Source organism: Salvia splendens, chromosome 6 (genome assembly GCF_004379255.2).
Source record: "Salvia splendens isolate huo1 chromosome 6, SspV2, whole genome shotgun sequence".
In the NCBI taxonomy this organism is placed as follows: Eukaryota; Viridiplantae; Streptophyta; class Magnoliopsida; order Lamiales; family Lamiaceae; genus Salvia; species Salvia splendens.
Window position 1 is genome coordinate 37,705,469 of NC_056037.1, and position 68,980 is coordinate 37,774,448.

Sequence of the window (68,980 nt, forward strand, 5' to 3'; positions counted from 1 at the left end):
GATCCATACAACTTTTATTAACATACTCTCGACGTCCATAATCAATAATCATAGTTTTCTATTTTGCTAGCCCACGAAAATCAGTCATAATACTATATTTTTTTAAATTACATATCTTTAACGTGTAAAGCTCATTCTCCACTAATAATACTATTTCATCAATTTTTTATTTTATCATATTTTAACAAATTTACACTAAAACTTCTACCGCCTTAGCGGGATATTTTGTGTGTTTAGTAAAATAAATTGGTGAAAACTTATAGATCAATTTGATAATGAAATATAAAAAATAATTGAAATAAAGGGTAACTAGTTTAAAAGAAACCATTTTTCCCTCACAAAAAACCTCCACAATATCATTTATTACAATAATCATCTAACATCTCAAATGAAAACTATATACAATCATATCATAGCATGTGTATAACATAATTAACATACACATAATGACAATAACTAATTGCAATTATTTCCCACTAACTCTAACAAATATAATGACCTAAAGTAATTACATGTAACTAGTGCACTCTTCCATACCCTTTTATGCATGATGTGTATCAATTGCATTATCGTCGAACAATATTGTTATCGACAATGGGTTTGAAACTTGCACATTTTGATGAATCGGTGTAAGTTCATATTCAAGTTTATGCACAAATTAAGTAAAAGTGTTGAACAAGACGCTCAAGAATAAGTACGAAATAACCGTCAATTATCAGCGACCCTAAAAAATCCCAACAGTCATTTTCATTCTTGCAAGATTCAAAAAATCATCAATGAATAAAATATGAACATGAATTAAATAAGTCTTATTTACATTATTATCTCTTACTTTAACTTTTTTTTATTTTAATTATTTATTATTAAATCTCCAGTGAAAAAAATTGCAATTACACAATTGTGTGACGGTATAATTTTTTATTTAATATTAAAATAAAATAAGTTAATATAATGTGATTTATATTTACCGTTTAAATAAAAGTGAAATAAAATTTATGCGTGGTTATATTAGAGGAAGAATAAATAAATGTACTCATTACTTCTTCCGTCCCAAAAGAATATGCACTTTGGAGTCGATACGAGTTTTAATGTAAAATTGATAAAGTAAGAGAGAGGTATGGATAAAAAGTAAATAAAGTATTGTTAGTAGAGAATGAGTCCCACCAAAATTAGAGAAAAAATACTTTTCAAAATTATTTAGTGCATATTCTTAAGGGATGAAGGGAGTATCTAATGAGAAAGACAAAAGAATAAAAAGAAAATAGTGCACGTCGAAGGGAGTATCTATACAAAAGAAAAAAGTAAGAGCCCGCAGAGGCGTAGCGCAGTTGGCAACGGAGGGGCAGATCTTGCTGCAAAGAAAAAAAAGTAAGAGTGTAAAAGGACTCCAAACTACTGTTATTAAAGCAAGTAGGTGGTCCCCACCACTGTCCGGTCCCCACCAGTTCCTCATCTTATATTTTGGGGTAAATACAAAATTCATACAAAATGTATCACATTTGTTTCATATTAGTACAACAAGTTTAAAGTTGACATAAATCGTACAAAAGTTTATATCGTGTTTCAATTTAGTACATCCCGTTATATGTGTTTAAACAGTGTTAACTTTTTACTTATTTGATGTACAAACCATGAAACAATGATAAAAAATTTTGTACCAATATGAAACAATCAAAAAACTTTTTGTACCAACATGAAACAATGATGAAACATTTTGTACTTCACATAGACAAAGAGTTAACGACGTTTAAACACATATAACAGAATGTACTAAATTGAAACACGAATAAAACTTTTTGTATGATTTATGTCAACTTCAAACTTTTTGTACTACTATGAAACAAATGTGATACATTTTGCATGAGTTATGTCTTCGGGGCGTTGTGAACAAAGTAAAGTGACGCATTTAATTCAGAAAAATCACAAAAACAGATAAATAAATAATAAATAAATTAATAAATGCTTACGTAAATATTGTTCCCCTTTCCCCATTTCTAGTCTACTGATAAAAACATACGCTATTTTTCTATCACTATATTTATAATTGCAGTCAGTATGAGAATAAAACTCTAGCTACTGGAATAAAATAATATGGAAAAAAAGGTAAAGCTGCGCTCTGATTTTGCGTTCCTCTTTTTCATCTGTTTCTGTTCATCTTCCGAATTTCGTGCTCAAATGGACACCATTTGAGCTATCAGGTTAAAAAATCCGTTTATTTTGGGGAAAAAGTCACACAAATTTGAGGTTTTTCTCAGTTTTGATCTGCCGAACTGAAGAAATTGATTATAGGTTTTCGTTTTTTTGATGTTTTGCAACAGTGGAAAATAGAAGAAAAATAAAGTCGAAAAAAACCGAAAAATTTGCGGAGGTTTTTGCTCGATCATTCATGGCGGTGGTGGAAAGCGACAGAGGTAGCGCGATGAGCGACGTTGCGGATCACCATCATCATCATCGCCACCACCAGCAGTCAACAAACGGCCAGAAGTCAACGGCGCCGGTCGATCAGAGCTACCTGATTCAGCAGAAGATGATGATGTCCAACGGCCACCGCCAGCTCGGAAATGGAGCGGTGCGAGAGGAGAAATTGGAGAATGGTGATGACGGAGGGGAGGGGTTTAAGAGGGAGATGAGAGATTTAGAGGAAATGCTGTCGAAATTGAACCCCATGGCTGAGGAATTCGTGCCGCCGTCGCTGACGTCACTCGTCGTCGGCGGCCAGCAGATGATTTCGCCGTCTCAAGTGGCGGCTGCTGGGATGCTTGGGTTTGATGCTAATGGTTTTTTGATGCAGCACTTCCTTAATTCGGGTGTTTCAACTGAAAATTCGTTTAGAAGGGTTAGTCCTTTTTATCTGATAATTTATTGCATTTTTCAAGCTATATTACATTTACATCCATTTTTCTTCTTCTAACTTTATGTTGGTTTGCTTTTAGAAATCGGGAGTTCCTAACATTTTTAGGTTGTTTTGTTTCCATGGTTGGGTGATATGTTTATGTTCCCTTTAATCTGTTTATTTTGGGGTTGAAACAGTTGTTTCTTTTGGACAGTGAGACATATTTGTCACGCTAAACTTTATATTTTTTCTTTTACATTCTCATTTGGTATTTTCTCTTTACCAATTGGTTTTAATATGCAGAAGAAAAATGGTTATGCCAATGGAAAACGGAGGTTCACTAGCAGAACAAGCATGGCTCAAAGAGATGACGTGATTAAGAGGACGGTGTATGTTTCCGATATTGATCATCAGGTAAAAGAGAATCTATTGATTTGGTTGCGAACATTACTTTATTCAGGCAAGTAAACACTTAAATTTGGCCATTGTTATGATGACTGTAGGTTACGGAAGAGCAACTTGCAGCACTTTTTATTGGCTGTGGTCAGGTGTGTATTTCTCAAAACTCTGCTTCATTAGTTATGTTTTCACCACCACTAAATGGTTTTAATGGTTGCTTCCGCAATTTACTTAATGAAGGTTGTGGATTGTCGTGTTTGTGGTGACCCTAATTCTGTACTTCGATTTGCCTTTGTTGAGTTCACTGATGAAGGTATGTGGAGAGTCTTCATTTCATTGTGTAGTTGAAATAACTCCATGGCCGTATAACATTATACTGTCTCTCATGTAAATACAGAAGGGGCAAGGAATGCCTTGAGTTTGGCAGGAACTATGCTTGGCTTCTACCCTGTGAGAGTACTGCCATCCAAAACTGCGATTGCTCCTGTGAATCCGACATTCTTGCCTAGGGTGAGAACCTTGCAACCATTTAGCTCCTTCCAACATGTGTTCTAGCTCCATTTGTTCAAAGAATGTAGACTAATTTCCTTTGTTGTTACTGAGGTGTAGTCTGAGGATGAAAGGGAGATGTGTGCAAGGACAATTTATTGTACAAATATTGACAAGAAGGTAGTTTTGCTCTCAGAATCGTTTCACAGGCTGTTAGATTCCTGTTTTCAATACAAGCGTTATTTATTTGTTTCCATGTTACAGGTCACTCAAGCAGATGTTAAACTCTTCTTTGAGTCCATTTGTGGCGAGGTATGTAGGCTTCTGTGAGTACAATTTTGACTAATTTCATGCTTTTCTGAAGGAATTAAACGCTTGCATATTGCCATTTGCACCTCTTGATTCAGGTCCGTCGGTTGAGGTTGCTTGGTGATTATCATCATTCCACTCGTATATCTTTTGTGGAGTTTGTAATGGTGAGAGCACAATTTATTGCTTATCTTATTTGACTTCTTTGAGTTCTTTCTAAGTAATAATCTCAGCTAATAATTCCCCCTCTGTCTAAATTTTTTTGTTTATGCAAATTCGTTTATGCCTTTAAAGTATAAATTGCCCGTGATATTCGCACCTGGGCTAAAAGTAGCTTTCTTGTATTAGACAATTCTCTCTGTCACAGATGGGGTACATATTCTTGAATGAAATCCTTACACCCTGTTTCTCCCGACCATTATATGTAACTGATATAGTTAATTTTTTTACTAAACCCTGCTCGGTGGAACAGTAGTTTTATTTTCTAATAAGTTTGACAAAGCTCTAATAAATGTAAATGCATATAAAACTTTAGCTGGATCAAGGACAAAGATGTACTTATCCAGATAGTAATTTTATTTGGATTCGGACTTCTATTTTTATCTCGCCATCTACTGCAGTTGTACTAACGGACAGCCAATAGATGCTTTCTTCATCTTGACTTCTAGAATGTTCTTTGAATTAGTCCCGGGTGTTAATTACTGCATCTCTTGGAAAAAAAAATCACACCATCTATAAGTTCTTGTTCTGCATGTATCATATTTGTGCTATAACTAGAGTCATCCAAGAGAAAAACATTAGGCGAGAGAGCAAATTGCCATTCTAAAAATGTGTGATTGCTGATGATGAAGAATATACTTCTATCTATAACTATAAGTGTTGTAACTTGTAAAATATAGTACTATGCTAGATTATTTTCATAAACTTCCATCCAACTACCTAGGCTACATAATATATCATTATATCTCGTCCCAAATGTTTTCTCATCTTCATAGATCTTCTCAAAGCTAAACCAGCACATACCATGTCCTTCCATGCCTTTTCGCGATAGTGTGAATAATATGAGATTTGCTCTGTATTTTCTCGAGTTTGCAGTGGGTTTTGAGTTTTGAGTTTGCCTTTGCATATGCTTCATTGATATCTAAAAGCTTCCATCAGATTAATTAACTAAAAGCCACGACGATCTTTCCCCAAGTGACTTGATTGCTCTCATCTTATATTTAACTCGATGGGGATTTCAAGATGCTCGAGATATGACTTTTGTAAGGTTTCTCTGTATTCTTCAGTGTTGTGTGTGAATATCCTATCCTCCATTTAAAGTTCAACATCTTATTGGGCTTGAGGTCTTTGTGGTCATACTGATATCTTTTACAACTTTGAAGGTCGAAAAAAGTTTAAATTTTCACCTCTGTATTATCTATTACTGTTACTGAAATCAACTGAGGACTTGTTTCTCCAATTCTTTTGATTATGTTTGTGTGTGTTGGAGCGATGAGGTGCATTACCGTTGAATCAGAACTTAATTGGACTATTTTACCCGTTGCAGGCTGAAAGTGCGATTGCAGCATTGAACTGCAGTGGAGCTGTGTTGGGATCATTGCCTATAAGGTTGGGCATTCTCTAACATCCCTGCACCGATTACTATAACCCTATCTTTTTTCATGGTCGATTAACTAACACTACAGAATTTTAACGCTTCCAGGGTAAGCCCATCAAAAACTCCTGTCCGGCCCCGGGCACCCCGTCAATCCATGCACTGATCCGACAGATGTCATCTATCATCCCTTATGTATACATAGTTACATGGTAGATCCAGATACTCTGTGGTATCTGTGTTAATCCTTTTTTTCCCCGTCCCTGCATACGCTGGTCGTCTCACCTGTGTTGGATAATTATGGTCGACCGTTAAGCTAGTAGAGTACGGCCATTTTTGCGGGTGATTGTGACCTTGAAGGGAAACTCCTCCTTTCTCATTGCAGAAAACCAATCATATCATGATGAGCAGCCTTGAATTGATCTCTTTGCACTATGTTTTAATATGTTTGTTTCAGTCGATCCAACTTGTGCTTGACGCTTACTCTTTCGTTTGCCTCGGACGATAACTTCACATGAACTTCGAGGAATGTCGAAAAGCATATTGGTTGTGTTTCCTCCCCTTTTATTTCCCGTTGGCCAGGAATTGAATGAACAGGGTTGAGTTTTTTCAGTTCTCATGGAAGTTTGTAGAGCTCATCAAAAGAAAATTAAAAAAAAAATGTTGAGAAGGCAAAGAAAAGTAAAATTAATAATCAAGTTTGCAAAGACAAAATTAAAATAAAAAAATTAAAAATAAATGTTGAGAATACAAAGAAAACTAAAATCAAAATAATTAAGTTTGCAAATACATAAAACAAAATAGTACTATGAAATTAACAGACGGAAAATAAATAAAGTAGATGAACAAGTTTGCAAAGACAAAAAACAAAATTAAAATAAATGATGAGAAGACAAATAAAAGTTAAATTAATATAATCAAGTTGGCAAAGACAAAACAAACAAAACTAATACTAGTAGAATAAAGTCAGGGAAAAAAACAAAATTAAAATATGTGTTGAGAGTGGGATTTGAACCCACGCCCTTTCGGACCAGAACCTTAATCTGGCGCCTTAGACCAACTCGGCCATCTCAACCTTTTGTTAGGTAATAATATAAATCTTATTTTTCTTCAAGTGACAAATGAATTTAAATTTCTACTCCATTTGTGAGATATAATAATGCTCCCATCTATGGAGGAAAGTTGACTGGCCTATTTTTTTGGGGGAAGTTTCATAGTGAGGAAGCACTACTAGCATGGGCATCGCCTTTACCCCCTCCGAATCCGATGTAACAATTCGCGCACGTGACCTCAACATGAACTGAGAGGTAACATTGATCCTGAGGTCGTGTTCACTTTCCAAGAATTAGGCAATTCTTGGCCCAATTAGGAGAATTATGATTGTTCACCTTCCACTACTTAATTGGAGGAAGCCTTAGAATTGGGCATAGGCCTGCCCTGTTCAAAGAAATGGGCAAGAATTTGAAATATTGGACAATAGGTAAGATTTGTTTGTGCATTGGGCTCTCCATCAAGAAATGGACTTGATTTTACACATTTGCCCACCTTTCCACCTCATTACCTTCTCTTTCACAATTTCACTCATCATTTGGGGTTAAATGTATCAATCCATAATTTGATTAGTCAAATTCAACATTTGGGTTACTATTTGGACCACATTTGAAATCAAATCTTGTACACTGAACAATGTAGCTTTGAATTATACATATGCTTAATTCTTCCTCAATTCTTGAAAGATATCAATTCTTGGAAATGTTAGAATTCGAATTCTTCTAAAGTGTATGCACGATTCGACAATAATTAGTGATTTAATATTACATTAAAAAAAATTTCATTTTGAATTTAAATCAACATGTCCTATGTATTTTCGTTTAATATAACAAAAATATAAATACAAAGAATAAGATAAATGAATTATTACAATTGGTATTAAAAAATAAAAGTGGTGAAATTGATGAAACTTAAAAGAATCAAAGTATTTTTCCCCCTAAATCATCAAAAAGTTGGGACTCAAGTTAGATTCACCTTAAAATCAATGCAAGAAGCAGCAAAAATAGCATAATTACATTATTTATTTACGAGTGGATAGTATATAAAATTTCACATGAAAGGAAACAAGATAAATAAAAAATTAACATAAAATTGGTCACCAAATTTCGAACTAAACACATTGCAATATGCAGTAGCTCGATTTTTTCAATTTAGTGGTGTGACATATAATTTCATAACACAATTGATACAAAGGCATTCGGCGTTTCATTATCGGCTAATGGATGCGGACATGCAACACAACAACGCACTTCTATTTTTTATTTTTAATCATAAATAATACTAACACTTAATCATCATTTTCTATTTTTTATTCATTTCAATAATAAATAATACTGGTAATGTCACTTCTTTGTATTCAATTTTATTGACTACCTCAGAAAATTGATTAAATAATAGTAATATGCAAAACTATAATCATTGCCTTTCCATTAACCTAAAAATCAAAATGACCACATCTTCATCAATGCACTCTCAACACTGGAAGAAACAAAAAAATTGAGTTCTCCAAATTTAAGAGAATATATACTTTAAATAACAAGTAGTATCATTGAATCGATTTGCACAGGGTAAAAACATAAGTGGACAATTTAACTTGTGCTATTAAAGCCTTTTGCCACTCATCTTCTCCAATTCCATACTTAGCATACCCTGCAAAGTAAATAAAGCAACTCAATATGGAAACTTGTGACCACAATGCTTTTTAAACCCAAGAGTTTAGACAAACATCAGATACAGGCCCTTCTTTTCAGGTTTTAAGAAATGTGACGAATGTGGATGGAAAAAAGTTAGAAATGTGGACCCCCCATACTACCAAATACAATAAAAGTGAAATGAGACATGTAATGATGGACGTCCCAAAATGACATGTAATGGTAGACGGAGGGAGTATGCTTCAAGTCCATTTTTAGCTCTTTTACACTTGCATCCTATACATTAGTGTTGAGTGTCAAAAGATGTGTTGAGGAAAAACAAAAAACCACTAATCCATCAAGAACACAATGTTCCACCACAAATTTATAGACCAGAAGTAAATCATCAACTTGACTAGTCAAGACCGACGTTAACGAATTGTCTTTTAACATAAAACAATGATTAGGTGATAGTGATGAAGTGACACAGGCTGATGTCAAAAGCTGGGTAGGAGAATTGGATGGACCTTGACGAAAACATGCAAGACAATATAGTAGCAGTCTTAAACATAAAAAAAAGTTCACCTTTTCCAAAGAAGAATTGACTGACTATCTTCTCACATTTGACACAGCCCCAACTGCCCTGAAATATTCCACAAAAGATTATATTCAGAACCAATTAAATTACAAAAAGTTCAGAAAAAACTTAAGAATACCTTTGTTGTTTCCCAGCTGAATTCATTCCAGACCTCCCATGAGATCCACCCTTGCCAACCGGCCACAGCGTAGAACGGCCAAGTTCAGTCTCATTACCATTCGGCTCCACTTGATCTTTGGCTTTGCTCAAAATTTTGACATTTGATGTTCCTACAGGGACACGAAGTGAACCACCGTTTACGTTCTGGCTCTGCGCAGCTGAGAACTGAGAAGCATGGTCATTCACATTCAAAGGTCTAGGAGCACCAAACTCATTAAAGCTGGTCATGTCAACATTTGCATGAGACGAGTCAGGAGGTGAGGCCTTCTTCAGTCGGTGGGACTGAGCCATGGGAGTGACTGCTACAGAAGGCAACAATGACGAGTATGATGATGGAGCTGCAGCAGCGGCTGCAGCAACTTTGGCAACTGCAGCTGAGGCTGCTATTGTTTCCTGTGCCCCTTCACGAAGCTGAATGTAGTCGCCCTCAATAAAAAACAGCTGAGATAATCCAAAGAGAGAACATTAGCAAATACCATCAGAATAAGTCAAATTACAAAAACCAACAAGAAGAAAGAGGTATACTTCAGGATGACCAGCAACAAAATCGTCAAGCTTTCCATACTTCCTTTTGTAATCATGCCAGTGAAGTGGGGCGAGCATTTTCCCAAGTCTATTTGGAAGCTGTTACAGGCAGGCCATGACAATCATGTATCATTGTTGACTTATCATTATGAGTTTATATTATTTAAAGTCAAACATTCAATGCATCTATTAATTTACTAACCGTTGAACTTATCCTAATTCTACCACCAGAGCCTATTGTGCGAGCTATAGATGCCAATAATACTCTTTCATCCAGTAGAAAACTTTCTGCAGTGTTTCCTGTGATACTCTTCTGCCCAGCAGATACAGATGCATCAGCCGTATCAGTACTCGAGCCATTATTTGTGGTTTTCTCACTGAAATTCTGAACATTAGCAACTCTTTCTGATGACGCCAGGCCAGCATGATCGGGATTTTCCATTGGGTTCCTGTTTCCCGTTCCATGATCATGAGCATGGTTAACTTGTTCCTCCTGTGGTTGTATTAAAATAAGACGATCTCTCAATTTCATTATGACCATTAGCAAAGAAGACAAAAGGTGGGTGAATGCTAATTATTACTCAAAAGCTTTATCCAAACCTTAGTGTCGTTGCCATGTTCTAGATGGTCCAAACTAAGCGCGCTTCGAAAATGGGAAGACACTTGCTGCAGGCTCTCTGGAGATTGTGTATTATCATAACCTTTTCCGATGGAGTCGAGAATCTGTAAAAGGTTTATTCAATGTGATAAATCAAAGGACTTGACAATCAGTAGAAAAATCAAGTTGCTGAAGTATCCTAATGAGCCATATACCTTGCCATCTCCATTTGCTGATGGGAATGAATCAGCAGCTAATCCTTGGCTGATATTTGAATCCAAAGTATTCACGTGAAGAATCTGATCATTCCCAGAGGCTTCGTAGTCAATATTAGATTGAATTTTCACCACATTTTGTTCGGTTTCTTGATTATATTGATTAGGGGTAGGAACGTGTTGGCCATCTGGTTGACCCTTGAACATTTTGAAAGAAAGAATACTTCAATCAACTAACTGGTGCATTCTAGACCAAGGCAACAGAATAGTATTACACTTACCTGCTGCCAATTTTGAACGGAGGGCAATGTGGATACCGAGTGAAAATGAGATTGCATAACATGTGAAGGGTGAGGAACACCTTGTTGATGCATTACAAATGGATGCAAAGCAGTCACTTGTCCTGGTTGAGCATAGGGTGGTATGCCAAGAAGGGGTGTAGGACCAAAGGCAACAACTTGAACATTGTCAGCCTGATGAAGGAAAAAAAAGGTAATGAGGACCACAACAAACATTAGACCATGGTAAAAAGTTCACACAAGGGGCCCTCCATATAGTGGGGCTATAATCCAATATGGTAATATGTCGTTCACGGCATGTTCACAAACTCGTAGACAAATAAATTAAAAAGCACAAAATCAGTTCCCAATACCAAAACAGTAAAAACCAATTGACACCAAATTTGAATGTAAGCTAAGGAGAAAGGATCACATCAGGAAAAGAGGCCAAGGATGAAAGACACTTTAGACAAGGAAATATGATATGAGGCTGCCAATGGCAATGGCCCTAGCCCTAGCGCTTAGAGTTAACAAATAACAACCACTAAAATGAATGTACTCAACCAGACCAAAGTACAAAACAAATTATTAGGAAAAGACCTGTGCTGACATGTTTCCACCAGAAACTTCAAATTTTCCATTTTGTAGGCTGCCAATACTTGTAGTCTGTGAACCATTACTATGCACCTCTTGCTGGCCACCGTTGCCCTTTTCAGGTGTAGAAGCATCAATCACATTTTTATGGGAGATATTAGAACCATCCATGTTGCTTCCAGTCTTTTCTCTAACATCAACCAATTCAAGCTGGAGCTGTTGTATATGCAAATGAAGCCTTTCCATCTCACCCAACTGAGATAAGGAGAAATGTTAGTTTCTAATGAAAAGAAAAAGTATCTGGATCGCTCATTTGTGGCTTAGTCACCTGTCTTTGACAAGCAAGCCAGAGTTGATTATAATGTTCTGTACGTTCTCGCAGCTCAGCTTGTAAACTGTGGTAAGTGGTTGAATGTAAAGCATCCAATTCCTGTGCATGAGTCATCCAGGCTTGTGCTTCTCGTAACTGCTCCTCTTTAAAGATGAGGGTTTCTTGGGCAGTCCTATTCTGAATAGAGACACAAACCATTAGTATACAGCCAACCAGTTTTAACCATTGCAGGAGCTCAATTCTTTTTTGTGCATAAATATATTTTGTAGGCAGTAGCCCATTTACATCCATGAAAATATCTCTCATGAACAGTGCATAACACTGACTAAACCTAAGGCATAAAAAGATTGGCCTTTATGTCTCTTTGATTTGAAGATTATAATGTACTATATAAGCAATTACCAGGATTCATGAAATGCATTGACTAAAAACATACATTAACCAACATTACTGGTTTAAGAACCAAAAAATGGACAAACCTGTTCTTGCAACTCCATGAACATGCGATCTTTCTCTTGAATATGTTCCTGAAGTTCCCGGATTTGATCAATGTGCTGCACCCTTTCAGCTTCAGAGCTGTCCCTTTCCCTCCTACAAATGAAGCAAGAATATCATGAATTCCAAGCTCCTTAATAAAAGTGAATAGCTATCATAAAAATGTTCTTATTCAGTTCAGAATAGAGACATGGAAGCAGGAAGCCGGAAGCAACAGGAAGCATATTCAAGCAATAGCACAACAGGAAATACATACTTAACCAAACTTCTGATCGGTCAATATAAACATACAACGAATTAAAACCACTCTCGTTAAAAACACACTAGTCAAGATTTAGTATCAAATCCAAAAATAGGAGTAACTCTGATGCAAGGAAGTACCTGTAGCTCTGAATCTCTTTGCTTTGTTCCCTCAAAAGGTCTTCTTTGGCCCAAGCCTGCCAAAAGAAATGAAAATCGCTTAATCCAACAAAACCAACAATAAATATAAGCAGTGAAACCCCATCGCAACTTTGCAAGAGAAGGAAAAGCACAACAGATTGGAAAACTAACCGCTTCATTGTCCAACCTAATAGCATGCAACTCTCTATCCTTATCTTCCATCTTCATCTCCAGCTCACGGATTTTCTGCTCCTTTTCATGCAGTTGCTCCTAAAAATTGATGCACCTCTGAATTAGCATAGAAGATCATCATAAATGGCTACATCACAACAGAGAAAGTCCAAAACCTGCAGTTCAACATTAGCATTTTTGTGCTCTTTGATTTGAGCATCAAAGGTATTGTGAATTCTCGAAATCTCGGATCTCGCAATGTTCTGCGCCCGAAGCTCAATCTCCATATGCTGCAACTCCTCCCTCTGCTTTGCCACCTCATGAAGTCTCTGCTGCAAAATATCGTTGTCCAAATCCCCATCAATAGTTACAGAGCAAAAGTCCACATCCACCGGCTCCCTCCCATGCTGTACCTTAACATAACACACATACCAAATCACATCACATCTATTTGCATCACATTAAAAATCCTCATTTGAAACAAAGTCACTACCTCGTATATCAATCTCTCATCAGACTGAACTAGCTTCGAACGCTCCAACTCCTGCACAGTACCAAATCAAAACCGTCGGCAAGCTAGCAACAACCCAAACTCGCCACAATATTACGATGCACGAATCCCAAATCGATAAATGCCGACGCAAGCAGGTATTTATGAATAACCTTGTCCAATTCAATATTACCTAGAAATAAAATGCAGAACGCGAAAAAACATTCAATTAAAAAAATATAAACACAATGTGAGATGATTTCCACCTCATTCGCGGAGTTTCGAGCGGATTGCTCCGACACAACGCGCCACTCCTTGCGGGAGGGAGCTGGCGGCATCGCGAATCCGCCATTCCGCGCGGCGGCGGGGGCGGGGGGCGGTACCTCCATTGACGCGAGGCTGAATCACTTCCTTTTCCCCAATTAAATCGCTAATTCCTCATTAAAACCCTAACCAGATTAGGGAAGAAGTGGCGGTCAACGAAGAGTTGAAATCGAGCGATGGAATCGTCTGCACTTTTTGACAGTGGAGTTTGGGAGATTGATTTTGGGGTGGTTTGGTGAATTAAAAACTTTTATTGGACTTGAAGTGAAAATAGCACAACTCTTTTGGGAAGGGGAGAGAGAGATATTTGGAATTTATTGCAACCGGGGAAAAATATATCGAATTATAGATTGACCGCATTTATCATATTGAAAAAAATATCAATAATGTCGGATTTTTGATATCTTGTAAATTTTGATACGATATGATAACGTATCGGTATAGTGGTGTTTTGGTATGTCAAACCGAATTCGATATATTGTAAAATACAGTACATTGAATTCAATGTACGTATGACTTTGGTATTGAAAATTGATCATATTGAAAATCAATATACATAAATAAATTAGTAAGGTAATGATATGATAACCACACAAATCAAAACTTTTGGTAAGAACAATCTTGATAAAGTATATTTATCGAACTAGTCTATTTATAGCGCATTTATACGACATTTCAGAGCTTTGAACACGCTATGTGTCAAGTTTTATCAAACCGATCATGGTGAAAATCAGAGGTGAAATGTGAAGAGATGGATGAAGAAATGATAGAACTCCATGGAAGGAGATGAAGAACATATTTACATATTTACAGAGGAAAACTACCGGTTTCTGTTGCATGGGAAGAAGAAGAAGAGATGGAGAGAATCGAAAATCTTTATTGACTACATTGTGAATGGTTGTTTTCAAACTACACCAAGCTATGTCTTATATAGGCTTACATCTAACTAACTAACTAACTAACTCTAATAGCCCCCCTCAAGATGGAAGCAAGACAATTGCTACCATCTTGACAACAAAACAACAAACAAAACATGATAAAATGATATTTCGTAAATGGTAAAATGATATTCTGAAACAGATTCAATGACAAACTGAACTTGACTTGATCTTCATGCATGGACTTGAACTTCACTCTACAGCATTAGCAACTTCACTCTACTGCATTGGCAACTTCACTCTTCTGCAACTTCACTCTACTGGACTTGAACTTCACTCTACAGCATTGGCAACTTCACTTTACTGTACGTGAACTTCACTCTACTTGACTTGAACAGCACCACATCCTAATCTCCACAGAACCGAATCAAACCTCGGAAATATCCGATACAATCAGAGAAGAAAAAATAGATCGGCTGAAATCAAACGCCGAAGAGAGAAAGATTGAACCGATTCAAAATGAGAAGAAATATATCGTGAACACGGAGATTCACTTATGAAGAGAAAAAAACGAAACAGATCGTGAATACGGAGATTCACTTCTGAAACAAATCGTGAACACAGAGATTCACTTGAGAAAAACTGTAATAGATTGTGAATACATAGATTCACTTGAGAAAACTATGAGAAACCCGAATTCGATTTGCGATAGAGAAAAAACAACCGAATTCAATTGGTGATTTGAGAAGATAAGAACCGAATTCAATCGGTGAGAAAAACAAAAAAAACGGTGAGAAGAAATTGCGGATCCAAAATTTTTTTTGAAGAACTCTGTCGAAGTCGGATGCAGCGGAGATGAAGCACGCAGCGGAAGATTTTTGCTCTGATACCATGTCAAGTTTTATCAAACCGATCATGGTGAAAATCAGAGGTGAAATGTGAAGAGATGGATGAAGAAATGATAGAACTCCATGGAAGGAGATGAAGAACATATTTACATATTTACAGAGGAAAACTACCGGTTTCTGTTGCATGGGAAGAAGAAGAGATGGAGAGAATCGAAATCTTTATTGACTACATTGTGAATGGTTGTTTTCAAACTACACCAAGCTATGTCTTATATAGGCGTACATCTAACTAACTAACTAACTAACTAACTCTAATACTATGCATGTAAGACACTAGTGATGGGGTTTGGTGCCCCCTGCACAACGGAAAACTTGTACATAACAAATAAATCAGATAAGGAGCTATTTGACCGATTATGTGATTAATCAATTCACATGTTAAATATATAATTGCATGCTGGAATGCAAGTAATTCATGCTTAAATAAATTAAATCCTAAACATGAATACTACAGTTTAGAGTTACTGATTTGATTCTCCAAAGAATCGTCGATTGCTTGCGCCTTCTCCACTTGATGATCTTCAATACTAGACCACGGATCTTCTGACTGGTTCTCCACGTGATGATCTTCAATACTAGACCACAGATCTTTCTCACAGAGGAGAGCTGAAAATCTCACGGAGGAGAAAAATAAGAAAAAAATCGTCTCCTTCTGTAGAGAGAAAGGGACGAAATTTCTATAGAGAAATTAATGATATTTCTGTCTCCTTTATTCTTATATATATTAAGTTACATATTGGGCCCATGGATCTATGGAAGGTTTTGGATATGACCTCCCTCAATTAGCTTTTTACTAATTAAATTGAACCCACAATTTAATACAACTTACATTGGAATATTACGAGCATCCACCACAGAAGTAATATTGCACTGCCTATCCAAATCCGAAATTATAAGTAATCCGGGCTTCCGTTTTGTTTATCGTTCATTTCTCGTGCTTAAGATAGAAATGTCAATTGATTAATTAGTGTTTGCTATAGACTTAATTGATTAACATCTTTTAATTCCAAGAGTGGACTCATCAAGAAACACTTATTTATTATTAATGGAATAATTAAATTCCAACTGGCCAGTTTTCCGAATAATAAAACATTGTTCGAGCTCCTCTTGAGGACATTATCAAGCCAGACTCACCGGGCGCGCGATTCAACATAATAGCAATCCTAGCACCGCTTAATCACCACTACCCAATATATCAGGATTATTGGGTTGCGAAAAACCCTCACCATTTGATAAGTCAAAGTAATGCATAATCAATAATGTATGCTCAATGCTAACGTATGTTGATTACGAAATATTTGTTTATCAAGACCTAGTCTTCCAGTAGATAGCATGGAGACATGTCTTGCTGTTAGATTCGTTCAGTGCTATACCACACCAATGTCATCTTATTTACATATTGATAGAACTCCATGGAAGGAGATGAAGAACATATTTACATATTTACAGAGGAAAACTACCAGTTTCTGTTGCATGGGAAGAAGAAGAGATGGAGAGAATCGAAAATCTTTATTGACTACATTGTGAATGGTTGTTTTCAAACTACACCAAGCTATGTCTTATATAGGCTTACATCTAACTAACTCTAATACTATGCATGTAAGACACTAGTGATGGGGTTTGGTGCCCCCTGCACAACGGAAAACTTGTACATAACAAATAAATCAGATAAGGAGTTATTTGACCGATTATGCGACTAATCAATTCACATGTTAAACATATAATTGCATGTTGGAATGCAAGTAATTCATGCTTAAATAAATTAAATCCTAAACATGAATACTACGGTTTAGAGTTACTGATTTGATTCTCCAAAGAATCGTCGATTGCTTGCGCCTTCTCCACGTGATGATCTTCAATACTAGACCACGGATCTTCTGACTGGTTCCCCACGTGATGATCTTCAATACTAGACCACAGATCTTTCTCACAGAGGAGAGCTGAAAATCTCACGGAGGAGAAAAATAAGAAAAAAATCGTCTCCTTCTGTAGAGAGAAAGGGACGAAATTTCTATAGAGAAATTAATGATATTTCTGTCTCCTTTATTCTTATATATATATATATATTAAGTTACATATTGGGCCCAGGGATCTATGGAAGGTTTTGGATATGACCTCCCTCAATTAGCTTTTTACTAATTAAATTGAATCCACAATTTAATACAACTTACATTGGAATATTACGAGCATCCACCACAGAAGTAATATTGCACTGCCTATCCAAATCCGAAATTATAAGTAATCCGGGCTTCCGTTTTGTTTATCGTTCATTTCTCGTGCTTAAGATAGAAATGTCAATTGATTAATTAGTGTTTGCTATAGACTTAATTGATTAACATCTTTTAATTCCAAGAGTGGACTCAGCAAGAAACACTTATTTATTATTAATGGAATAATTAAATTCCAACTGGCCAGTTTTCCGAATAATAAAACATTGTTCGAGCTCCTCTTGAGGACATTATCAAGCCAGACTCACCGGGCGCGTGATTCAACATAATAGCAATCCTAGCACCGCTTAATCACCACTACCCAATATATCAGGATTATTGGGTTGCGAAAAAACCTCACCATTTGATAAGTCAAAGTAATGCATAATCAATAATGTATGCTCAATGCTAACGTATGTTGATTACGAAATATTTGTTTATCAAGACCTAGTCTTCCAGTAGATAGCATGGAGACATGTCTTGCTGTTAGATTCGTTCAGTGCTATACCACACCAATGTCATCTTATTTCAGTAAGACTTAGAAATATCGGACTGACATTGCAACCTTTCATGATAGGCAGCCAAAGTCTATCTAGATTGTGAAATTCTTGGTTTTCTTTGTTCATAATTGACCCTGTTACCTTAAGGCGGACGACGTCTACAACCGGTCTACTAAAACAAAGACTTAGACTTTGTTTGCTTCTTATACATTTAAATGTTTGTAAAACATCTTATAAATGCACAAGCAAACACAATGTAATAATATTAGTGATTCTATTCGTGCGAAACTGCTCGAATAATACTGAATCGGGTTAAAAGTGGATTGTAAAGTTTTTCGTATACAAGCAAGATTCTATTCATACTCGAAACATATTTTTCAGTATACCAACCCTAATACACTTTTCCGCAGTCACTATGCACACACGTAAGCCTCAACAAGCATGTAGTGCCTATTGCACATATGTGTAGCTACATTTCGATTTTAAATTGGGATTAAGAATTGTGCAACAAATAATTATATTATCACATTATAAATATATTTAAGTTGTACTTTTTGAAACATTCAATAATGTACTTCAAATATAGAAGTTAATTAAGTGAAGCTTTGTTCAATTTTAACGCAATGTATTTCAAATTAGTACTTTGTACATAGATCACCCTTTTCTTCCCACCACAAAGATATGTCGAAATCATTTTGTCCATTGAAATACAATTGTTTGTCTTATACATTGTATGTTAAATTTTTTTTTGCAATCACTATCTAGATTAATGTGTTATTAGTAATTAATATTATCATTATGTCCTGGACTTGATGTCCCGTATCGAAAGTAAGAGTAATAGATGTAGAGTTTATAGAGTAAATATGCTCTTTCTTCTAAAAGATTAGTCCATTGAAATGAATTCTTCTGTTAGCACACTAAAATTAATGCTTTTATGGAGAGCTTAAATGCATATAGTCATTTAAGGATATTCTTTATAGTAGAATAGTTATGCATATTTGTCAAAGTTAATATATAGTAACAGGGGAGTGTTCATATATTAATGTCATGTGTCATCTAATAATGTAGATTGTGTAGTCTAATAATGTAACACGTTTTAGTCTAATAATGTAGATTATGTAGTCTAATAATGTAGCTTGGCTAATAATGTAACGCTCTTAGTGTAATAATGTAGCTCGGATATTATTATCACAACCATCCAATCTGAGGATCCAAGGGCTGAGATTTGCTTTGATTTTTTTTACAGAATTTCACTTATGGACCATAGTGCACCCCGTATATAACGAATTGATTGATAAGGAGGTGGTTTTGATCTTATATGTAAGATTTCATGTTATGACTACATTTAGTCATTTGTGGTGGAGCTAGGAATTTCTCGACGAGGAGCCCAACTTCCTGTTAAATAACTATATGTTTTATTTGTTTCGATATTGTCCGAAGTCATTGGCATGAGCAATAAACCACTCAAAACTAAAAATTAAGACAAAACCCAAAAATTGTCCGAAGTCATTGGCATGCTGTTAAGGATAATCTCCCTAACACGATGCAGCGATCAAGGTTAGAAGTCCCGGGAGGCGGAATCCCGTCGACAACTAGGGTTTGCGAGACGAACGAAAATAAACAAAATAAAGTAGGCGAAATTTCTCATGATCTTTTATTAATTTGAGCGCCTATTTATAGTCTAAGGACCCTAGGGTTGGTTCGACTTACGGCCCGGGAAAGAACCAACAAAGAAAACCCGGAACGGAGCTTATAAATTGCTCGACCCAATAGTTCAAAAATAATAATAAAAGAAAACGAATAACAAGTCAAAAAATAAAAATAAATTAAAGGATTCTATTCTACGTAATCTATTTGGGAACGTGGTCCCCGAACCTCGCCGGCGCCTTCACTCTCCTGCTCGACTTCCTTTGTTCCCTTCTTTCCCTCGGCGACGGCCTTCCCCTTTCCACCGTCTCATAACTCAACTCCGGGGCTTGCCGCTCCTCAGGCTCGTCTTCCCCTCCGGCATCATTAGACGGTCCTGGCTGATCGAGAGGGGTATCCGTATCACATGCGCATTTAGCTAGTTTATATAGTTGCCATCAAATGAATAGTAGTTTCAATTATCTTCAATTGTTTGAACACTGAAAACTAAAAATTAAGGCAAAACAAACAATAAACCACACACAAACATAAAAAATGTTGGTGACGGCGAGTTCATGTTGGTATCAAAAATCGTCAGTAGTTCGAATTAGAATATGATAAACAATGTGAAGTATATGTAATTAGTCCCTAATTGTGGTATATTTTGTGAAATTTTCATTAAGTGGGGCAAACAACATCACAGCCCACATGATTCATTTGTTTTGTGGACCCTTTTCATACTAATTAATAATGATCCAAAGAACTTCATTGAATCAATCCACATCAGCTGAATTCATATCCAAATTTGATTAAATCAAATGTAAACCACTATAAATGTGAAATGTACAAAGTTAAATGAGCTGATGATTTTTCATGTTTGATCTACAACATTAATGTTTTCATTGAGAGATTCGATGACTCATAATGGTGGCCGACGAGCAGGCCCGGTCCTGAGTTTTTATTGGCCCGGGGCGGAACTAAAAGAGGGGCCCCATAATAATACTATAAACTAATAGTTTAACAGTGGGCTCTTGTTTCTTGCTTGGACCTAGCCCAGTAGCATGTATATACTCATGTATGTATTTGGATTTTGGAGGCCCCAACGTTTTGGGGGCCCGGGGCGGGGGCACTGCTCGACCCCCCCAGGGCCGGGCCTGCCGACGAGTAGTGACGCGGCAAATGAACCAACCGTGATCAACGAGGAGGACGTTTGGAAGCCAACTAAGAGTAATAGTGTAAGAAATGAGCCCGACGTGGGCGTCAATTGTCAGAGACTCCAACACAAGAAATTTTTTTCAATATGGATTATGTAACACAACAAATTTGAGATTAAGTGTTTGACGCATAAGATAACTCTGATAAACTATGAAGTAGAATTTCTAAAAAATTAGTACAATGAAACTAGTAACTTAATTATTTTAATAATGAGATATTTTTGTATGTATTGTACTCCATAAATATGGTTTAAAAGAAGTGAATGTCTCCACAAACCAGAAAAACAATGCCTGCTAGCTCCCACCACTCTCACCAGTAACGCGCTAGTTATGTCGCACCAATTAAATTGTGTTTAACTGTTTTTTTAGTCTATGATATAAACCAAGTTTTGTAATATAATTAAAATTGTAATGTTGTGTAATGAATACAAGAATAAGTGTTTCCATATTTCCATTAAAAATTTCCAATAACGAAAATCTGTTTATAAAATTTCACTTTATATTTATAAAAACTTAAAGACGCCAGTCATAAATCTTATTTTCCTTATATATAGGATTTATTTCCATGGTCTTTATTTTACTTGTATACTTATTTAAGATTTATTTCCATATTGATAGGATTCTACTTGATTATTAACTCTATAAAAGTATTACTCCCTAGTATTTTTCGAACTCTCGTTTCAATCCCTAATTTAATTCCTCTCGTTTGATCCTTATTTACATCTTTTTGCGTTATAATGAAGAAGCAAGTTTTGTATCTACCCCAAGAAATATGGGTAGAGATTCTGGCCAGACTACCTATTAGAAGCATTGCGAGGTACAAATGTGTTTGTAAATTATGGCGCAATCTCATTCAATCGTATCCAAAATCAGGTATGGCCTTCCTTCATCATGACAAGATTGGGTATGCAGTTTGCGACGAGGCCTATCAGCCCCTTGTCCGTTTCCGCTTGCCATCTTCGCGTGAAATTCTTGGCTATCATCGTCTTATAATTGATTCAGTTAATGGTTTGCTTTTATTGTGGGATGGATTGGATAATCATCATCATACTCTTTTCATAGTCAATCCAATGACTTGTGAATATGTCGAGCTTCCTCCTCAGCCTACACGTAAGTGCTTATTTGGATTTGGAGTAAGTAAATTAAGCGGCCAATATAAGATTATATGTGTTGATGAATCTAGGTCTTGTTACATATACACTCTAGGAGGAGTGTTGTGGAGAAGTATCCCAGCATCAACAACTAGATTGCCGTGCATGCCCGAAATCCTCCAAACTCAACGTTGGCTTGATTATACTTTATTTTTTAACGGAAATCTTCACTGGTTTGCAATTGATTCCAAGGCTAATTTTGTGGTTTGTTGTTTTGATCTTGAAACCGAGGTCTTTACTAGTTTTTCCCCTCCCCCTCGCCAATGTGGATATTTCACTCACACGTATGGTGCACAACGGTTATGTGTGTTGAATGATCAGCTATGGTCATGCGATATTACAGATCATAGAGAACATATTGTTGTTTGGAAGATGAACAACTATCAAGATTCAAATTCTTGGGTGATAGAATATACCATCGCCAAAATACAAGTTGATGATCGATTCCGTTCATACCATATTATTCTACCGCTCAAAGTTTTCGTTAATGGTGACTTGTTGTTTGCTATCGAGGATCAACTACTTATCTACTCCAAAGCCACTGAAGTTATGGTCTCATATGCTCCTCTTCAGCGATCTCACTATAAGACTTCGCATAGCACATTTCATTATACTCCAAGTTTTCTTTCGCTCAAAACCATGGGAATTAGCAATGTCCAGTCATTAGTTATTTACTAGGAAGAACATAATTTTTCGCACTTTCAGTAATTTTATATATTTTTGTAATAAAAATATTATTTTGTTAGATGTGAACTCCTTAATAATAATTATATAATCACAATAGATAATTTAAAATAAAAAAAAAGATATTTTATACTTTTATATGGGTAGGAATATATCAAAATATTTGAAATTGTTATATAGATAAAAATATAATAATTGACATAGATAGTAACAATAGAGAAAACAAAATATTTTGGGAGAGAAGTAGGGAAAAAGTAGAGAAAACATAAATGGAGTATATGAAAAAGTACACTAAGAAGCGGATGATAGTTCGTCTGATACATTTGTAACTTTTTTTTTGTAACTTTTGTTTTAATTAAGTAATGTATGATTTGCCTTTAAATCGTGGTGCTTTTTTTATTATTTGCATGACATATTTGAAAACATAAAATTAATTAATAAAATAGTAATGAAAACTATAGGACGGACTTTAGGGCGTTCCACTGCAGGTAGAATGGTAGAAGGATAGAATGATATACTAAAAACCACTGCAGGTAGAATGGTAGGAGGATATAATGATATACTAAAAAAAAGTGAATACGTAGGCAGTTTTGGGGGAGCTGGCCAGCTGGCAGGCAGTTTCCCTCCATTTTAAAACTATCAGACATAGCCATGCAGATCCAACAAGTACGTATCAGATTCATCTCTCGAACTACTCCAGATCCAACCGATCCAAACTCAACAAACAAACTCAGATTCAACCAAGTCTAGAGCCTTTGTCCTAGCGGCAAGGAGCTTAGACATTATTGCATGAGGTGCCGAGTTCGAGCCCTCTTGACATCAGTTGTAATTTCCTCCTATCTATAGTATAAGATTTTATTTGTAATGTCCTCCCTTATATAGGAGTTAATTTAGAAAAAAAAACTCAGATTCAACCAATTTGAACTCCAATTCAACAGTCAATTGCGAAAAGCATCCAAAATCAGTAAAACCCACCTCAAACATCAAAAACCAAAGTAAGACAGAAAATAGAAACTGCCATAACCACGGAAATAAGGTTCAAACACAAAAGCAGTCGCCGAGCTTCCGACAAAGAAGTTCACGGCGAGAAATAAACGACAGAAAAAAAAACAGATTGTATCTTCGCCCTCGTGAGGACGGTGTTACACCACGGAAACCAACTATCGCCAAGCCTGCCCAGAATTTCCTGTGACACCTCAACCCCTCTGACGTATACTCTTATAATACATAAATCCATTATCATAAAAGCAATCAATACACGTGTCTAATTCATAGAACACATATATTATATAAGTTCAAACCAACACTTATCCGATACATATTTCAAAATATCCTATAAAGTAGTGGAACCCTCTCGCCACTTTATATACTATACATTTATCTACATGCAAAATGATGAGGAGGAGAAGGTTGCCAATATGCGTCAGCCGCCGAACCTGATAACACGTGGAGTTTCTATGACCCACGTCACTCAAAACTTTACTGCTATCTTATTCGTGAAAAATTTAGTGGTTTATATGAGCCACAACTCAGTATATATAAATTTCCACCTTTAATCTCACATGATACAAACATCAAGCATATTCTTTTATCAATACATATAATCAGAAACAATATATAACATAATTTAAAAACAAACCATTTCATATTCATATGCATATGCCACTCTATTCCGTTTATTATTCTGTAACAGTCAAGCCTGATATCTGCCCGGGATTCCTCTATGACCCGAAGGTCCCTCTGTAATTGACCCGAAGGTCCCTCTGTAATTGACCCGAAGGTCCCAATATGTTTGACCCGAAGGTCCCAATATGTCTGACCCGAAGGTCCCAATATATCCACTGTGATTTCAGATCCCGGGCAAAACCGTCACAAATCCTCTTTAATCCAATGATTCACATAATCGGTATCATAAACATATCCTTTGCACCAATAACATATCCATATCATATTCCATCAAACTATCCAATATATCTAAACAAACATGTCCATTTAAGCAATCAAATATTCATATCATATTCGACCATCAAAATCAAACAATTCATAATCATATCAATTTCACACCATATAATCCAATAGTTCACTTCAATTCAACATATAACAAGCAGCCACATAACACATGTAAAACTAAAAGTGTGATTTATACACACCTGATTATGATAGATAAACTGATTTCGACTCTTGATTTCGACTCTTGATTTATAACTCTCGATCCAAAACTTTTCTCTCAACTTTTGTTTTCCCCTCAACTCTCTCAAACTCTCTCTTTTTATCAACTTTTGTTTTCCCCTCAACTCTCTCAAACTTTCTCTTTTTATTTTTATTCAAAAGATATATTTGTACATATACGTCGGCCACTTTGCTTACTCATACCAATTAACATTGAAAGTTATAAATACAAGTGTCATGCCCTTAGTTAAAAATGCAACACGTCAAGGACACAAATATATCATGCATAATATATACTAACAACACGTACACTACACAATTGAATTTGTTTAATATATGGAACTCTAATTTATCCAAATACATGTGTATATATATATTGGTTTATATGTACGTACATAAATACTAGTACTATACGGTACACATGCACACACAAAAACATAATTATTATTATTATTATATATATATATATATATACTAGTTTATATTATACAATACACTACACATCTATTTTAACAATTTCCGTAAATCAAAACTATCCATATATTCGACTATATTGAGTCGTCATAACAATAAATATATTCTCTATGACACACTTAATATCTATGTAGTAAAAATGACAATTCAGTATGCAATGACAATATAATATGATAATATGCAAAATAATGCATGTTTCGGGTTAGGGATGTCACATTTCCCATCGGTGCCAAGTGCGTGTGAAGTGAGCTAACTAAAAATGAAACTAAGGAGTATGTGGAGCTGGTGTCAAATCCTCCTCTTCTTCAAGATAGTTGCCCCTTTTATAGCTGAGGCTCAGATCCCTATGGCTTCTTTCTTCATGATTTGTCACTTTTGCCCTCTGAAATAGGATCTTTTAGAACTGCTCCTTGCTTCACTTTTGCTCCTTTTCCCTGCCCCGGGTAATTTGTATGCATTTCTTAGGTCTGACAGATTTTTCACGCACCTGAACTTACAAACACTTATTAGTTAACTGAATTTACAGAATTTATCCTCATAACCAATGCATGAAATGAGCCTTATCAAAGTCCATCATCGATGTGGGCCGAAATTAACATTGGTCTTCCACCCGTGTGGTACTCAAGAGAAAGAGAAATCTATCATCGAATTAGGTCTGCGCTGATACCATATTAGAAATAGGTCCATTCGAATCCGTTGGGTTTGTGGTAAGCTAAGGAACTAAAAATGGAATTTTTAATTTTGGGTTATGTTGTAAACTTGTAAGAAGGTAAAGATAAAATTGTTAAAGCATCACATTTTGGTGCATTAAGGCTCTCTAGTGATATTAAAGTGTAACATTTAGGTGCATTAATCTTTATTGTCGATTACATTTGAGACGATGTTAAGCATTTTTTTCTTAATGTGTCAAATTAACATATTACAAATAGAAAATTGAAATATTTAATTACGGGATAAACTAAAATTAGATCAAATTCATAATTTTTTCTCCAATTTACATTTACATCAACTTAGCATAGCTCTTGATTGATCGATCGACTAATAGTCGTAATATACAATTGTCAAACAATCATATTAAATAATATTATAATATTTCAGAACGTGTATTAGTCTCTCATTTTTGTGAATAAAGCATCCATATATTTGAAAATCCTCAACTAATTTGGTTGACACAAGTGGGAAATTTACTTACCCTTCTTGAATGTGTCAATAATTACAATTTCTTTAAGGTACTGCTGAATTAGTTTTATTTAATGTACAACAATAATGCACTCTCAATAATTACATTTTTTTCAAGGTGTGTTGAAACACATTTTGTTGAGAGATTTCATTAATTTATTTTCCAACTACTCCTACAATTTATTTATTCTCGACAAATAAACAAGTTAAAAAAACAAAGCCAAATCATGAAGCACAAATTGTACTATTAACCTTCATATTCCCGCACGTATATGACAGGAAATTGTAGTTTTTTCTTTTTACTAATTGAAGTTAAAATTACGAAATAAATAAAATAACATTATAAAAACGAGTGCAGCATATTAGTGAGCTATTTAGAAATCAAAACTTATTAGTACTGGTACAATGGTTCTCGCTTACGGTGGATAACGACAAGAACGAAAGTGAATCTCAACCCTTTGAAGTTGGGGTGAGATTGCAACATTGTGGAACTAACACAAGCTCCTAGATCAAAAAGATCAAACTTTTTGTTGTTTCCTAGTTCTCATATGTTGAGATCAATAATAAGTTTAAGAAACGAAATTAAAGGGGGTCGAAAACATTGATTTTTGACATTGAAAACTAGAGGCAGAGCAACAATTATCGCTGATATTGAACAACGACAATTGCAGTATCATAAGATTGGTGCCAACTTCAAAAGTTCATATTCTAAGGCTCTTTATAGCTCTCATGGATTGACGGTGAGATCGATCGATCGGATCCTATATAAAAAAATGTTTGGCAGATTAAGTGATTTAATATGCACTAGTAGTATAGAAAAGGATATGAGAGCTACCTGTATTCCGTTGGCCATTTAATATGTGTAGGAATAAATGTGTCATTACTTGGTAGTAGTTGAATTCGCACAATGCACGCGGCCTCCATTTATTGTTTCTATCTCTCCACAACAAAAAATAGGTCAGTAACAACAATCAATATCACACTTCATCCGTAATAATGAAGTATATTTATGGTTTCAAATAATAAAAATATTATATTGTATTTAATCTGATATGATATTATTTTGATTATAAAATCATAAAGAATATGTTATTTTTGACTCATACCACACATTTTACATTTCAAATGATAAATCACAAAATTACTAAAAGATTTTACATGGAGGTGGTGGCTAGGTACATCTAGAGTTATTTTGTATTTTGTTCTTTTGATTATTTAGTCCTATCTGTCGTCGCATTAATTCTCATATGCATCATCCACATCACCTAAATGTACACGCGTGCAAGAACGAAATGTCGTGGGACAATTACATAACTTTTAAACTCCATACTTTTCATTCAAAATTTGAATATATGTGACCTATAAGATTTGGACCAAAATTTGTGATTTTAGGTATAATTAACGTTGACCCATATACTCTCAATTAAGGTGAATAATTTCATAAGTCAACCTTATATATACTTTAGTTAACTAATTTTTAAAAATGAGTAGTCAATTGAATGATTTTGCAACATTGACAAAAGTTGCTTGCTCCTAAGACTAGTTATCGTCAAACTTTGGAATAGTCATAAAAGTTAAGTAGTTTCATTGGACAAATGTAACCAAAGAAAAATATTACTCCTAAATGTTCGACTGATTCAAATTTTATTTACATTTTTAATAATTTTAATGTGTCGTGATGAATTACGTGGAGTGTGAAATAGAGAAATATGAATTGTTATTTTATTTACGAAAAATAATGTTTCCATTCTGTTGAAATACTCGTTTAGAACTGCTATAGTAAAATACCAACTAATTATTAAGCCATTATTGACTACAATAAAATATAAATGGACGACTCTTATAATTTAGGTTTAGCACCAAAAGGGAATATGAGACTAAAACGCATTTTAATCGCCTTGGGTCACACAATAAATTATTATAATTATAACAACTCATTTAAATACACTTCAACGTTTACACGCTTCACAATATTCCATTGTACAAACACTTTTATCATTGCAATATTATTAAACTTATCTAAATAGAATTCTCCCCTCAACGTATGTTTATTTGAAAATTTATCTTTGTAGGAGTACTAAGAGCATCCGCAGCGGTGGCGAAAGACGCCACCGCCGTCCGCGCCGTTGGCAAGGCGCAGGACCGCCGCCGCTGCAGCCGCGCCGCTGGCACGGCGCTGCTCGATGTATCGAGCACGTCCGTGCCAGCGGACGCACACGTGGCGCGCTCCCATTCGTCAACGGCATAGCCGTTGTGTTTAAACTTTTTTTATTTTTTTTTTAAAAAATCGGTATTTAATTATAAATAATGCTAAAAAATAAAAAAAAAATATTTTCCAAATCCCAAAAATATGGCCGTTTTTTTCCCGTTTTTCTGAATTTTTTTTATTTTTTTTATTTTTTTTTTCCCCAAAATCATCTATAAATACACACATTCATCATCCATTTATCACATCAAATCATCTCTCATTCATAATTCTCATACAAACTATCAACACATTCATCCCCCACTCAAAATCTCAAATGGATTTCACCCATATTATGGCGGAAGCGGAACGCGAAGAACAAGAATACTACGAACAACATCGTGCCGCTTACGAAGCATATGTCGCGGCGAATACCCCTGCTCCTCCTCCTCAACGAACCAGATCAAATCGACGGTACATCCATCGTGACCGGGAGGGAGCCCACGAAAGGCTCGTTGCCGAGTACTTTGCCGACCAGCCGCGGTTTCCGGCAGATTACTTCAGGCGCCGTTTTCGCATGTCAAAGCGCTTGTTCATGCGAATTGTCAACACATTGTCCGCACGTGTTGAATACTTTCAAACAGGTGTAGATGCAGCCGGCCGGCAAAGTATCACGGCGTTGCAGAAGTGTACGTGTGCCATCCGACAACTCGCTACTGGGCAAACGGCCGACATGTTCGACGAGTATTTGCATATCGGTGAGTCCACTGGAATCCTATGTTTAAAGAATTTTTGCGAGGGCGTTCGTTCTGCTTTTGGGGATGAATTCCTTCGAGCACCCACCACTGATGATTGCCAACGGTTGCTTCGTCTTCACGAATCAGTCCATGGCTTTCCCGGAATGCTTGGCAGCATTGACTGCATGCATTGGAGGTGGAAGAATTGTCCGACTGCTTGGAGGGGGCAACACTTGAGCGGTCACAAAGGCGGCGGCCCAACGCTTATCCTTGAGGCGGTCGCCGACTACCGCCTATGGATTTGGCATGCATATTTCGGCGTTGCTGGATCCAACAACGACTTGAATGTGCTATATTCGTCACCACTCTTCAATGATGTGATGAATGGTGTAGCACCGGCGATCGACTTCACCATCAACGGAAATATATACCGCATGGGTTACTATCTCGCCGATGGTATCTACCCAAGGTGGTCGACGTTCGTGAAGACGCTCCACAACCCGCACGACCCGAGACGGGTTCTTTTTGCGCAGCGTCAAGAGTCAGCGCGGAAAGATGTCGAAAGAGCCTTCGGGGTCCTTCAAGCTCGATTCAACATTGTGAAGGCCCCGGCTCGGCTGTGGTACGTGAATAATATCGCCGACATCATGTTCACGTGTATTATATTACACAACATGATTATAGCCGACGAAGGGCCGATGGCGGCTAGCTTCTACGACGAGGACGAAGCCGGAAGCTCAACAGCGAGGTCTCCCCTACGCCGAGGCGAGCATACGACGGTTGGCCAGAGGATCGAGACAAGACACACAATGCGCGATACTCGAATCCACAATCAACTACAAGAAGACCTAATCAACCACATGTGGGCGAAATTCGGCAACGAGTAGTGTCATTTTTAATTTTTAGGATTTTAATTATGTAATTTTTAATTTTTAGGATTTTAATTATGTAATTTTTAATTTTTAGGATTTTAATTATGTAATTTTTAATTTTTAGGATTTTAATTATGCAATGTTTAATTTTATTTGTCATTTGTAATATTTATTGTGGGTTATAAATGAATTTTAATATTATGGAAATGTTTTTGTGTAATTGAATTTTATATTAATTGTGCTCGTCCTTGCGGAAGAGCACAGTTGTGGGTGTTGTGCTCTTGCCAGAGAGCAGGCATGAATAGTACCGCCCGGGCCCACAACCGTGCCGCTGGCAAGAGCACGGTTGTGGATGCTCTAACTACTAACCATGTAAAAAAGTACAATAAGATGAAGAAGGCTCGATTTATTGGGTGATTATATTTTTATTATTATAGAACGAAGGAAATATGTGACTAAACTTCATATATGGAAAATGATACACAAATTATAGTAATGTAAAGTAATATGTTACTCTATTAGTTCCGTGTCGAGTCGATTCCTATTTATACTTTAATAGATTCATTTATATTTTTAATAAAAGTTAATACTTTAATAATCACTCTAACTTTATTCTTTTTTATTTATTTATTTTTTCCTCTTTTCAATACTTTGTTATCTTTTAGTATTTCTTAATTTCGAAACAAAGGCGTCTTGGAATATTTCGAATCTTAATTTTCATTTCCAATTTGGACTCTTCAAACTAAATTTGGACGTTGATGTTACTTAAACCTTGTGATTTAAGCCCCAAATCTCCAACTTTGATTTTTCTCTTACATTTTTTTAACAGAATTAACTGTTACATCGCAAATCCACATTCTCTAGTCAAGTAATAGTAACTGGAAAAGTAAAACAATTTAATTTCTAATTAAATGATAATTTAACACAATATTTAATTCTGCAAGATCGAAAAAGCCACATAAAAAATTCCATTAATTACGATTAATTTCCTTTTCTCACATCAAAATTTACGAAATGCTGACGTTTCGTTCTTCCCTGTGAGAGAATATAAAGCCGAAGCTCAATTCTCTTCCTCCCTTTTTTATGTATAAATATTTATATATAAATATATATATACGCGCCTATAGATACACAATATCTATCCATCAATCTCCATTAAATTCTTCCACAGCGTAACGTAATCCGTCCGGAGCTGGAAATTGAGTTTGATTTTAGAGTTTTCGGTTGAATTTTCATTGATGGAAGCAGCAGATGTTGAGAAATCAGCGGTGAATTGAGGTCTCCGTCAACGCTATACGACGTCGCATTCGCCACACCGGAGCTTACAAATCCACCCTTTTTCAGCTGATTGTGCGATGAATAGGATTTCCTGAGTAGTTTTTTCCGTTTCCAGCTGATCGGAGGTGATATTGAATTTAAGCAGCAGATGTTGAGAAATCAACGGTGAATTGAGGTCTCCGTCAGCGCTATACGACGTCGCATTCGTCTCACCGGAGCTTACAAATCCAAATTCGCCTTTTATTTCAGTTGATTGTGCGATGAATAGACTTTCCTGAGTAGTTTTTTCCGTTTTCCGGCTGATCGGAGGTGAGATTTTGAATTTTCCGGCTGTGGAAACATGGGGCATTGCTGCAGCAAAGGCGTCTCCGACTCTGCCGACAAGGAGGACTTCGCCTCCACCTCCGCCAATCGACGCCGCCAGACCCCCGCATCGGGATCGCAGACGCCGTCCGCCGCCGCAAATGGAGGCGCGCCGCCTCAGTCCTTCACGGCCAGCCCCTGGCAGAGCCCCTACCCCGCCGGAATCGCGCCATCGCCGTCGCCGTCGAGGACTCCGGGGAGGAAATTTCGGTGGCCGCTGCCTCCGCCGTCGCCGGCGAAGCCGATTATGTCGGCGTTCATGAAGCGGCAGCCGAGTCCGCCACTTGCGAAGCCGATACAGGAGGAGGGAGGCGGGGAAGGAAGCGAGCGGGCGCTGGATAAGAGCTTTGGGTATTCGAAGAATTTCGCGGCGAAATATGAGCTGGGGAAGGAGGTTGGCCGAGGGCATTTTGGGCATACTTGCTGGGCAAAATGTAAAAAGGGAGATTTGAAAAATCAGCAAGTTGCTGTCAAGATTATTGCCAAAGCTAAGGTTTGTTCAATCACTACTTCAGATTGCAATTTGATATTATATGGTCTAGTATTTCTGAAAATCTGTTTCTGTTGTATGATTTCATATCCTCTTTGAAATGGGAGAATTGATCTGTAGAATTGGTTGTTGTCAGCTTACTCTTACAATGCATATATATTCAATATTGGTGTTTTGTTGTTTAGTTCTGCAATTTTCAGGCCAAAAATAAGGGTATTATGTAGTATTAGTTTGATAAAGGGCTATTTTACATTCTGAATGTTCTTGGAAAAGATGGAAGGAGGAGAGGCTATGCTTCTAATCAAAGTGCACAAACACTTGCTTTGTACTATTTGTTTCAGAAAATTAGGTTTCTTATTATATGATGATTGTTTGGCAGATGACAACAGCAATATCGATTGAAGATGTTCGAAGGGAGGTGAAGATTTTGAAAGCTTTGTCTGGGCATAAGAACCTGATCAAATTTTATGATGCATTTGAGGACGCCCATTATGTCTACGTAGTTATGGAGTATGTCGTCCTATTTTAAAAGTTCGTTCTTACTGTTGAGTCATATGTTCTGTACAGAATCGTATCTATGCCGTGTTACTAAAATGAAGTCTTGTTCGACAGATTTTGTGAAGGGGGTGAGCTGCTGGATAGGATTTTAGCACGGTAATTCAAGATGAATATGCATCATATATCATGTGCTAAAGCAGCTTAAATATATTTGTTTCTCTACATTTACAGAGGTGGAAGATATACAGAAGAGGATGCGAAGAAAGTCGTGGTGCAGATGTTAAGTGTTGTTGCCTTCTGTCATCTACAAGGCGTTGTACATCGGGATCTGAAGCCCGAGGTACAGAAAACTTGTGTTTCTTGTATGTAATCTATTCATTTGGAGGTGTGCATCCGTTAAAATACATATATATATATACATATCCTTGCAGAATTTCCTATTTGCTACAAAAGATGAAGATTCTCAGATGAAGGTCATTGATTTTGGTTTATCTGACTTCATTAGGCCAGGTAAAGGTCCCATATTTTACATTCGGCTTCATCCATATTCCATAATCGTGATAAGCTTCTAGAACTCATGTTTCCTTCCTTCTCCGTCAAATTAGCTATCTAGCACTATCTATCCCCTTCACGATAAATGTCTTTAATATCTGAATGATATTGTTGGCAGATCAACGTCTGAATGATATCGTTGGGAGTGCATACTACGTTGCACCAGAAGTACTACACAGATCATACAGCAGTGAAGCAGATATATGGAGTATTGGTGTAATAACATACATCTTATTATGTGGGAGCAGACCTTTTTGGGCACGCACCGAGTCAGGAATCTTTCGTTCAGTTCTACGAGCTGATCCTAACTTCCACGACGCACCATGGCCATCTGTATCCCCAGAAGGAAAAGATTTTGTGAAAAGGCTGCTTAATAGAGATCATAGGAAAAGAATGACTGCTGCCCAAGCACTTTGTAAGTCATTGTTTCATCATTTATGTTGTTTCTTTCTTATCTAAACATAGGTTTCTAAGTGATAGAGGTCAATGCATTTATCTTTCTCTGCAGCTCATCCATGGTTAAGGGACCTTAACATCACGATACCTTTAGATATGATGATCTACAGATTAGTGAAGTCGTACATTCGAGCCACTCCTTTGAAACGTGCAGCCTTGAAAGTATGCCCTCTTTGCATGATCTGTGTACTTGATGTTGTTAATTTCTGCTCAGAGATGACATTTTTCACCGTATGCAGGCACTTTCGAAAGCTTTGACAGAGGACGAGCTCCTTTACCTTAGAACTCAATTCGAACTTCTGGAACCAAGAGATGGCTATGTCTCTCTTAATAATTTCAGAACAGTGGGTCTTTTTCATAATTTGTTTTCCACATTTTTCATAACAGTTGTATCATGATGCCCGTGTACTTATATCCGGATGATCGTCCCTTATTCAGGCTCTCATGAAAAACGCAACGGATGCCATGAAGGAATCGAGAGCTTCAGACATCTTGAATATGGTGAGACGTGCTGTAATTAAAAATGTAGATAGATGCATGATAGTGTGGTTTTTCTGAAATTGTTTTGTTTGTGGATGGAACATGAAGCTGGAGCCCCTCTCTTACAAAAAGATGGATTTCGAAGAGTTCTGCGCAGCCTCAATCAGCACATACCAGCTGGAGGCGCTCGAGAAGTGGGAGGATATCGCTAGTGCAGCATTCGAGTACTTCGAAGCGGAGGGTAACCGCGTCACTTCCGTCGAGGAATTGGCACAGGTAACCACCATAATTTTTTCCCACTGAACTAATCGATTGACCATCCGTTTTTTTGCCCCCGAACTGACATGGGGAAATCCACAAACTCAATTTGATTATTCTTTGCTACTAAGTGCATACTGATTCAAGCAGTTGCGTGTTGAGCACTTAGCAAACCATTCTTTCGCCTTTTACTACTATAGAATTAAGATACCATGTGCTCGTCACTATTTAAGCAGCGTACGTTACTAGCTATGGATGTTTGTGTTTGCAGGAGTTCAGTTTAGGTCCAACTGCTTACTCTCTTCTTGGTGATTGGATCAGACCATCAGATCGGAAACTGAGTTTTATTGGGTTTACAAAGTTCTTACATGGTGTTACCATTCGAACCTCAAACACCAGACATAGACAGTGACTCTCTCTCTCTCTTCGACAGCTAAAAGATTGCTGTATGTTTGTCTGGTTTTGGGGCTTCTCAAAGAAGCTGATTTGGCATTTGGGAACAAGAATGAGAAGATATTCCAACAGCTTATATTCAAAAGTTACGAGGAATATGTCATTTTACACGAATTTCTCATTGTTTGCTGTCGCTTTTAGCTTTGGAGAATGTCGAAATTATTCTTTCTTTGTTTTTTTTTTCTTTTTAGATGCTACGCACATCGAGTTTCATTATATAACATCCGATTTTGTCGAGGTTTATATTCTCTTTTAAAGACTGGTGTAACATGAACCTTTTTGTAAGGTGTTTGAGAGACGCAGAGACTTATATAGTGATTTCAATTGTAACTTTCAATTGGTAGTTGACCATTTGTCAGGTTTTATTTTATTTTACAATCGATTCGTGATAAGTGAAATAATTTATACTATAATTAGTTCAATTATCTCGTTGGAGTTTGGTCCAATTCTGGTTCTTTCGGCAATTTAATAATCAGCCAAATAAGCCATTAAATTTTGAATTTGTTCGCAATTACATAAGCATGTACTTAATATACCACTATTAGTTTTTCTAAACCAAAAGAAATTATTTTCTTTATAAAATTATAAATTACGTTATCGTTTAACTCATTAACAGGGTCTTCCATGCACAAGTTGTCGATTGTCGTATCAAATATATTTTCACCAAAAATATTCGTCGTGGAACGGTTATCAATAAATTCAAAATTCATAATTTTTTCTAGTAATATGATCAAAATTTTACCAAAGTCCATCACTTATACATCAATTTCCCCTTTATTTTTTATATGGCAGCAACAAATAGATTGAACTTGGATTACATCACACTATGAGATCCTCATCATTACCATATAGGGAAAATGTCAAACTTTGGATTGTTTCTTTGCCCGGTTTTTTTATTTTAGACTTGGAATTCAAGATTGAAAATAATAATTGAGTGTTATCTAGCTGTCAGGTTTGCCTTTTGTAAGTTTGTGGTTGAGATTATTAGAGTTGAATTTTGATTATGAAATATGCAAACTTTAATTACTTAATTGAAGGATGGTTGAGAAAAATATAAACAAGTGGGGCATATAAGTCTAGGAAAGAAGGAATTAGTGAGGGATATGATGAGATAGATTAATTATACACAATCTACCACCCCTTTTCCCACTTGTATGGGGATTTGAAGCTATTTTAAATATTTTAATGGCCTAAGTCAAAAAGCCAGGCACTTTTCTTTGGAAATTAGGCTTGATTTGGTAGTGTACACATGTTTTAATTTCATTTTTTCCAACTTCATTGACAATTCCCATCCCTTTTTCTTGTTTCATGTTTACCTATATTGGTGTGCTATTACCTGATATTAGAGTCCACATGCTTTAGGCATAAAAGAGTACTAGTATTTTTTTTCTATGGAGAGATTATGTTGTGTTTTTCTATCGTATCTTTACGGTTATTTATAAAATTAATTGAAAAAAATTGACAACCTACATCACTTAAAGAGCTGCCTCGAACGCATGCTTTTTGTTCTATTCCATGCCTTTGTTGTATTTCATGTTTCCCTTCATTGGTATGATACTAACTAATTATCTGATCCAATTGCTTTACAAAGAAAGAGTGTTTTTATCGATACACTATGTGGTGTTCTGTATTCTGTGTTTACAATTATTTATGTAATTAATTGAAAAAAATATCTTGACGATATACATCATGTACACCTTCACATGAAAGCATGCCTAAAAGGGCCGCCTCGAACGCGTAATTTCTTCGTTCTGTTCCCCATGCGTTTTTTTTTGCATTTCATCTTTCCATATTTTGGTATGGTAGTGCCCGATTTTCGAATCCAAATGCTTTATAGAGAATGCTTTATTGGTATGATTATGCGAGACTATGCCGTGTTTTATATTGTATCTTTACAATTATTTATGTAATTAATTGAAAATATCTTGATGGCATACATCATGCACGCCTTGGTGTGAAAGCACGCCTAAAATGGCCACCTCGAACGCGTGAATTTTTCGTTCCCGTTCCCCAAGCCGTGAAAAACACTCCGTGTTGGCGATGCTCTTATTGGTGTGAATAAATTCTCCGCATCACATATGCGTAGGTATGTGTAGTTGGTATCTTATTCCTTACTTAAAAGTCTACAATTACGGTTCTTTACTTGGTAGAACATTTCAAACCTTAATCATATGCATTTAATTTGATTTGCACATGGCACGAATGGTTATGTGTTTTCAAACGATTATAGGAATCACTTTTCAAAAATAAAATTCCATTTTTATCTTTCTAGATGAGCTAAGCTAAGCATGACAGTAAGATTATTTATGAACAGTATGTTTGCCCTTTATAATAGTAAAAAAAATCATACGCAGACATTATAAGTGTCGATGTTATCTATTCGTACAGAAAACAACTGTCTTATAGTTGAAAACATTTACTAGATTGTGGGATAACTGCAAATTAATTCAAACTTCCAAGTTTGTTGGCTAATTTGTAAGTAGATTGTGAGATATTAACTTTTAAAAAATAAAATTCCATTGTTTATCTTTCTAGATGAGCTAAGCATGGAATTGAGTGGTTATGGAGAATATGTTTGCTAACGAATTAAAACGAACAAGTCGTTAAGGTGAGTTTGAGATTTTGTAATATTTTGTGATATGAGATTTATGTAATTGGGAAAATTGTAAATAACACGAAATTCGTTTAATATTACTCCAGTATATAACGTATTTTTATAATTTAGTTGAAAATTCAAAAAGGTAAGAATTTTTTTCAATTATCTCACGATTAATTTGATAAAATTGCACATTTGATATATTAGCCAATAAATCATATGACGAATAAATTATGTCGTCCATTCATACAAAAAACGACATCGTTTCGATTACTATAAAACATCGATGAGGCGACTAGATCGTCGGAAAATTACGATTAAATCCAAACTCCGTTTGTGTGTGTGTTTTTTTTCCAAAACGGACCAAAAACGACTTGTAAACTTTTAATTTGACACGAATTGGATCATAGTTTAACACTTGCACACTTGTTTAATTTAAAAACCAGTCACACCTTCAAGATCAAATCTATGAATCAAACCTTAAGAATTAAAAGGAAAAATCACAATCAATTCATATTCATAACCATAACCTGCTAACCACTACCGATCAAGCTCTGAAGCACAAAAACTGGTGGTGATGCGCGTCGTGGTGGTGGTGGAGGTGGTGATACGACGTCGCATCCTGGTCAATCAAGCCTCTAACCTGGCGAAACTCCTCCACGTGGCAGGGGATATTGATCGCGCCTTTCTGATCGAAGCCGTACTCCTCCTCCGCCTCCCTGAGCAGCTCCGTGAAGAGCGGGTGGTTCACGTACATCACCGGGATCACGAACCGCTGCTGCTCCGCGCCCTGCCCCACCGTAATCGCCACGCATCCCCTCGGAATACCCCGCCTCCCGCCGCCGTGCTGGAAATGAAAATTGAGGTGATGGCCGCCGCTGCTCTTCAGATCTCCGCCGCTTCCCATGGTAATTGAGATTGTATGTACAATTTCGAGCCGAAGAAGAGGAGAGAGATCAAGAGGAGAAGGAGAAGGGCCAAGGATCGGAGGCGGAGACGGCGAGCTTGAAGCGCGTCAAGGCGGAATCGGTTAGGGATTTGTGGATGTTGCAGGTCATGATATGGAGGATTTGGGGATTTTTGAAGAGATGAAGATGAGGAAGAAATGGAGACGTATTTATACACGCGTTTGCGATGGGTTTCTTAAAGTATACGCGAAGGCAGTGGGGTTTCTACTTCTGGAAGAAAACATCAAAGTTTTTGCCACATTATAATATTTCTAGAATTATAATAAATGATTTAAAACTCAAAATTAAGACATAACTGAAAATAAACGGTCATATGAATGAAATATAAAATACCATAATTAGATTTCTATTGAGGGAGTGTTTCCCAAAAAAATTGATGAAATTTTGTACGAATTGGTCCTGAAGTCGTTCTTAGTAAATAGAAAAGTGTGTCGACTTAGCAATCTTAGATTTGATGCGGTGGACCTTGAGATAAGTAATCTGTCGTGGGTGGCTGCCGAGCTAGAGCCCACTCCATCATCAAAAAAATTAGTTGTCGTTTGCTTCATAGTACTTGATTACCGCATACACATCATGCATTTCAAGAACGACCAACATAATTAATAAGTGTGCACTGGAAGTCTGTTCAAAGTCCTTTCACACTACAGCTTATTTGAGCAAATAATGTTCTTTCTAACACAGACATATATAACATTTGACACGACATGAAACAAAAGCGACAATCGAAGAGAGGATTTTAATCTCTTGTCCGTTGTCTGCTACATAGGTGGAATCAACCTTGCAAGCATCTTATTTTAGTTTTATAAAGCCATGACACAAAAGCTACATGTTTATGCTTTAATATTTAACAAATGACAAATTATGTCAACATTTCGGAACAAAAAAATATGAATGCATTATATTGTTGATATAAATGACATGACATGACACAAAAGCGACATGTTTTATGATCTAATATAAATGATGAATTACATCAACATTTCGGAACCCAAAAAATGAATGCAATATGTTTTTGATATAAAGTGGGTACTTTAGATTTTAATTAAATATTTTTCTTGAAAATTTATAATTCGCAGTATAAACTAATCAATTAATTTAGACATAAAGAAAAATAGCATTAAATTTGGGTGTATTAATTTAAGTGTAAACTGTGACACATAAATTTATATTAGTGACTTGTGATATTGAAGAAATGGAATACCCGCCGGTTGTATATAAGTCAAAATGAGACATGGTCATAATAAGATGTAATGCGTTTTGTTGGTGGAAAAGCATAATATATTTCATGTGCTATTCAATTATGACCTTTCCATTTTCTTTACTTGTTCAATCTCTCTATCCACTTGCCAAATGCCCTCAACATAAAACTAACTCAAATAAGCCCCTCCACCTTCACGAGGAGCTATAATTAGCATTTCTAAATATTTTATAAATTCATTGGTATAAATTAATGGAATTAATAAAATGGGAATTTAATGAAATTAGAAATAAAATGATTGTGTGAATGGAATAATATTTACTTTGCTTGGTATATATGGTTATGGAATGAATATAGGAATGCAATAAAACTTGAGGTATACTCCTATCATAGTATTTCTTTGTAAGTGCAACGGCTAGTATTGGAATTACAATAATAATAAAATTATCTTTCATGCATAATCTATAATATAAATATGAAAAGTATATAATGATTATGTCATATTTAATTAGATTTATGACAACTAATTTTACATGTATATAAAGAAATCATTTGGAGATTTCATTTTATTATTTTAGCAAGTTATATTTTTTTACGATGCTTATTAGTGCATTTTATTTTATAATATAAATTAATTTAAACTATATAACATTTATTTAAATATTTATTATTATCGAATATATTTTTACATTTATTTTGGTACAGTATTTTATTTTTTCTTTCACAAAAATGTTACCTTTTGTTTAAATTATTCAATATTCATTAGTAGTAATATTGTTATTAATTAAGCATTAAAAAATATTTTATAATATTTTATAATATAAAAAAAATTACTTCATTATTATTACTTGGCACAGTACATGTATCAAATTTGAGCTCCTTTGAGTGATTTGTTGCCGACAAAATCATATATTATCCTCCCCACAATTAAGGCTATATTATAACACAACATTTACTTTGACCCTTCTGCTTTTTTTATTCAAAATATTCTACATAGTAGAAGAAATAAACAGTAGTGCATAAAAAACACCTATATAATTAGTCTAAGAGCAGCAGTAATTAAAAAATTAATAAAGGAAAACCTTTGTATTTGATCAACTGAACATTTTGACTGGGTAAAATTAAAATTAAAAGCTATATAAAGCAAATGAGTCACAACTCACAATTCATAACTAACTGAGCAAATGAGGCAAATTTCTTATGCTGCAACTTAATAAAGAAATCAATGAGCTGGTCGATTACTTTAAAATAATTAAGCTACGAAAAGAGCATTACTTCTCCATATATTAATTGGTCAATTACTCTTTCTTAAGAGGTCCCAATTCATCTGGAAATATATGCGACATTATAGTTGTTGTTTTCAAATTGGAGATGAGTTTCATCTGAAAATCAGTTAATTAGTTAATAACATTACCAGTTTATCCTTTTTCATATTTTCCATTTTCGCAACGATTTGATTTTACCAAATTTGTGAAACATACCCCCAAAAAATTCATAATCATATCGATATTTAATCAATTAAAGAATAAAGTTTGACCCTTGAAAACCAATATAACACCCATTTGAATAAAAAAGTTCATAACAGAAAAAATACTCCCATCCACCCAAGATTTTAGGAAATGTTAGAAAAACAATTGAATATATTAAGAGAAAAGGCAACAATAGTAATAATAAAGAGAGAAGAAATAATTAAATGTGTTAACAAAAATTTACTTTAAAAAAATAAAATGTAACATCTTTTTCAGGATAATAAAAACGAAAAATGTGACATCTACTTAGGACAGAGGGATTAGTTATTCAGAGAAAAGAACTAAGGCAGATAACACACTCACATAATCAATAGTATAGCAAGATGATAAATGAAGTCTTTCTCATTGTAGATTAATAAAAGCTACATCATCAAAATTCAGAACATTAGCAAAATCTTGAATTATGTAGATCAAGTCTCATGAACAAACCAAAAACAAGACTGAACCACCTAGTAATCTACTTGATCTTCTTCTTTGGCCTCAACTGCAGAAAAAAGTAACCATTAGACACATTTCAAAATGTCAGCAAGGTGCCAAGTACATGTTCGAGGCATCATACCTGGTTGCTGTGTCCACACTTCTTCTTCCTGCAGTTGACAGCACGAGGGTGCAGGCGAGCATAACATCTGCAGTTCCAAGTGTAAAAGGGTTTAGGGTTTAGGGTTTAGGGTTCAGGGAATACCAAATATTGCGGTAAATTGGATTCCACAAACTTTGTAGGTGCTTATAGAACTAAAAACACAGTTATCTAAGCCTGTTTATTCACCAACCACTAATGATACTAGTGCACATCAGATCATATTCCAACCTTATCACAACCACACAAATGCGGCAACTAACTATTCAAGGAAACCATACATCTCAATATATTACTGAATCATACATTAATCAGCTACGAACACACAGTTCAACTGTCCATACATCTCAAGATTTACAGAATCATTCAAAAACAGCTAAGAAAACACACATTTCAACTGAATTGACACAACCAGCTAAACAACAGGAAAGCTTACTTGCGGCAAATCATCTTGTCCTGGTTATACTTCCTGGCCAAAGCCATAAGAGACGGCTCGATAATTCCACCCCTAAGCCTCAGAACCAAATGCAGGGTAGATTCTGCAATATACATTCAATAACATCTAAATAATTCACTCTCCATGATCTAAGCAACCTCAAATGATAATGCAATGATCAAAATCTGTTTTTTTGCCCCATCTTGAATTCATAAATGAGTTTGAATCGTGTAATTCATGCTTGCAGTTTGGGAAATTAGGTGCAAAATAAAACAGTTGCATTCACTAGTCCCAAAATCCAGAAATAACAAAAATTAGAAAAAAAATGAAGAGAAAACCTTTCTGAGTGTAATGATAATCCAATAACAAAAACTAGTTTTTTCGCCTCATCTTGAGGTCTTAAATGAGTTAAAATCGCGTAATCCATTTAGTAATACCCAAAACCTAGAGATAACAACAACATATGAATTAATAGAAAAATAGAAAAGAAAAACCTTTCTGAATGTTATAATCAGCAAGAGTTCGCCCATCTTCAAGCTGCTTTCCGGCGAAAATCAGACGCTGCTGATCCGGAGGGATTCCTGAAACAGAAAACAAAAATAAATACAGAGTAGAAACTATGTTTCAGCATAAATTGACGAGATTATGGTTAAAGGAGTGGCGTAAAGAGAGAGTTTTGGGGGGGAAATTGACCTTCCTTGTCCTGGATCTTGGCCTTGACATTGTCGATTGTATCGCTCGATTCAACCTCGAGCGTTATGGTTTTTCCGGTCAAGGTTTTCACGAAGATCTGCATTTTGGCTCGTCAATATTCAGTTCTACCTCGGGGATTTTTTTCGCGCAACGGCGATTTATGTGTTGAGGAGAAAATGCAATTAGGGTTTTGCTGTGGTGGCTGGCTTTCATTAGTTGGGCTCGACCCCCAATCGCGGGCCGTATACATTCCTGAGGCCCAAAAAGAGAAAAATACGTTCCTAAAACTAGAGACTTCGAGACCGACATCTCATATAGATTGAATCAAATTATACAATCCTAAATTATCTATTTTAATGGGATGAAGGGCATATTAGTGAACACGTATACTTTCATAATTTCATTTAATATGAAATTTGTTGGGCGACACTTTCATATGCTCGAATGTAGTTGTGCACAGTCATATATTAGACAAATCGAGCTTTGCTCATATTCGAGTTCGATTCAACTCCATAAAAGTTTGAGCTCGGCTTTCAATATAACTATTGAGCTCAGTTTAAGCTTGGTCCATGTGATTCTTGAGAAAATCATATTCGAGAGCTTAATTTTAAGCTCGACTTGTGTGATATTTATATAAATGACGTTCGAACTCGGACTTGTTAAAAGCTTGTTAAAGTTTTTAGAAATGTTCAAAATGTACTCTAAGTTCGGAGCGGATCTCCAAAATGTACTCTCAATTCAAGATTGAGCCATGTGATTCTGGTTAAAAATATTTAAAAGCTTGTAAAAGTTGTGAGTAGATGGAGTAGGAATTGTGGAGTAGGTGATCTGCTTCGCTCTAAATTAAACTTATTTACCATGCTCCATCAAATATTTGACTAAAGTCGTGTGCATACTCGACTAGATGATAGCAAATAATCTCAATTAGCAAGCTTGCGAACATATTCATTAACTAACGAATCAAAATATGCAAGTAGGAATAGGAAGAACGAACAAGTTGCCGACTAACTGATAAAGGTTCCTTGTGAGGGAAACCTTCCATGTGCCCAAGAAATACCCAAAGCGGTGTTTGATTTCAATTTTTTTGTGTTTTCAAAGATAAAGTAAAGATAAAGAGCCTAGCCTCCAAAAACTAAACTCAAAATGGTTTTGGATGGAGAGAAAGAAGGTGAGAAGAAAGTGTAAAGAAGGAGGAATCCTCTTTGAGGACCTATGACCTCCCACAAAAAGATGTGGGCAACCCTAGGCTACTTTCACCCAAAGCAAATACTCCATTGGCTCCACATTCATGACTACACAACCATAAATGCATACCTATACTTGATTTAGCCAAATGAACATAAAACAAGCAACCTACAATGTAGGAATTTGGATAGAAATCTCACATGGGAGATGCTCTCAAAGGAGTCTTCATAATAACATTCATCAAAGTCTGCCCTTAAAGTCTTACAAAAAGGATATTTATAGTTAGGGTTGGAAACCCAAGAAAAGGGCTAAAAACACAAGGAAAATCGGATGTAAAAGTTGAATCGCCCGGCCGGGCGTTTTGGGAAAGTGAAATCGCCCGGTCGGGCGAACTTTCTGGATTCGGCGCTGCTTCTTCAAACGCCCGGTCGGGCGTTCTGGGATGGTGAAATCGCCCGGTCGGGCAAACTTTCTGGACTGTGGACGATGCTCAGCGCACAAACGCCCGGTCGGGCGTTCTGGGATGGTGAAATCGCCCGGTCGGGCGAACTTTCTGGACTGTGGACGATGCTCAGCGCACAAACGCCCGGTCGGGCGTTTTGGAGGTGTGGATTCGCCCGACCGGGCATTCCATCTGCCTCCTCCATTCCCCTCCTAATGAAGTTTGAAACGCCTTCCCGAAGCCTTTGTCTCATTGATCTCGTGACGGGCCTTCCGGGCAGCTTAAGGGGAGTCGTGGTCGGGTCAGCCCGGGCCTTGGACTTCCCGTTTATATCATCCTCTCCCTCTTGAGAAGGATTTGTCCTCAAATCTGGGTCGTCCCCTACAAAATCAAACGGGCTCAAGTCAGCCACATTAAAAGTACAACTCACGTTATACTCACCGGGAAGATCAATGATGTAGGCATTGTCGTTCACACGCTCTAGGACCATAAATGGGCCATCCCCTCGCGGGGCAAGCTTGGATTTTGCTTTGTCGGGAAAACGTATTTTCCGAAAGTGTACCCAAACCCAATCTCCGGGGTTGAACAACATTTTCTTTCGCCCTTTGTTCACCCTTTGAGCTACTTGTTCCCCCATCTTGCGGATTCGTTCTTGCACTCGAGTGTGCAAGTCTTGTACAAACTTGGCCTTCTTCATCCCACCTACATCAACCATATAAGACAAAGGCAAATCGGCCGTGGACAAGTCCAACGGGGTGAGTGGATTGAAACCATAGACAACCTCAAAAGGAGATTGTTGGGTGGTGGAATGTATGGTCCTATTATAAGCAAATTCGGCTATAGGCAAACATTCTTCCCAAGAAGTTTTATTTTCAAAAACCAAGGCACGGAGAAGAGTTCCCAATGAGCGGTTTACGACTTCCGTTTGACCATCCGTTTGGGGATGTGCGGTGGTAGAGAAAAGAAGTTTGGTGCCCATCCTACCCCAAAGCGTTTTCCAAAAGAAACTCAAAAATTTGACGTCTCTATCACTTACAATAGTTCTCGGGACCCCATGGATTCTTACAACCTCCTTGAAAAATAAACTAGCAATGAATTTGGCATCACTTGTCTTCCGACATGGAATGAAGTGAGCCATTTTGGAAAACCTATCCACCACCACAAAGATGCTATCATTTTTCCGAGGAGACATTGGGAGACCTAGAACAAAGTCCATGGACAAGTCTACCCAAGGATGTGTAGGAGTAGGCAAAGGGGTGTAAAGACCATAATTGTTAGATTTAGACTTGGCTTGCCTACACTCTAAGCAACTACTACAAAACTTTTCAACATGCTTCTTCATGCAAGGCCAAAAGAAATGCTCACTTAGTATGTCAAAAGTTTTAAGCAACCCAAAATGACCCATTAGGCCCCCTAGGTGAGCCTCCTTAATCAACAAGTTTCTCAAAGAGCATGAAGGTATGCACAACCTATTCTCTCTAAAAAGATAGCCATCCAACTTATAGTATTTATCAAAAGCACCTTTTTCACAAGCTCCGTAAATAGAAGAAAAGTCATGATCATGCTCATAAAGGTCTTTAATAAACTCAAATCCAACATATTTGGAGGCACACATAGTAAGCACACGCTTTCTCAAACACACGGTATCACTCACAAGTAAAGTGCCATCATGCAAGGTCTCAAAAGGCTTCCTAGAAAGAGCATCGGCAACCACATTGTCCTTTCCCTTCTTGTACCTAATGACATAGGGAAAAGTCTCTAGGAAAACACTCCATTTAGCATGCCTTTTATCAAGTTTATGTTGACCTCCTAAGAACTTAATAGACTCATGATCCGTGTGTATCACAAACTCCTTGTGCATCAAGTAGTGCTGCCAATTCTCAAGGCAACGGACTATAGCATACAACTCCTTGTCGTATGTGGGGTAGTTCAATTGGGCTTGATTTAGTTTTTCCGAGAAGTAAGCTATGGGCTTACCCTCTTGCATGAGAACTCCCCCGATCCCCACACCACTTGCATCACACTCAAGTTCAAAAGTTTTATCAAAATTGGGGAGTGCTAGTAAGGGAGCATGCGTGAGGTCATTTTTCAAAGTACTAAACGCTCTCTCTTGCTCCTCCCCCCACTTAAACTCAACATTTTTTTTGACAAGGTGGTTCAAGGGTGAAGCTTTTGTGGAAAAATCCCTAACAAACCTCCTATAGAAGCTAGCAAGGCCATGAAAGGACCTAACCTCACTCACATTCCTAGGTGTTGGCCATTCCCTAATGGCTTTCACCTTTTCCTCATCTACCCGCACTCCTTCCTTTCCCACAACAAAACCAAGAAACACAACTTCCTCAACACAAAAAGTGCATTTAGGCAACTTGGCATATAAAGTATGCATTCTCAACACTTCAAGCACATTCCTAAGATGACTAGCATGCTCTTCAACACTACGACTATAAATCAAGATATCATCAAAATATACCACCACAAATTTCCCAATAAAAGGACGAAGTACATGATTCATCAAACGCATGAATGTAGAAGGGGCATTAGTCAAACCAAAAGGCATCACAAGCCATTCATATAAGCCAAATTTGGTTTTGAAAGCGGTTTTCCATTCATCTCCCTCTTTCATGCGAATTTGGTGATATCCACTAGCCAAATCAATTTTAGAAAAACATATAGAGCCACAAAGATCCTCTAACATGTCGTCTAACCTAGGTATAGGGTGTCTATATTTGATGGTGATTTTGTTAATTGCCCTACAATCTACACACATCCTCCAACTTCCGTCCTTCTTAGGTACAAGAATGACGGGTACGGCACAAGGAGATAGAGATTCACGAATTAGACCTTTGGCAAGGAGTTCCTCGACTTGCCTTTGTAGCTCTTGTGTCTCCTTGGGGTTCGCCTTGTATGCGGCCCGGTTTGGGAGTGATGATCCCGGCAAAAGGTCAATTTGATGCTCGATCCCCCTCATGGGAGGGAGTTCACTCGGGAGTTCTTCCGGGAATACATCTTCAAATTCCTGCAACACACTTTGGACAATCAAAGGATACGGGTCAAGGTTAGTAGCTAAGCACAAATCCTTACGGACCACGAGGAGAACGGAGGGGTGATTGTTTAGTGCCCACCCAAGGTCGGTTTTACTAGCTATCAAACATTCCTTTCCCCCTCTTGTTTGTGGGTGCTCTCCTTTGGGCGCTTTTATTTTTCTCTCACCACCCCCACTCTCACTTGGCTTTTTTTAGCTCACATTCTTCTACTAGCCTTTTTTCCCTATCTCTCTCTCTTTCCTTTTGTAGATGTTGGCTAGCCTCAAACACGGCACTAGGTAGCAATGGCTTCAAACGAACCTTCAACCCGTTGAGCATGTAGAAATACTCATTCGTGAAGCCATTTTTGTAGGCCCTTCTATCAAACTCCCATGGCCTCCCTAGCAAAACATGACATGCCGTCATAGGAATGATATCACATAGGATGTCTTCCTCAACTTCTCCAATCTTCAATGGAACTTTGCATTGAGCCTTCACCCTCAACTCTCCGGAGTCCCCTAACCATTGCAATTTGTAGGGGTTTGGGTGTTTAAGTACCTTCAATCCCAACTTGGCCACCAACCGGTCACACACCACATTTGTACAACTCCCTCCATCTATGATGACCAAGCACGTCTTGGACTTCACCTTACACTTCATATGAAAGATGTTGCACCTTTGCTCCTTATGCTCCTCAAGGTTGGGTTGTACATTGAGCATTCGGAGTACAACCATAGCCCTTAAGGGTGTATCTTCTTCTTCGCCACTAGAAAAAGCTATGTCGGTGTCCGGGCTCACTTCTTTAGTGCCCACACCCTCCCCATCTTCTTCATCTTCCTCACTATACACGCTACCATCTTGCCCGATAACCATTACCCGTTGGTTTGGGCACTCGCGTGCATAATGGCCATACCCCTTGCACTTGAAACATTGAACCTTCTTGTCTTCCATAGGGGCTATAGCTTTAATAGGTTGAGTACCCGGTAGAGCCTTCGCGATCGGCCTCCCTTGGGTGTTTGGATTGGCCATGTTTTCCACCTTCTTGCCGGGAGCACTCCACTTGCTAGTCCCCGTCCCTCCGGTTTGGCTAGACGCCCATTTAGCCCGGCTAGAAACCAACTCCTTACTTTGCCTCTCAAAAGTGTCGGCAAACCCAATCACCTCGTCCAAGGAAATTCCCCTCAATGCCTCCACTTGCACCTTGTGCTTCAAGTTGATGTTAAGGCCATGGATAAATCGATCTTGAGTCGCCTCTTCTCGCTCCTCCACCCCTACCTTGCTCATCAATGATAGGAGTTCATAGTAGTACTCCATTACGCTCTTCGTCCCTTGCTTCAAATCTTGAAACTCCCCTCGAAGTCGGAGGAAATAGGACTTTGGTACAAAGGTAGTCCTCATGAGCTCACACAACTCCGCCCACGAACCCACTTCCCCTCCCCTAACCATCCTTCTCCTCCTCATCGTATCATTCCACCATGTATCCGCATTGCCACGAAACTCGGCTATTGCCACCTTCACCTTATCACCTTCCAAAAAGTTATGGAGTGAGAAAATTTTGCTCATTTGTGACTCCCATTCCAAGTAGGCCTCGGGATCAAACTTGCCGTGGAACTCGGGAAATGTGTGCTTGATAGACTTGGTGGGATCATCATACCGCGGCTCCATCTCCTCCTCATAGTTTCTATATCTTCCATGCCTACCATTCCACCCATGGTGCCCCATGTTTCCATTTCCTCTTCCGCCCATCATGTTCCCGAACCTACCATTCCTATTCCCATTCCGTCCTCCTCCTTGTCCCCCGCGCCCCCCATGATCGTACCAACCATATGGCTCTTCCTCTCCATTACTCCCCTCGGAGGCATCATGATGTGTGTGATTGCTCCTAGGGGTGTTTGACCTTGATAGTCGCACGGCCTTCAAAGCGTTGAGCTCGTCGTGGAGAAAAGTTTGGTTTTCATGGATGGATGCTTGGTTCACCTTGAGTTCCTTCAAATCCCCGAACATAGCATCTTGAGTGACATGCATTGTGGTTTGGCCTTCTTTTAGATCCCTCAAATCCGTCATAATTTTTTCCATCAAGTTTTTCAACTCATCCCCCGCCACACTAAGACTCGTGCTCGCACCCGGTTGCGGATCCCCCATCGTGGTGGATCTAGTACGAGGTGGCATTCACAATGGTACCTACAATAAGAAATAAAAAAAAACTAGGATCTAGTCCTAAGGGTTAGTAAAATCCACACTCACACACACAAGAAGGGGAGATTTTAGTAAGAACTCACTTCCCAATTGGTAATCCCACCCCCAATTCACTCACCAATGTCACTCGGAAAAAGGCTTAGAATATAGTGAGGGCTAGGTTCACTCACTCTCAATATCCAACTTCCAAAATGCAAGCGCTAAGACAAATCAATCAAGGTATACACATAGGCAATATAACCAAGCAAGTAAGGCCAATCAAGCATGTGAAAGTAAGGTTCAATGCCTAAGGAAGCTAACAAACAAACTTAGTTGAGCTGAAAATTTATGTAACTCTTGGCTGATCTTTAGGAAATTTTTTTGATATGGCTACCCAACCCCAAAATTGATGAAACTTGGTAGATAACAAGATTAAAGGGTTTAGAAAGAGGGAAAAATATCCCCAATATAGCAGGTTTTCGAGAAGACCCTCGATTTTACGTTTTCCCCAAATCTGTCAAACTAGGGCACAAAACAGGGCAGCAACTTCACACATTAATTTGACCTATCAAATGATAGAATTTTTGGCTGAGATTTTTCAGGACAATAGTTCATATATCAAGGTTCATGCACACCAAAAATCAGCTCAATCCTACAACAATTGACCAATAAACAAGCAAAGGCTAAAACAAAAGAAATAAGGAAAAACAAGGAAAATGAAATTTCATAGAGGTTTAAAATCAAACACTTGGTAGGCACCTAGGCTCTAGATACCAAATGATAAAGGTTCCTTGTGAGGGAAACCTTCCATGTGCCCAAGAAATACCCAAAGCGGTGTTTGATTTCAATTTTTTTGTGTTTTCAAAGATAAAGTAAAGATAAAGAGCCTAGCCTCCAAAAACTAAACTCAAAATGGTTTTGGATGGAGAGAAAGAAGGTGAGAAGAAAGTGTAAAGAAGGAGGAATCCTCTTTGAGGACCTATGACCTCCCACAAAAAGATGTGGGCAACCCTAGGCTACTTTCACCCAAAGCAAATACTCCATTGGCTCCACATTCATGACTACACAACCATAAATGCATACCTATACTTGATTTAGCCAAATGAACATAAAACAAGCAACCTACAATGTAGGAATTTGGATAGAAATCTCACATGGGAGATGCTCTCAAAGGAGTCTTCATAATAACATTCATCAAAGTCTGCCCTTAAAGTCTTACAAAAAGGATATTTATAGTTAGGGTTGGAAACCCAAGAAAAGGGCTAAAAACACAAGGAAAATCGGATGTAAAAGTTGAATCGCCCGGCCGGGCGTTTTGGGAAAGTGAAATCGCCCGGTCGGGCGAACTTTCTGGATTCGGCGCTGCTTCTTCAAACGCCCGGTCGGGCGTTCTGGGATGGTGAAATCGCCCGGTCGGGCAAACTTTCTGGACTGTGGACGATGCTCAGCGCACAAACGCCCGGTCGGGCGTTCTGGGATGGTGAAATCGCCCGGTCGGGCGAACTTTCTGGACTGTGGACGATGCTCAGCGCACAAACGCCCGGTCGGGCGTTTTGGAGGTGTGGATTCGCCCGACCGGGCATTCCATCTGCCTCCTCCATTCCCCTCCTAATGAAGTTTGAAACGCCTTCCCGAAGCCTTTGTCTCATTGATCTCGTGACGGGCCTTCCGGGCAGCTTAAGGGGAGTCGTGGTCGGGTCAGCCCGGGCCTTGGACTTCCCGTTTATATCACTAACTCAAAACCCTACAAAGAAACAAAAATGGAAAATTATAAAATTGAAATAAAGACCACGTGTCTTCGATATTCCCACGCCACGCCACACCACACCACACCACATCACACCAAACCCCACACTCTCACCAAACTAGCCGGTTTCCGCCCCTTTCTCTATATATTCGCCGCATGGCCGCCTCCTTCCGCGCTCTCTCCGCCGCTCTCCCCAATCAATCCCTCACCAGATCGCCGCCGCGCTTCCTCGCCGCCTGCTCTCTCAGTCTCAGATTGAATTCGGTTTCGTACACGCCGAGGCGCGGAGCAACGAGAGCTTCCATGGCTGAGATCGTGACGCCGAAGAGCAAGGGGAAAGTCAAAGTGTTCGACACGGAGGAAGATCTGGCGGTGTCGCTTGCGGAATACGCCGCTGATTTATCCAAAAAATCGGCGCAGCGGAAGGACTCGTTCACCGTTGTTCTCTCCGGTGGATCCCTCGTTAAGTCTCTTAGGTATATTTCAGATGATTATAATGATTCTCACTACTCATTGCAATATTTGGTGGCATTTTTTAGATTAAATGATGATTCTCAGTAATGTTTATTTATTTCTGAGGAAAGGGTGATTCTCAGTAATGTTTGGTGATGATCATCCGTTGGGGATAATTTTGGCATGATTGGAGTATGATTTAAGAGTGAATTTTTCTTGTCTTTGTGGCTCAATGTTGAATTGATTTGCTTTTCGCTTGAACCAATGCATTTGATGGAGCTGAAGCATTTTGCGATATTTGTGGCATTTTTTAAGATTAAACAGTTATGATTATTTTTTGCTGGAGATATGATGATTCTGAGTACTAATTACAAATTTACAATGTTTGGTGATTATCCGTTGAAGATAATTTTGGCATGATTTTTATAATTTAGAGTGGATTTGTTTTGTCTTTGTGTTTTGATATTGAATTGATTAGCTTTTTGCTTAGACTATGCATTTGATGGGTTAAAGTAATTTTTGATAGTGCGTTTTGTGGCTTTTTTTAGATTAAACAGCAATTACAATTTTGTTTTTCTGAGGAAATGATGATTCTTAGTACTAATTGCTATGCTTGATGATCATCTGTCAAAGATAATTTTGGCATGATTGTTATGAATGATAATTTATGATTTAGAGTGGATTTGTTTTGTCTGTGGTTAATATTGAATTGATTTGCTTTTTGCTTAAACTATGCATTTGATGGAGTTGAAGTATTTTGTGGTATTGTGTTTGGTGATTGATTCTTAGGAAATTACTGGAGCAGCCGTACATTGATTCAGTAGATTGGTCAAAATGGCATGTGTTTTGGGTGGATGAGAGAGTGGTGCCGAAGGATCATCCTGATAGTAATTATCTCCTTGCTTACAATGAGTTTCTATCTAAGGTACACTTTCTTACATTTCTATGGATTCAGGAATGATTCTTTGTGGTTATTATGTAGATTTTAGGCTCACGTGTTGGTTCGAAGAACTTCAATCTGAATTGTGTCCTTTTTTGGGGTGTTTGTTTGGTGTTTTGACACATGGGGCAATCTTTGAATGGGATTATCGTGTGTGTTTTTATTGTTGTTTGTAACTTTTTCTTCGGTTTAGAGTTGTTGTGACACTACTCCTCTCTGGTGGTTGAGTTGCTATATAATGCCTATGTTGCCCTTTTGCTTCTGTTTCATGTGTTTGTATGTATGGCGATTTGGCTGTTGTTTTTTTGTTATTGTTTCTGTTTCGAACTGCTTTTGCCTTACTCTACTCGTCATTTCCAATGACATGACTATTTTTGTATAATAGCAAGGTATCTAGAAATGGAACCTAGTAAGGAGGATTCAACACCGAGAATTTGGTAGTGGCAACGTATCTACTGTCCTTAATGATGAGATCTAGACAATGGGAGGTACTGTCCTTAATGATGAGATATAGACAATGGGAGGTACTGTCCTTAATGATGAGATATAGACAATGGGATGCCTCGAAATATTTAGAAAATGAATGCATAATCTACCAAAAAAAAAAAGTGTACTACTAAAATTAGAACTTGTGTTAGAAATTTTTTTTTCTTTAGAAAAGCACAACCAAAGCCCTTTAAGTAGTCTTTATTGGCAACCTCCTAAACATGATTATGTGAATTTGAACTAACTGATTTAGCTTGGGACATCCCAAAAGGGAACGCGGCTTAGGATGTAGGGAGTATTATGTATGAGATTTAGTTGTCACTGCATATCCTTTTTCATCTATATTTTCACCGTGCAGGTGCCAATTCCCACGGGCAACGTGTATGCCATAAACGATGCACTGTCCGCAGAAGGCGCAGCAGACGATTACGAGACCTGTCTCAAGCATTTGGTGAAAACTAAAACAATAGATCAGTCCGAGAGCACTGGGTTCCCCAAATTTGATCTTATGCTAATGGGCATGGGTCCAGACGGCCACATTGCTTCTTTGTTCCCCGGGCACCCTCTCGTTCACGAAAATGAGAAGTGGGTTTCCTTCATCACAGAATCACCTAAACCCCCTCCACAAAGGATCTCCTTCACTCTCCCGGTCATCAATTCCTCTGCGAACATCGCCCTTGTTGTCGCGGGTGCCGGTAAAGCCACCGCAGTACATATTGCGCTGAGTGATGTTTCGAACTCCGACGTGCTTCCGGTCCAACTGGTTGAACCGGAAGGGGAGTTGTCGTGGTTTTTGGACAAGGAGGCAGCTTCCAAGCTCTAGTTAACGTGAATTCGGTGATGAGTGTTGTGTCAGTTGGAATGTTGTTCTATCAATAAACGTAAACTGGGAATTTTGTATTCTAGTGTGTAATTTGGATTGGACTTGATATATCAAATATAATGTGCTACCGCTGTGAAGATTGTCTTTGTTTTAGCATTGTTTCTTTAATAATCATTTTTAGGCCAAATAACTTGGTTTAATTAAACTATGATTTCTTTTAAAGAGAATCAATATTGGTTTTCTAATTTGGAACGCTAATCTATTGGTTAAAGAGGAAACATATTATCAGCTACGTTTCATTGTTAATATAATTAAACTATGATTAAGGGCATACGGAGTGCTCAGCACTTGTTAGTTTCCAGATTGGCAAAGCACATTATTGTCACACTTATTCACACTTATTGGATTGGATTAGTAAACACGGTTAAGATTTTTTTGTTTATTTCGATTAAATACTTTCTGTCGTTTTAAGTAGTAACGTAATTTGAGTATTTTGTGTAGTTATAAATCAACTTAATTATAGAAAAAACAGGGTACTACTGTAAGTATTTAAAAACAAATAAGAACGGAAAATTTTAAGCTGGACTCGTGGCCTTATAGCGTGATATTATAGTGTTTGAAAGGAGTTGCAAGACTAATTAATAATGCAGTGAAATGTTACTTAGGGTGAATGACGATTCCGTCGCCTTGGCGGCCCCCACACTCCGGCCCGACATCATGTGAGGAGGTTAAATCAGGGTACGCAGTAGCCCGTTAAGGGGGTTAAATCGGGATGACGCTAAATTAAATCTAGAAATTGAGCATAAAGCCTTTAAGAGCCGTTTTCCACAAACAACACAAAACAATACACAGCCTTACAACATAGCAGTCCAACCCGATAATCTCATCTAGAATCCAGCATGAACTAGCTCTACGACCATAGAAATGTGACGGACAATCAAAATTAGGAAAAATAACCAACAGCTGCAATGCGAATCCACAATTCTAACCCCTCAGTTCTCTTTGGTGTAGAGTCGGACAGCAAACGCCAGTCCCAATATCACGAGAGGCACGAGAAACTGCAGGATCTTGATCACAAACTCCGGAGTCTTGTCTGGATTGTACGACGGTTGTTTTGGAGGAACGTAGCTTCGTTTCAGGGGAACCGTTGCCATGTCTATCTCCCCAATCAAGTACTGGTCCATCATCTCCCGAGCAGAATCGCTGTGCCCAATATCTTCAAAGTCGTTGGTTGCGTCTTTTCCTAGAAAGAGGCAGTAATTTCACACGGCACTCTTGATTCAGTCTTTGTTTACAGTTTTATATAATCATCTTCGTCTAAGAAAAATAAACAAAATCATGGTTAGGTTACCTGTGGCCGATAGCAGAACTTCATCACCTCCGGGATGATCCTCCATGAATGGGGTCACATCATAAACCTATTAAAAAATATACTATCAATGAATATTCATGATGCAATGCAGTGGCCAACATATTTCAGTATAATTTTTCAATAAAATACAACCCAACTCCAGCCATCAACATTAATTTTCTACTCCAACAGGAACACAATATTCCTAGATTCATGATTATCATTTGACACAGTACGAACTGATGGTTGCATCTAGGAAAGCAGCCAAACTGTAAGTGGCCCTTGTCGTTTTGTAATAGTCCCAGCCCAAAACCATTAGCTAAGAAAATCAGCATGTTAACCTAGGGGCGGCTCTGGCGCCAAAACACTCAGACAACCTTCTCTACTTAGCATCATCATGAAGTTATTGTTTATTTATCATGTCTACAAGTGATCTAAAATTATTAATATTTTTAATCAATTAAATCATCATCAGATTGAAGCTGAGCATAATTAAACATTTCATAAAAATTGTAAATAAAACTACAAAGACTATTGATCTAAGATATTATTATATGATACTCAGTACTCACTGAGGATGAATCTCAGTTTGGAGTGAGTGCAAATAGTTGGAACTTAGAATACCATCAGAATTAGATTTCCCCCAAATTTTTACTCCAAATTAACCAATGAAAGAAGAGAAGTTTCAGCAAGTCCAAGCATTATTTACATTGATTCATAGTTATCTCACTGCTCCACTAGTTAGTGATCAGAACTAACCAGTAACCACCTAAGGATGTGTAATCTAGCAACTCTAGCTCAAAAGATCCCAAAAAAACGAAAAAAAAAAGAAAAAAAAAATTTTAACAGCTGAAACTGTTCCTCGGGCAAGAAAAACGGCTCAAATCTTAAAAATTGACTGAAATTCGCAGTAGAACACAGTCACTGTTCCTAATCTAGAGATTCACTTCAGTCAACGAAATCCGAACTCTACACAAAGGTATGACTAAATTGACTCCAAAGTCAATGTGGTATAACCGTATAACGAATCAAACAGCATAGAACCAAACGAATTGAAGATGTACACATCAAAATTCTCATAATCGAGCTCTGCTCAATGCAAGTAGAGATTTAATTATAAAAAAAGGATGATATTACCTTTCCGCTGATAATCAGCCAGCAATCCTTAGTCTTATTGTGCTTGGCGACTTCCTCAAATGTGTGCGATTTCGGATCTGATGCCATCGTTGATTGTTCCTCACCACTAAACACAAAGAAAGGAAAATAGTTTCAAAATCGGACGATTAAGAGAAAATATAAACCGATTAACGATTAAAGAGAGTATGATCAGCGCGAAAAAACGGAATCAAACGAAATCAATTCGATTAGAGAGATCACCAACGAAGCGGAATCTAATGATTTTCCTTGCTTAGATTTTGAGTGAGCGTGAATTGCTGAATTCAACTTCATTTTATATTGAACCTCCGGGCTTGGGTGAAATTACAATTAAGTCCCTACGATAATTACATCTTCCTTTCGTCGTACCTAACTCAAATTTGGGAAACTGCCGAACACAATTAGGCAAACATTCATCAATTCCACAATATTTAAAATCAATCGAAAAAATTATAAATTTTGAATTAGAAAACAATTTTTGTTGATGAAATTGTATTTGATTTTCATTCGAAAAGAATCATATGGATGTCATCGTAGATTAGTTCAAAGATGTCGTCTATATATAACAATGTTTAGTTAAAAATAACAATCTGTTACACATATACAAATAGGTTTTTCTTTATATATAGTTACTAATAATTCCTGACTCTTGTTTAATAAAGTTTGGGACCTTACCATAAGTTGCTAAAACTTGGTGATTTTTCCGATAATTTAACTTCTATTTTTGCACTTTACTTTAGTATAAATACATTCATAATTTAATAAAGAAAACATTAGTCTATCTTTCTCCAGATTTAATGGCGGGTGATAAAAGTTTTAAAATAAAATTAATAAAATATAAGAAAAAATGTTTATAATTATTTGTCTCCATCGAAAAACAGTATACTCCTATTTATTCGATAAAAATACTCACGATAATAATAGTTCAGTAGTGATTTTACAGAATTTTATGGAAAATAGGGAAATAGTACTCCCAATATCTTCTTTGGAAAAAATTCATTATTTTTTTCAATTTAAAGATAAAGTAATAATAATGGTAGATAAACATCATTTAAAAAAACTAAAATAAATACAAAATCGTTGTTGACTTGGAATGTTATCCCAAAGCAGTAACAAGATAATCATGCTTTTATTAAAAGGCTGTCTATTTTATCTCGAAAAAGGGCTGCCAATATTTCAACTGCATATGCAATTCTTAATCTTGTTATGGCAAATGTCATTTAGGTCATCTGCAACGCCGTCTCTTATCCGTCTCATCCATTAAATATTCATAGGTCTCACTGTACTTTTCACTCCATCTCTGAACTAAGAGACAGAACCTGCAACCCTCCATCTCTTATCCGTCTCTTAACCATCTCTTAACTTACTATTCATTCAATTTCATTTTTTATTTTTATTTCCAACAAATTCAATTATTAAAAACACATTTCATTAAATAAAATAAAATTACAACATAAAATAAAAATACAACTTAAAATTCAAAAAGATAAAAAAAACACACATAATTAAAATCCTAAAAAATAAAAAATATGCAGTCGACGAACTGGAGCCGGAACCACCCAAGACATTGTACATGCCCCCAGTCGCCAAACGCGTTGATGTCAAACCCGCCGGAGCAGCCACCGCCATAGTTACCGTCGCCGGACATTTTGTGATGACAATTGGAGATGTTAGATGAAAATTAGAAAGGAATTGTAGATGATTTGGGAAGAATAGATGTGTATTTGTGTGTGAAATGAGGATGAAATAAGAGTATTTATAGAGTAAAAAAAGGAAAACGGTAATATTACCGTTTTATTTTTTATTTTATTAAATTCGATTTTTTTTAAAAAATGATTTATTGCGTCAGCGTGACGAAGCCCACTCGCGGGCCGGCGAGTGGGCGTCACGCATGGCGCCGGAGCGCGCCACGTCGTGCGAGCGCGTGGCGAGACAGCCCGCGATCCGTCTCGGTTGAACGGGCGTCTCGGCGAGACCGGGACGAGACGGGACGCTGCAATGCGTCTCGCCGCCATCTCGTCTCGGCGGGACGAGATACGAGCCACCCGCGTGACGCGTTTATGGTGGTCTTAGTCATCTATGCCTTATTTAATTTATTGTTATTTAACTTAAATTTCGTCGCAATTTGTATTCAAACACGTAAAGCAATTACCAACCCAGTCGTATTTGGTATTCCAAAAAAAAAAATCCTCTCTGTTATCCCAAAGCAAATCACAATTTATCTTCTTGTTTCATTTTTAAAAATTATTTTTGAGTTTCATGTTTTATAATTTTTATTATTTGTAAGACGGAATAAATAACTAAAATGTACTCATGTAATCCCATTCAAGATTGCCATTTCTTTTGAACAACATGAGATTTTGTGGGAGTTGTTGGGCCGTATTAAATTAGAAAAAAGTATATAATTAAATATACTATGAAGAGAGTAAAATTATAAATTTTATTTTAAATATGAGAATATGACATCTTAGTTGCGACCATTTTGAAAAAATATATGAGTACTTTTGGATAAAATTATAAAACATACATTGCTCATTCAATTAAGTTTTTTTAAGGAAATTGTAAAGAAAAGAGAATTGTAATCAAATCTGAGTTCATCCTGCAATATTAAAAAGATGGAATATTTTTTATTGGTGGCAAGATCTCAATTTTGATCTATAACATTTAAAAATATTTGCTGAGATCTCGTTTAAGCTACTCTTTAACTGTTTTAAACTTTTTTGGACGAAAATATTCCAAATCCATTAAAAAGCATTTTAGTCTATTTATCATCTATTCTTTATTAAGATATTTACTTTATCTCTTTTAAATTTTTTTTGCACCTTTGGTCCTTCTATTTTTCTCTTATCTTCCCATTTTTCATTATCTCTTTCAATAAAGGGGCGAAAAAAAGAGATAAATTAAATATTTAATAAATAAGAGAGAATAAATAGACTGAAATTAATGTCCCTCGGGGGCTTAAGGATATTTTCATCCAATAAACTTTTGAAATAGTGAATAAGTAGCTCAAATGATGTTGAATTGAAGTTAATGGACCTCAAACGATATTTTCAAATGTTATACCAAAATTGATAATTTGGCAAAGTCCGTAGACCAAAAAAAAAATCCATTTATTAAAAAGCAGCAGAAAAATCAATGATATACGAGCTAATTTACCCTATAAAGAAAAAATTTAGATAAAATTTATTCCAAAAGTTATACGTAGATGTCACCATCATTGATGTCCTCTATTCATAAATGAACGATGTTGTTTGGCTAAAAAATATCAAACATATCACACATTGTAAACCTTTTTTTTTCGTGGGATTATGTGATTTTTTGATTAGTTTTCAAAATTGCATGACATTCATGAATTTGACACAACTAATATTTTCCAATATTTATGACATATTTTTTACCATGAAAAGTATGAATTATTATTTTTTAGTTATTTCTTGAAAAATATGAAAATTTTAAAGTTGGAAACTCATTTTTCTCTAATGAGGTAAGACCCATTATCCATTAATAATATTTTAATTATTTTTCTTTTTTTTTTTATTTTTTATTTTACCAATAATGCATTAAAATTTTTAATGTATCAAATGTTCATATTTTTGACGAAAGGAACAAAGTCATGAGAGGAGTATAATTAAAATTATTGCGAGTTGGCAGCGCGGAGCTGTGGTGACCTTGAGGTCACGGGTTCAAATTCCACAATCCGTTGGGAGACTTTCGGCATTAATCCGCAAGCCCGATTGAGCAGGATTAATCCGATTCTGCCGAAGGCGGATTCGGAACACCCGCGAGCAAACTAAAAAATTTATTGCGAGTAAAATATTTGCTACTGTTTGTGTAGACATAGCCCATAATTAAGTAGGACTAAGCCCAAATATAGGTCCTTCACACAAAATTCAAAACCCAGGGAGGAATGTGGGGGTAAATCCGTAAATTACAGGTATCGTCTCGTCGTCGCCTCGAACTTTCTGCATACTGCGTTTCGTGTCCCCCAAAACACAAATTAATTATCCTAAAAACCCTAGCAAGAAGAAAGGGGGAATCATAAAAACCCGAATTGAATCGAAAAAATAAAAATAAAAAATTCCACAATGAAAAGCAATTCGGGTGAGACGAAAATCGTGCAAGAGCTGATTCTGTACGCGGCCAGCGCCGCCCTCAGTTGTCTGGTGCTGTTTGTCGGCCTCAAGCAATTGGACCCCAACCGCGAAGCCTCCAAAAAAGCCCTTGAACACAAGAAGGAGATCGCCAAGCGTTTAGGCCGACCTCTCATCCAAACCAATTCCTACGAGGTTCCCTTTCATTTCAGTTACTGTAGATTTTGGCAGGTTATATCGATTGTTAGTTTCGGATATTTGAGTGGAATGCTTTTGTTTTTTTTGATTGGATTTGAGTGGTGCGAGTGCTTACTGATGTCTCTCAGTCTCTTTTACTTCAGTTATTTTAAGTAGAATGTGATAGAATTACAGTGTATCGATTCAATGTAGCTGGATTATACTATTGAGTTTGTTTGTTTGTTTGGGCTGTTCAAACCAATTCTTATGAGGTTTCATTTCATTTCAGTAATGTAGATTTTGGCCACTACTTGATTTTTAGTTTCGTTAATTGCTTGAAAGTTCAAAGCAGAATTATGAATGCTTGTGGATTTTTAGTTGGAGCTGGGTAAAGCTAGCGCTTATTGATGTTTATCAATCTCTTTTACTTCAACTATTTTTAAAATGTGTAGAATTAGGGCATATAGATTCAGTGTAGCTGGATTAGAGTAATAAGTTGTGGAATTATATTTCTAAGATTTTGTGTGTGGATAAAGTCAGTTCAAGCTATTCTCATTTTGAAGTAATTTAAAGGTGATTAGAATAGCTCCAGCGGTAATTAGAATTTAGAAGTAAATTATGAAGCTATCTACTATGTTTACATTAAGTAGCTCTTGTTTAAGTTATTGGATTCAAATCATATGCAAAATAATGAATACTCCTTTTTTGTGGGTGTTTGGATTGAATAATTGAAATCGCACCATCTGCTAATTGTTCGGCTTGAGAATGCTGCAAGCTTGCAGTTCTTATGTGATTTCATTTTCATTACATTTCATAATTTTCATTTCAGTTACTCTAGATTTTGGCCATGTATCGATTTTGGTTGGAGTTGAGTAATGTGAGTACTTACTGATGTCTCTCAGTCTCTTTTACTCCAACTATTTTGAGTAGAATGTGGTAGAATTAAAATATACAGATGCACTGTAGCTGGATTATACTATTGCTTCTGTTTGTTTGCTGAGTTCAATAAGTTGTGTAATTATAGCTATTTTCTAGGGATAATAATGATGAACTGTAGTTTTACGATCCTTTGACTGAGTTTAATATTCTTAGAGTCTGGTGTGTAGATAATGTCAGTTCAAGCTATCCTTAATTGGCCTGGGCAAGTTTCTGAAATTATCTAGAGGTGATTAGAATTCAGAAATAAATTATGAAGCTCTATACTATGTTTTCATTGATTAGGTCAGGTTTAACTTATTGGTTTTAGATCATATGCAAAATAGTGAATACTTTTTCGTGTGTTTGGATTGAAATCACACTATCTGTTAATGTTAGATTTCACAAAATGCTGGAATCTTGCATTTTGTTCTTGTTTGAGGGAATGTATAATGTATATATTTCTGACCTAACTACTCATACACTCAAATATTTGTAGGATATTGTAGCTTGTGATGTAGTCAACCCAGAGCACATAGATGTGAAATTCGAGAGCATTGGAGGATTGGATGCCATTAAACAAGCATTGTATGAATTAGTTATTCTTCCATTGCGAAGACCTGAGTTATTTTCTCATGGGAAGCTTCTTGGTCCACAAAAAGGCGTTCTGCTCTACGGACCACCTGGCACTGGGAAGACGATGCTTGCAAAGGCAATTGCAAAAGAGTCTGGAGCTGTCTTCATTAATGTCAGAATAGCCAATTTAATGAGCAAATGGTTTGGTGATGCACAAAAACTAGGTGCGTAAACTGTATTTATATACTTGAGTGTTGTTCTTGCTGTTGCATCTTTTACACGCTAACATAATTTTAGCTTCTGAATTGAATGAAAAACAAGATGCTGTGGTAATTGTATTCCTATGTTTTTTGAGTGCTCTAGTTTACCGCGCCTTATAATTAGAGTTACTCCGTATGCTTAACTTGAACCTCGAGGCGTTACCTCATACAAACAAGGTCGGAACTTATGGATATGTCTATCCTATTTCTTTTAATGATTTCTTCTGTACCTATCGATCTCCAGTGACTGCTGTGTTCACCTTGGCATACAAGCTTCAGCCAGCAATCATTTTTATTGACGAAGTGGACAGTTTTTTGGGTCAGCGCAAATCTTCTGACCATGAAGCACTAACGAACATGAAAACCGAATTCATGGCTTTGTGGGATGGTTTCACCACGGACCGTGAGTTTTCAGTTGATCACTTTGGACAATATTTTATGTTTCTTGCTTTGTTAAATTCTTTTCTTATACGATTTCTCTTTGCAGAAAATGCTCGAGTTATGGTATTAGCTGCAACCAACCGTCCATCAGAACTTGATGAGGCGATTCTTAGACGCCTTCCACAGTCATTTGAAATTGGTCTGCCCGATCGTAAGGATAGGGTTGCAATACTGAAGGTGATATTGAAGGATGAGACGGTTGAAGATGACATTGATTACGAGCGCATAGCTGCACTATGTGAAGGTTATACTGGCTCGGATCTTCTTGAGCTCTGTAAAAAAGCTGCATATTTTCCAATAAGGGAATTGCTTGATGATGAGAAATCCGGAAAACCATCTAAGGTAATTATTAAAAATTGGCATTGACTATCCAACTACATGTTGTCCTGTTATATCGTGAATGCATTAGGCTTTAAGTAGATGAGATACTGAAACCTTATGCATTATTTGTTTATTTGTTTTTTTTTCTCCTGTTTTAGGAGCCCAGACCGCTATCACAGACTGATTTGGAGAGAGTCGTTGCTACAACCACCAAGACAAACGTTGCTGCAGTAGAATTCGGCAGATTTAGCTCACAGTCATCAGGATTGTATCAGCAAAGAGATTCGGATGATTATCAGGTCCAAGCTGCGATTGGCGAGCTATCCAGGCTTGTCGTTTCTCAAATTCTGAACCTTCAGGCAGGCGCCCAAGATCCTTGATTTTGATTCACACGAAGGCAGGTTGCTCGACCACGAGGCATGTGTGAGTGGTTCTATGATATACTACTACTATAATACTCAGTTAGAAGTATTGTTTTAGAATTTGATGGTATTGTTGAGTTCACCACAACCATTTTTGGTGTTGCTTGTTAATATTCTAGAATCTCAATGCAATAATTCTGATGTTCCTCTCTTTATAAAATGGTTTCTCAAGGCAATCAGAAAATGTTAAAATTTGTCATTTGTTTCAATATAATTATTTCGTCAATCATCATAAATCGTGTATTTATGATTGGTAATCGGCTCCAATATAAATGAATATTGCAGCATTATTAGTAGATACTTTTCCTTGACTATTGATTGGTGAGTAAGTAGTATTATTTAATTTATTAATTTTCGATTGATAATTGATTAATTTTATTATATTTTAACCTATACAAATGTAATTGTAATTTTACTACAATTTGCAAATGTTTCATGAGACCAAATTTTTCGATCATTATGTGGCTCTTTTTTATTGAGATAAGACACTTGTGTCATGCTCATGTAAAATAAAGGAAAGCCCAGACATTAAACGATACAACCCCTGAATTTAAGATGAAGCCAATAAGAATATGATTTTCTACTTATATGAAAAAAATATCCTTTAAGTAGTTAATAAATTTGATTCACAATTTCTTAAAAACAAATAAATTTTAATTAAAATTATTTGATTTTGATTTATTTTCAATTTATCTTTAAAAAATGAAAAAATGCATTGCACTATTTTGTCGTATACAAAATAATCTAATTTTGAGAAATCGAAGGCCAGCTAGCAGACAAGCTTATTTTTGGTTTCATCCAAACGCGCCCTACACGTCAATACTCAGTCATCCTTGCGCTGTCATCACATTACTTGTCATCTCACATCATTTTCCCCAAATCCGATCTTCCATCAGCACATCTTATGCAAATCCAAGGTATGTATCTGATTCAACAATATCCCCGCTTTCCTGCCTTTAGGGTTTTGTGTCGAAATTTAAGCTCCTATGTGAATTTTATCACATCCTAAACATTTCTGATCTGTCAGTGGTTTTTTAATTAGATCTTCCGTAGCTGCACGAATGCGATCATAAACGGGGATTGAACTGCGCAGCTGCTTCAATTGAGGGTTTGAATTGAAACATAGTCGAATTTCCGCAATGGTGAAGTTTCAGCGCTTTAATTTAACGATAATAATGATTAGTGTTTTGGTAGTTGCTGTTCTGGTCTGAGTTAGTGATGTGAATGCTCGCTTCTTCTTTCAGAATTATATAATTGGAGCGTTTAAGCCGGCATGCAGCATTACTGTTTCATTCGGTGATGGGAAATCTCGAAAGCAGGTTTTATTTATTGGAGTTGATTTCTATTACGGTTGTATATTTGCGTAAGTTGAGAAGGAAAATTGAGACTTGAACACGTTTAGCTCTAGCTTGCACCTGTTGTTGGTTTCTCAATTGATGAGGTCAGCTGTGATTGCTTAAAGGGGATATAAAATTTGTGTCGTATTTTTGCATCGAAGTTGCTTTGTTAGAGCAGTTGGTTTTATGATTGTTGTATGCGGCAGCCATTTGTGTGTTGTGAATTGTGTTTGTAAATGCGGGAATCGACTTTCTTGTGTTGAGTACTTGAGTTGGATGCCAGAGTGCTCAAGTTTGATTTTTTTGCTTGTGTACTCTCGAAATACAGGTGGCACTGAAGAAGGATAATGGTAAAACAGTGCTAATCCCCGTCTTTCAGAGTCAAGATACCATATCTGGGAAGGTATCTGCTTTAGTGTGTTTTGCCAATTTTGTTTCAAGATTTGTGCTTGGATTTTTCAGTGTTTGATCGTAGTGCATGAATTATGCATTGTGTTTTCAGATATCCATCGAACCGATTTCAGGGAAGAAGGTGGAACACAATGGTATCAAGGTCGAGCTCCTTGGTCAGATTGGTTAGTGTACATTCTTACGTCACTGATGTTTATCTGATTCAGCGTGTGTAGTTTATATATTCTGTGTTAGAAGCCAGTGCTTAATCACAAGTCAAATTGTCTAGTGATCTTCTTGCCAATCAAAAGAGAATGATGTACTAAAGAAGTTGAAAATCCAAAAAAGTATCATCCTGACGTCCTCAATTTTTGACTACGTTGATCTCTATATTTTTTTTTGTTTGCAGAAATGTACTTTGACAGAGGAAACTATTACGATTTTACTTCCCTAGGTAAGAACATACAACGTGGTTTCATCTTGAGAGCATCATACACTAGTTTAGTGCATCATCTACAGCTTAATCTGCATTCCTTCTTTCAATATATGCTATATTTGCATCTCTCTTCATAAATTAGAGCACAGATTTTCTAACAATGGCACCTGCTTTAATATCCAGACAATATTGAAAGCAGTACCATTTAACTGTGTTGTACTAGTATAATTTTCTTTTATTGTACACGTAGTTCGTGAGCTGGATGTTCCTGGAGAGATATATGAGAGGAAAACATTTCCCTTTGAATTTTCAACTGTGGAGATGCCATATGAGACATATAATGGGACGAACGTGCGGCTGAGGTGAGTTCACAGTTGAGAACAAATTGTTCAATACGACTTACTCGCTGTCTTCACTGTTCATGCATCTGAGAAAAGGATCTACACTTTCAGTTTACACCCTGTTCTAAAGAAGTATACAATTAGCTAAGGAAAGAGAGTTTTTAATTCATTTATTTATTTCATAAACTATCCTACTTCATTTTTTGACTGATGATCATATAGCTTGCCTGCAAGTATCAAGTGTATCAAGTGTATTCTTTTTATTAAGTTCTGAAGTTTTCATCTTATGTAGTTATTGAAGCTTTTGCATGGCAAAGCTCTCAACTGAATTACTCTAAAAATGAATTATGTTGCAACAGACAAAATTTCATAAAGAGCATATTATTGTGTTTGGGTTTTTTGCATGGTCTGCTTTTGCTTTTTTGATGTCCTTTTTTTATCTTTGAAGTTTCATCAGTTATCAAGCCAATTTGTCTCGAATTCTGTGTGTATTTCAGGTACGTCCTAAAAGTCTCAATAAGTCGGAATTATGGTGGAAGCATAGTGGAATACCAAAACTTCGTGGTAAAAACCATATTTTATGGACCTACTAAAACATTCATGTTACCATTATGGAATGTCTTCCAAATTTTAGGGACATTAACAGTTGTCTGTGCATTATTTTGAAAAATTTTCTGTTAAATAATAATCTAGATATGCATGCCAGTATCCAGATAACGTAGTTCATCTTTAGAGTTATCTGGAACTGGGAGGAAGTATCCATAGAAGCAACTCTTTATGAAGTTTACATTTTCTTGACTTGCATCTATCACAAGGTATACTACTAGTTAAAATTCTTAGTGCGATGTCATTATAGGAGTATTTTTTAACCTCTAGGATGATGGTATTATCAATTACGAGTACTAAATTCAGTCCTTGGCCTAGTCCCGAATTACACTATGATTGTCTGTAGAATGTTAAATATTTTATGCTCAAAAGGGCCGTTATTGCAGGAAGTAGTTTCCTAATTTTCATATTCTCTTGCTGTGATCCCTCTTTGTCATTGAGGTTTTCATGCTATCTTTATTTTTGTAATCTAGTCTGGCTAATTATTATCATTTGACACCGTTCAGGTTCGGAATTATGCTCCTCCTCCGTCTATTAACAACAGCATTAAGGTATTGTTTTATTATTCAACTTACATGATTTGGTCTGTTTTTAATAGTTATGCAACTTCTTAAGAGAAAACTTTGGAAAACACTCGACTTCACCATTTTACTATATACTATATGCCTCCCTCACAGAGAGATTCTCAGTGTTTTTTCTTACTGATAACATAGTCCAAAATCTTCTCTTTTGATTGTAGATGGAAGTTGGGATTGAGGACTGCCTTCATATTGAGTTTGAATACAACAAGAGCAAGTAAGTTCCTACCCCCATTTGATTAAACTCCGGCTTATGTGTTTCTATCTGGACAAAGCTACATAATACATCTAAAAAGATCCATTAATGCCTTATTCTAGTTTCTTGCACATCGATTTTCCTTATTTCTTAGTCTGTTTTTTGGGGATGGGGTGGCTCAACCAAGATAGAGAATACACCTCCTTTACGAAAGAATCTGTAGAAATGGGCCACTCACCCCCTTAAAGGCCTTATAAGGGGGGAGGGTAATATATAGATGAGATAGGATCATCAACAAGTCAATGTGGGACAAGAATGGTTTTTTTTTCAACAATCCTTTGTTAAATTTGTGTCTTACATAGGCTGCGCATAATGATAATCTGCTGACTGAAAATTCTGAATATCCAGGTACCATTTAAAAGATGTCATTGTTGGCAAAATATATTTTCTTCTTGTAAGAATCAAGATTAAAAACATGGATCTTGAGATCAGACGCAGAGAATCAACAGGATCAGGGACGAACACACATGTCGAGACTGAGACACTTGCGAAGTTTGAACTGATGGATGGCGCTCCAGTCAGAGGTATCTTTGTTACTTTTCTTTGTTTTGTGAACCTGCTTATGCTTCGAAGCAAAAGCTTGACCGGTTACATTCAGTGGAGATTTCAATCGGCTGCCAATAATATATCCTATTTGTCCGATGATCGCATCATTTGCTTTGGCAGGTGAATCAATTCCTATCAGATTGTTCTTAAGCCCGTATGAGCTAGCTCCAACATATTCAAATATCAATAACAAGTTTAGTGTGAAATACTATCTCAACCTTGTCCTTGTTGATGAAGAGGACCGCCGATATTTCAAGCAACAAGAGATCACAATGTACAGGCTTAGTGAAACCTCCTGATTTAACTGAAGATTGACTGCTTTGTTGAGTCTTGTTATTTGAGGAGGTGCAGGTAGTGATCCGGCTTCTTGTAGAGGACGAGAACAACCGTGTCTTTTCTTTTTTTTAAAAAAAAATTTCGTAGCTATCGTGTTC

The 68,980-nt window shown here is 36.8% G+C and overlaps 9 protein-coding genes and 1 non-coding gene across 15 annotated transcripts in view; 5 read left to right on the forward strand and 5 right to left on the reverse strand.

Annotated features, from left to right (window-relative positions):
* The first annotated feature begins 2,005 nt into the window (after window positions 1-2,005).
* Window positions 2,006-6,180, forward strand: LOC121809950 (polyadenylate-binding protein-interacting protein 12-like). Of its 2 annotated transcripts, none has more exons than XM_042210800.1 (11): window positions 2,006-2,103; window positions 2,319-2,836; window positions 3,137-3,247; window positions 3,337-3,381; window positions 3,473-3,545; window positions 3,630-3,742; window positions 3,842-3,901; window positions 3,986-4,033; window positions 4,129-4,197; window positions 5,577-5,638; window positions 5,733-6,180. In XM_042210800.1, exons 2-11 carry the CDS (start codon window positions 2,387-2,389, stop codon window positions 5,788-5,790), a joined length of 1,089 nt encoding a protein of 362 aa, XP_042066734.1. In that variant the 5' UTR covers window positions 2,006-2,103; window positions 2,319-2,386; the 3' UTR covers window positions 5,791-6,180. The 2 variants fall into 2 exon arrangements, with proteins under 2 accessions (XP_042066734.1, XP_042066733.1); XM_042210799.1 differs by having other exon boundaries at window positions 2,049-2,198.
* Window positions 6,181-6,618: 438 nt separating this feature from the next.
* Window positions 6,619-6,699, reverse strand: TRNAL-AAG. Its single transcript has one exon. It is a non-coding gene; the product is annotated as a tRNA-Leu (tRNA).
* A 1,455-nt stretch (window positions 6,700-8,154) lies between these two features.
* On the reverse strand, window positions 8,155-13,758 carry LOC121809767. 2 transcript variants are annotated; one of them, XM_042210563.1, is made up of 16 exons: window positions 13,407-13,758; window positions 13,144-13,194; window positions 12,827-13,057; window positions 12,651-12,749; window positions 12,480-12,535; window positions 12,083-12,194; window positions 11,601-11,780; window positions 11,279-11,527; window positions 10,682-10,873; window positions 10,401-10,598; window positions 10,188-10,310; window positions 9,790-10,080; window positions 9,588-9,686; window positions 9,022-9,503; window positions 8,891-8,948; window positions 8,155-8,324 (listed from the first exon to the last, which is right to left on the reverse strand). In XM_042210563.1, the coding sequence occupies exons 1-15, from the start codon at window positions 13,527-13,529 to the stop codon at window positions 8,915-8,917; spliced, it is 2,520 nt and encodes an 839-aa protein (XP_042066497.1). In that variant the 5' UTR covers window positions 13,530-13,758; the 3' UTR covers window positions 8,155-8,324; window positions 8,891-8,914. The 2 variants fall into 2 exon arrangements, with proteins under 2 accessions (XP_042066497.1, XP_042066496.1); XM_042210562.1 differs by having other exon boundaries at window positions 12,827-13,063.
* Window positions 13,759-31,332: 17,574 nt separating this feature from the next.
* LOC121807715 (CDPK-related kinase 4-like) lies at window positions 31,333-35,427 on the forward strand. Its single transcript, XM_042207998.1, has 11 exons — window positions 31,333-32,382; window positions 32,759-32,889; window positions 32,992-33,033; window positions 33,109-33,217; window positions 33,309-33,387; window positions 33,548-33,844; window positions 33,938-34,047; window positions 34,125-34,229; window positions 34,324-34,386; window positions 34,474-34,641; window positions 34,895-35,427. The coding sequence occupies exons 1-11, from the start codon at window positions 31,867-31,869 to the stop codon at window positions 35,033-35,035; spliced, it is 1,761 nt and encodes a 586-aa protein (XP_042063932.1). The 5' UTR covers window positions 31,333-31,866; the 3' UTR covers window positions 35,036-35,427.
* A 2,652-nt stretch (window positions 35,428-38,079) lies between these two features.
* On the reverse strand, window positions 38,080-38,805 carry LOC121807717 (auxin-responsive protein SAUR32-like). Its single transcript, XM_042208000.1, has one exon. It carries the CDS (start codon window positions 38,577-38,579, stop codon window positions 38,220-38,222), a length of 360 nt encoding a protein of 119 aa, XP_042063934.1. The 5' UTR covers window positions 38,580-38,805; the 3' UTR covers window positions 38,080-38,219.
* A 2,886-nt stretch (window positions 38,806-41,691) lies between these two features.
* LOC121807716 (ubiquitin-60S ribosomal protein L40) lies at window positions 41,692-43,254 on the reverse strand. Its single transcript, XM_042207999.1, has 5 exons — window positions 43,074-43,254; window positions 42,875-42,961; window positions 42,381-42,483; window positions 41,927-41,993; window positions 41,692-41,851 (listed from the first exon to the last, which is right to left on the reverse strand). Exons 1-5 carry the CDS (start codon window positions 43,174-43,176, stop codon window positions 41,825-41,827), a joined length of 387 nt encoding a protein of 128 aa, XP_042063933.1. The 5' UTR covers window positions 43,177-43,254; the 3' UTR covers window positions 41,692-41,824.
* Window positions 43,255-51,713: 8,459 nt separating this feature from the next.
* LOC121806591 (probable 6-phosphogluconolactonase 4, chloroplastic) lies at window positions 51,714-54,484 on the forward strand. Its single transcript, XM_042206699.1, has 3 exons — window positions 51,714-52,121; window positions 52,888-53,023; window positions 53,883-54,484. Exons 1-3 carry the CDS (start codon window positions 51,802-51,804, stop codon window positions 54,345-54,347), a joined length of 921 nt encoding a protein of 306 aa, XP_042062633.1. The 5' UTR covers window positions 51,714-51,801; the 3' UTR covers window positions 54,348-54,484.
* Window positions 54,485-55,143: 659 nt separating this feature from the next.
* LOC121809988 (cytochrome b5-like) lies at window positions 55,144-57,188 on the reverse strand. 2 transcript variants are annotated; one of them, XM_042210858.1, is made up of 4 exons: window positions 57,076-57,188; window positions 56,836-56,941; window positions 55,699-55,765; window positions 55,144-55,590 (listed from the first exon to the last, which is right to left on the reverse strand). In XM_042210858.1, exons 2-4 carry the CDS (start codon window positions 56,920-56,922, stop codon window positions 55,340-55,342), a joined length of 405 nt encoding a protein of 134 aa, XP_042066792.1. In that variant the 5' UTR covers window positions 56,923-56,941; window positions 57,076-57,188; the 3' UTR covers window positions 55,144-55,339. The 2 variants fall into 2 exon arrangements, with proteins under 2 accessions (XP_042066792.1, XP_042066793.1); XM_042210859.1 differs by having other exon boundaries at window positions 57,080-57,102.
* Window positions 57,189-60,800: 3,612 nt separating this feature from the next.
* Window positions 60,801-64,216, forward strand: LOC121807134 (outer mitochondrial transmembrane helix translocase-like). The gene is made up of 5 exons (XM_042207331.1): window positions 60,801-61,139; window positions 62,536-62,836; window positions 63,117-63,275; window positions 63,360-63,655; window positions 63,793-64,216. The coding sequence occupies exons 1-5, from the start codon at window positions 60,939-60,941 to the stop codon at window positions 64,012-64,014; spliced, it is 1,179 nt and encodes a 392-aa protein (XP_042063265.1). The 5' UTR covers window positions 60,801-60,938; the 3' UTR covers window positions 64,015-64,216.
* Window positions 64,217-64,833: 617 nt separating this feature from the next.
* LOC121809369 (vacuolar protein sorting-associated protein 26B-like) overlaps window positions 64,834-68,980 on the forward strand; it is a 4,314-nt gene continuing 167 nt past the window's right edge. The window contains exons 1-12 of one of the 3 annotated variants that reach the window (XM_042209949.1): window positions 64,834-64,973; window positions 65,099-65,198; window positions 65,301-65,375; window positions 65,722-65,796; window positions 65,896-65,968; window positions 66,193-66,237; window positions 66,470-66,581; window positions 67,058-67,124; window positions 67,673-67,717; window positions 67,906-67,961; window positions 68,349-68,524; window positions 68,667-68,980. The exon at window positions 68,667-68,980 is cut by the window's right edge and continues 167 nt beyond it. In XM_042209949.1, the coding sequence (XP_042065883.1) occupies window positions 65,196-65,198; window positions 65,301-65,375; window positions 65,722-65,796; window positions 65,896-65,968; window positions 66,193-66,237; window positions 66,470-66,581; window positions 67,058-67,124; window positions 67,673-67,717; window positions 67,906-67,961; window positions 68,349-68,524; window positions 68,667-68,845 (906 nt within the window). In that variant the 5' untranslated portion in view covers window positions 64,834-64,973; window positions 65,099-65,195 and the 3' untranslated portion in view covers window positions 68,846-68,980. Of the gene's footprint in view, window positions 64,974-65,003; window positions 65,199-65,300; window positions 65,376-65,721; window positions 65,797-65,895; window positions 65,969-66,192; window positions 66,238-66,469; window positions 66,582-67,057; window positions 67,125-67,672; window positions 67,718-67,905; window positions 67,962-68,348; window positions 68,525-68,666 lie in introns of those variants that run through there. The other 2 variants (XM_042209951.1, XM_042209950.1) reach the window with 2 other exon arrangements.

Coding starts and splice junctions, on each gene's coding strand:
- LOC121809950 (XM_042210800.1), top strand. CDS start 2,387: ATGGCGGTGGTGGAAAGCGACAGAGGTAGCGCGATGAGCGACGTTGCG. Junction 3,248..3,336: donor TTTCCGATATTGATCATCAG/GTAAAAGAGAAT, acceptor TGATGACTGTAG/GTTACGGAAGAGCAACTTGC. Junction 4,034..4,128: donor TTGAGTCCATTTGTGGCGAG/GTATGTAGGCTT, acceptor CTCTTGATTCAG/GTCCGTCGGTTGAGGTTGCT.
- LOC121809767 (XM_042210562.1), bottom strand. CDS start 13,529: ATGGAGGTACCGCCCCCCGCCCCCGCCGCCGCGCGGAATGGCGGATTC. Junction 10,874..11,278: donor GTGGAAACATGTCAGCACAG/GTCTTTTCCTAA, acceptor TTCCTTCATCAG/GCTGACAATGTTCAAGTTGT. Junction 10,081..10,187: donor AACATGGCAACGACACTAAG/GTTTGGATAAAG, acceptor ATACAACCACAG/GAGGAACAAGTTAACCATGC.
- LOC121807715 (XM_042207998.1), top strand. CDS start 31,867: ATGGGGCATTGCTGCAGCAAAGGCGTCTCCGACTCTGCCGACAAGGAG. Junction 32,383..32,758: donor AGATTATTGCCAAAGCTAAG/GTTTGTTCAATC, acceptor ATTGTTTGGCAG/ATGACAACAGCAATATCGAT. Junction 33,845..33,937: donor GACTGCTGCCCAAGCACTTT/GTAAGTCATTGT, acceptor CTTTCTCTGCAG/CTCATCCATGGTTAAGGGAC.
- LOC121807717 (XM_042208000.1), bottom strand. CDS start 38,579: ATGGGAAGCGGCGGAGATCTGAAGAGCAGCGGCGGCCATCACCTCAAT.
- LOC121807716 (XM_042207999.1), bottom strand. CDS start 43,176: ATGCAGATCTTCGTGAAAACCTTGACCGGAAAAACCATAACGCTCGAG. Junction 42,962..43,073: donor CAAGATCCAGGACAAGGAAG/GTCAATTTCCCC, acceptor TTTCTGTTTCAG/GAATCCCTCCGGATCAGCAG. Junction 42,484..42,874: donor TGATTATAACATTCAGAAAG/GTTTTTCTTTTC, acceptor TGTATATTGCAG/AATCTACCCTGCATTTGGTT.
- LOC121806591 (XM_042206699.1), top strand. CDS start 51,802: ATGGCCGCCTCCTTCCGCGCTCTCTCCGCCGCTCTCCCCAATCAATCC. Junction 52,122..52,887: donor TCCCTCGTTAAGTCTCTTAG/GTATATTTCAGA, acceptor ATTGATTCTTAG/GAAATTACTGGAGCAGCCGT. Junction 53,024..53,882: donor ACAATGAGTTTCTATCTAAG/GTACACTTTCTT, acceptor TTCACCGTGCAG/GTGCCAATTCCCACGGGCAA.
- LOC121809988 (XM_042210858.1), bottom strand. CDS start 56,922: ATGGCATCAGATCCGAAATCGCACACATTTGAGGAAGTCGCCAAGCAC. Junction 55,766..56,835: donor GGCTGATTATCAGCGGAAAG/GTAATATCATCC, acceptor ATTTTTTAATAG/GTTTATGATGTGACCCCATT. Junction 55,591..55,698: donor AGTTCTGCTATCGGCCACAG/GTAACCTAACCA, acceptor GCCTCTTTCTAG/GAAAAGACGCAACCAACGAC.
- LOC121807134 (XM_042207331.1), top strand. CDS start 60,939: ATGAAAAGCAATTCGGGTGAGACGAAAATCGTGCAAGAGCTGATTCTG. Junction 62,837..63,116: donor TGGTGATGCACAAAAACTAG/GTGCGTAAACTG, acceptor ATCGATCTCCAG/TGACTGCTGTGTTCACCTTG. Junction 63,276..63,359: donor GGATGGTTTCACCACGGACC/GTGAGTTTTCAG, acceptor TTCTCTTTGCAG/AAAATGCTCGAGTTATGGTA.